The sequence below is a fragment of the Triticum aestivum genome, chromosome 5B (assembly GCF_018294505.1).
Source record: "Triticum aestivum cultivar Chinese Spring chromosome 5B, IWGSC CS RefSeq v2.1, whole genome shotgun sequence".
NCBI classification, from domain to species: Eukaryota; Viridiplantae; Streptophyta; class Magnoliopsida; order Poales; family Poaceae; genus Triticum; species Triticum aestivum.
The window spans coordinates 188,915,427-188,987,515 of NC_057807.1; positions in this window are offsets into that span (position 1 = coordinate 188,915,427).

Sequence of the window (72,089 nt, forward strand, 5' to 3'; positions counted from 1 at the left end):
TAAAGGTGCTCTGCATTTATGTTTTGCGGTCTCCGAAAGGGCTAGCGAGATACCATCTTGTTATATCATATTATGATTGTTTCGAGAAAGTGTTGTCATCCGAGTTTTATTATTATTTCTCGCTAGCTGATTATGCCATTGATATGAGTAAATAGGAGACCTAAGTGTTATTGTGAATATGGTTAGTTCATAATCTTTGCTGAAAACTTGAATGCTGGCTTTACATATTTACAACAACAAGAGCAAATAGAGTTTGCAAAAGTTTTTCTTTATTACTTTCAGTTTATCAACTAAATTGCTTGAGGACAAGCAAAGGTTTAAGCTTGGCGGAGTTGATACGTCTCCAACGTGTCTACTTTTCCAAACACTTTTGCCCTTGTTTTGGACTCTAACTTGCATGATTTGAATGAAACTAACCCAGAGTGACGCTGTTTTCAGCAGAACTACCATGGTGTTGTTTATTGTGCAGAAAACAGAAGTTCTCGGAATGACCTGAAAATCCACGGAGATAACTTTTGGAAAATGTAAAAAATACTGGCGAAAGAATCAAGGCCAGGGGGCCCACACCCTGTCCACGAGGGTGGGGGGCGCGCCCTCTCCCCTGGGTGCGCCCCTTGTCGTGTGGGCCCCCTGATGCTCCACCGACCTCAGCTCCAACTCCATATATTCCGTTTCGTGGAGAAAAAAGTCAGAGAGAAAGTTTCATCCTGTTTTATGATACGGAGCCGCCGCCAAGCCCTAATCTCTCTCGGGAGGGCTGATCTAGAGTCCCTTCGGGGCTCCGGAGAGGGGGATTCGTCACCGTCGTCATCATCAACCATCCTCCATTACCAATTTCATGATGCTCACCGCCGTGCGTGAGTAATTCCATCATAGGCTTGCTGGACGGTGATGGGTTGGATGAGATTTACCATGTAACCAAGTTAGTTTTGTTAGGGTTTGATCCCTAGTATCCACTATGTTCTGAGATTGATGTTGCTATGACTTTTCTATGTTTAATGCTTGTCACCAGGGCCCGAGTGCCATGATTTCAGATCTGAACCTATTATGTTTTCATGAATATATGTGAGTTCTTGATCCTATCTTACAAGTCTATAGTCACCTATTATGTGTTATGATCCGACAACCCCGAAGTGACAATAATCGGGATACTTCTCGGTGATGACCGTAGTTTGAGGAGTTCATGTATTCACTATCTGTTAATGCTTTGGTCCGGTACTCTATTAAAAGGAGGCCTTAATATCCCTTAGTTTCCACTAGGACCCCGCTGCCATGGGAGGGTAGGACAAAAGATGTCTTGCAAGTTCTTTGACATAAGCACGTATGACTATATTCGGAATACATGCCTACATTACATTGATGAACTGGAGCTAGTTCTGTGTCACCCTATGTTATAGCTATTACATGAGGAATTGCATCCGACATAATTATCCATCACTGATCCAATGCCTACGAGCTTTTCACATATTGTGCTTCGCTTATTTACTTTTCCGTTGCTACTGTTACAATTACTACAAAACTGCTATCTTCACTTTTGCCACTGTTACCATTACTATCATACTACTTTGCTACTAAATACTTTGCTGCAGATACTAAGTTATCCAGGTGTGGTTGAATTGACAACTCAACTGCTAATACTTGCGAATATTCTTTGGCTTCCCTTGTGTCGAATAAATAAATTTGGGTTGAATACTCTACCCTTGAAAGCTGTTGCGATCCCCTACACTTGTGGGTTATCAGACCCCCTACCCGAGATCCGCCGGTTTTGACACCGACATTGTTGCTTTCACTGAGAGTTCCACTATGTCATCACGATAAGGCTCAATGGCTCCTTCAATCATCCACAATGATGCGATCCAGGGTGAGGTTTTCCTCCCCGGACAAATCTTTGTATTCGGCGGCTTCGCACTGCGGGCCAACTCGCTTGGCCATCTGGAGCAGATCGATAGCTACGCCCCTGTCCGTCAGGTCAGGTTTGGAAGCCTAAACTATACTGCCGACATCCACAGAGACTTGATCTTCGACGGATTCGAGCCCATGACAGGTGCGCCGCACAGTCGCGATGAGCATGACTTAGATCTTCCATCAGACGGTGTTCAGGAGAACGCACCTACAGCTACCCTGGCCTTAGATCCTGAGCAGATCGTGTCATCCGAGGACGGATGGATAGACCCCGCCGTGAAGGCCGCACACTCTTCGGCAATAGAGCCGAACATAGACTTCGCCTCCCATGAGGTCTATGTCATCGGACCCTCGGACTCGTCTCCGGCCATAGGCTCCGAACCGCGCGTATCCATGCCTATCGAATCTGATTGGGCACCGATCTGTGAGTTTACCTCCGCGGATATCTTTCAGCACTCGCCCTTGGGCGACGTACTAAGTTCACTGCAATCTCTCTCCCTGTCAGGAGACTCTTGGCCGAACTATGTCCGGCTTGAGTGGGAAGCAGACGACGAAGAAATTCGATCCCCACCCACCACCCACTTAATAGCCACTGTCGATGACTTAACCAACATGCTTGATTTAGACTCCGAAGACATCGACGGTATGGACGACGATGCCAAAGAAGAACAAGAACCACCACCTAAAGGGCGCTAGACAACCACCTCATCATATGATATATACATGGTGGACACACCCAAATTAAACAATGGTGAAGAACAGAACGATGAAACGGAGGATAACCCTCTTGAAAAGCAACCAAAGCGCCAACGTCGGCGCCGCTCTAAATCCCGCCACAGCAAAAACAGCAATAACGGCACAAGAAAGAATAATACCCCAGACGACTCTAAAGGCAACGACGACCCCATGGACCCAGCGATGGAGCAGGATGAGCCAGGGGACGGCGAACATAGTCCGGGGCCGCTGTCCGATCACAGCGATGCCGAGGGTAAAACCCATCAACATGTCTCCGGAGAGGAGAACAGTCCGGACGACGATGCACTCATCATCCTAGAAAAGCACTTGGAACAAGAGAACCTCCATAGAAGGCTTATCGCCACCGCAAGGAGCTTGAAGACGCAGAAGCAAAGGCTTAAGGCCGCGCAGGATACGCTCAACCGCAAATGGAACAAAGTGCTCGACACTGAAGAAAAATATGGTGGCGATCGCCACACAAAGAGCTATCCAAAGCGCAAGATGCTGCCCGAATTCGATGACGAGGCTATAGAGCCCATTCCGCCGAAAAATAATATGGCCAATTTGCCGGACGGACCAGCCCGTGGCCGTGACAGGGTGGCTAATGACGCCGCACACAAGTCAGCACACGATTTACGTGAGCACCTGGACAAAAAAGCCGGTATGGCCAGGTCCATCTATGGATCCAGGAAGCGTGCTTTGGGGCAGGATCACGGCCACCAAAACAACTATACTGATCAAATACCATCTCGGAATCAACACCGAACACTACAACTGTCGGCAGCATGCCATGAAACATCCAAATACAGGGGTGCCACGCACCCCTTGTGCTTCACCGATATAGGTGCTGGATCATGAATTTCCAGAGGGATTTAAACCCGTAAACATAGAGGCATACAACAGAACGACAGACCCTGTAGTCTGGATTGAGTACTTTATTCTTCACATCCATATGGCTCACGAAGATGATCTCCACGCCATCAAATACCTGCCCCTCAAATTGAAAGGACTAGCTCGGCACTGGTAAAAAAGCCTCCCCGAAAACTCAATTGGAAGTTGGGAGGAACTTGAGAATGCTTTCAGGGCTAACTTCAAGGGACCTATGTCTGACCTCCGGATGTAGACGATTTAAATCACATAATTCAACAACCCGGAGAGTCAGCCCGTAAGCTTTGGAACCGATTTCTCACCAAAAAGAATCAAATCATCGACTGCCCAGATGCTAAAGCCTTAGCGGCTTTCAAGCATAGTGTCTAGGACGAATGGCTCGCCAGACACCTCGGCCAGGAAAAGCCGAGGACAATGGCAGCCCTAACAAGCCTTATGACCCGCTTTTGCGCGGGCAAAGACAGTTGGTTGGCCTGCAGCGGCACCAGCGACCTAGGCACATCCGAAGTCAGGGATGGCAATGGGAAGCCGCGACGCAATAAAAACAAGCATCGAAACAATGGAGACAGCCCAGACAACATAGCGGTAAACGCCGGATTCAGGGGCTCTCGACCCGGTCAACGGAAGAAGCTATTTAAAGGCAGCAGAGAGGGACCGTCTAGCCTAAACAAAATTCTAGACAGATTATGCCAGATCCATGGCACCCCCGAGAAACCTCCAAATCACACCAACAGAGAATGCTGGGTCTTCAAGCAGGCCGGCAAGCTAAATGCCGAACACAAGGGGAGGGAGACGCCAAGTGAAGACGAGGACGAGCCTCACCAGCTGAACACTGGGGGACAATTTTTTTTTCCACCAGAGGTCAAAATAGTGAACATGATTTACACAACTCACATACCAAAGAGGACGTGGAAACGCGCACTCCGAGATGTATACGCTGTAGAGCCCGTCGCCCCCATATTCAACCCATGGTCGTCCTGCCCGATCACTTTTGATCGTAGGGATCATCCGACTAGTATTCGGCACGGAGGTTCGGCTGTCCTGCTGCTCGACCTAATAATTGACGGATACCATCTCACTCGAGTCCTTATGGATGGCGGTAGTATTCTTAATCTGATATATCAGGACACTGTCCGCAAAATGGGGATAGACCCGTCAAGAATCAGCCAAAGCAGTACTACCTTTAAAGGAGTAATACCAGGCATAGAGGCCCGTTGTATGGGCTCTCTAACATTAGAGGTTGTATCTCCCGACAACTTTCGAAGCGAAGAACTAATCTTCGACATCACTCCATTCTGAAGCGGCTATCACGCACTACTCGAAAGAACGGCCTTCGCTTGTTTCAATGCAGTACCGCATTACGCTTATCTTAAACTTAAGATGCCTGGTCCACGTGGCGTCATCATAGTCAGCGGAAATACAGAGCATTCCTGTCGGATGTTGGGTTCCAGCAGACCCTTAAGGTTCGAACTCTGGGGTACACGCGAAGATCTTCCCCCTACCAATCCACGTCCAATCTCCTTGCGAGAATCTAAGCTAAATGATGAACAACACGAGAGACACAAGATTTATACTGGTTCGGGCCACCGTTGTGGTGTAATACCCTACTCCAGTGTGTGGTGTGGTGGATTGCCTCAGGGGCTAATGATGAACAGTACAAGGGGAAGAACAGCCTTGCGAGAGGTGTTTTTGGGCTGGTGCGATGAACTACTTGGGAGAGTTCGATCGCCTCTCGATCTGATGGGGACTCTATGAGATGCCCTCTAATGTGGTGGCTAGCTCTCTATATAGAGGCTCTGGTCCTCTTCCCAAATATTGAGCGGGAAGGGCGCCAACAACGACCATTTTGAAGGGGAACATCTAGTACATGCTATCCTGACTAAAGTTGGTCTTCGGCTGCCAAAGGCACTGGCGATGACGCTGCCTTGGGCTCCACGGTGACCTCCATCCTGCCGCTCTACTGGTCTTGGTCTCGTTGCACCGAAATGGTAACCTTTGCCTGGTGCCTCGGTACCCCACGCCTGTGCTTGCCCCCTTTGCACCAAAGGGGAAACAAGGACACTGCGCAGGCCGGCGCCTGCCTGGCGCCCGCCTGGTCTCGATCGTCATGGCTTGCGTCATGAGCACCTCGCGAGGTACCCTTGCCTTGATCTCTCCGCCTCCTCGCGAGTCTGCCTGGCGAGGCCGCTCCTGAGGAAGCCTGGCGTCGTCCGCCTCGCGAGGCTTGGCCCCTCGCGAGGGTCTTGAGTTTGCGTTGATGAAGATGGGCCGCACTGGGCCACCACTTGAGCCACGCCGCAGGCCGCAGGCAGGCAAGTCTAGGGACCCCCATTCCCAGAACACCGACAGTAGCCCCCGGGCGCAAGGCGCACTCGGACTTGGCTTAGCAGAGAAGCGAAGGGGCAAGTGCGGAGCGCCGCAGGCCCCAACAACCTGCGACCTTGGGCGCCGCGTGGTGGTTGATGGGACGTGGGCGTCTCTGCTTCCCCACGCTCCGTCATTATGCGCCTAGCTAGGTGGCCACGAGGCTTGTACATAGTTATTCTCCCCTTGCTGCTTGCGCGCTTCTCGTTCCCCTTTCCTCCCTGAGCATCTGCTTCCGCCTCCAATCCATCTTGAGTTCTTCCCCCCTTTCCATTGCCATGGTGCCAACGAAAAAGGAGAAGGCGAAGAGACCGGCACCTTCGTCCAGCTCTCCTCCAGCAGCTGCCCCCGCCGTCGACCAGTCGCTCATATTTAATCTGGAAGCCTTGGAGAAGGTTCGCTCCGTGCTCGCCTCCAGCTTCAACGAGTGCAGTAGGACGATGGTCTGGCCCACGTCCCATGCCTCCTTCGACAGGATCGTCACGGAGGTCCGATTCGTTGCCGACGCCCTGTGGGCGGGTCTGGTTCCCCCATTCTCCGCTTTGTTTAGTGCGGTGCTTTACCATTACCACATCCATATGATGCATCTTGGTCCCCAATCTATTACTCTGCTTGCTGTCTTCGCCATTGTCTGTGAGGCCATGGTGGGGATTCCTCCTTCCGTTGCTCTTCTGCGCCACTTCTTCTCTCTGTGCCTGACTGACCCTTCCCAATGTTCGGGATGCGTGAGCTTCCAGGCCGTGCCGGAGACGGCCACCTTGGGGATCGACTTTGGCCTCCCATCTTCTGCGAGCGTGTTTCAGGAGCGATGGCTGTATGTAAACGTCGGGGTGCCCAGCCCCCTGCTCGCGCACCTGACATTGCCCGCTATTCCCAATCCCGACTGGGGTCACGAGGAGCTTATGAGCCCCCAGCTTGCTTTCGCCTGGCATCGCTTCGAGAGGCTGAGGACGCTCGGTGTGACAGCGCCTCAGGTGGTGAAGGAGTTCCTCCTGCGCCGCATCGCTCCTCTCCAGTGCCATTCCCGCCCGATGTGGGCCTTTTTCGGGGTCAGGACCGCATGAGGCTCCAGGAAGGGGATCTTGCGCCTGAAATGCTGAAGAAGGTGCTGAAAGTCCTGACTGGTGACCCCTCTCCAGGCAGCGTCCGTCATGGAGGCGCCCTCTTGTATCTCTGCTCAAACAAGGTTGAGTTCATGAGGCAGATGCCCCGCTTCGATGAATGGGGGCTGCGCCCGGCTAGCCTTGTGGGGCCCCGCGAGAATCCGGTTGCTGCGGCTCTTCCCCCGGTCGCCGGCGCCGGTCTTGCCTCAGGAGTCGTTGCAAGGAGGCACGCATCGGCAGGAGCTGGGGGGCCTGACGTTGAGGTGCTGATGTCGGGCGGGGCTCCCGAGGCGTCATCCTCCGGAGCTTACGGAGCCCCTCTCGAGGTGGTGGATGATGAGGGGGCGCGACCTGCAGCTCCCGAGGTCGAAGCCCCTGAGGCCTCGGCAGGCCACCAAGAGGTGGCACCTGATCGCTCCTCTCAGACTGGCGCCCTTGATGTAGGTTGCCCTGATGCTTCGGCTCCCACACTGCACGCAGGCCCTCACGTCGAGAGCTTGGGCTGGTTCCACATAGATTTCGAGGCCCTTCGCAAGAGGAAGGAGGCTTCGGGTGGTGATGATCGCCCGTGCCGCCCATTCAAGCACAGGAAGTACTTCGCCATGGACGAGTAAGTCCCTCCTTCTTATAGTTCCTTGTTTGACGTTCCCTTTGCTGACGTGACCTTTCAGGATCCCCCCTGCCGAGCACGCGGAGCCAGCCAAGGAGCCGCTTCCTCAGGCTTCACCTCCACTGCCGACCTTGATTGCCCCGAGCCTGCGCGCCACCCTCGGCGCGAGTTTGGTTGGAGAGGTATGCCGGCCTGCCACGCGCCTTGAGCCTGCGGGCACGCCGCCCCTCCTTCGCGAGCTCTCCCTGGACACAACCAGCTTGCCCAGGGCTCCTCCGTTGATCATAGGCGGCGAGTGGTTGAAGTCAGTCTTCGGTTCCTCATCAAGGGGTGGATCGGTGTCGGGCTGGGTCCCTTGCGGGGCTCGTCCGGCGATCATGGGGGCACCAGCCCCCAGCTCCCTGCCAATAGGGGGCGAGCCACTCCAGGGTCCTCCGCCAATGCCGATGGCGGAGGATGACGTTCATGATGTGCTCAGGCGTGCGCGAGAGCGCAGCGCTGTCCGCCGAGAGTTCCTCCAGAGGGCGACAGATGCAATGAGCCAGCTTGGTGCAGAGCTTGCGGGCGAGGACGTGCGTCTTGAAGCTGAAGGCTTGCGGCTAGTCGAGGAGCGGCACAAACTGAAGGTGGCTGTTGGTCTCGCGCGCCACCAGCGTGATCTCGAAAATGCCAAGGCCGAGGCATCTCTAGTGGCCTCTCGGGAGGCCTGCTCCCGAGCCATTGAGGAGGCTCAGGAGGCGGATCGGCAATGCGAAGCTGCGGAAGAGCGCACGTGGGAGCTCCAAGACTGGTGCAATTCTTTGGAGCAGCAAGTGGAGTTGCACTGAGCTACCCTTGTGTCGCTGAAAGGGGCGCCCACCGAAGAGGAGGAGCTTCGGAGGCGCGAGGAAACGCTTTTGAGGCTGCCGAGTGCAGCCTTGATCTTGAGCGGTTGGAGACGAGGGAGCGCCAGGTCACCTAGGTAGAGGACGACGTCAGTGCGCAGGAGGCCCGGATCCAAGAAGAGATCGACCGTCACATGGCGGAAGCTCACGCGGGTCTTGAGGCGAATATGAAGAGAGGCTGGAGCTGATCAAGGCCGAAGCCGCGGGCAGAACTGCTGCTCTCAGAACCAGGCTGACCGAAGCCACGCAGAGAGCTGAGGCCACTGCAGCCGCCCTAGGCACGGCATAGGCTGAGCTGGCCTCCTCCCGCGCCGAGTTGCTTCTTCTTCAACGATGGGTCGACGATGCCGAGGCCGTTGCGCGGCGGAACGAGGATGAGATTCGCTAGCGAAAGATGCTGGAACACATGCATGGCCCCATGCTCCGAACACTCAAGGAAAGGGCCAATGCGGCCTTGGGCAACATCTGCGAGGCAGCCGCCGAGGAGCCGCGTGTGACCAACTACGCCGGCAATCTCCTGTTCTTCACTGATGTGGTGATGCATCTGGAGAACCGCTCCGAGAGGTCTAGCCAGCTGGTAGAGGAACGGAGCCGCGACCTACTCGAACGGGCATTCTCCCTCGTGTTTAGCCATCTCCAGAACATTGACCCCCTCTTCGACTTTGACACCGCCATCGCCCCGGTGCTTGAGGCTGTCCGAGGCGACCTAGTGCGATGGGTGGAGGATAATGTAGATGCACTCATCCGGGCCTTCACTTTTTATGACGACGGGGTGATCAGTGCTGCTGACGAAGGCGATGTGGTGAACAGTGGTGAAGATGGTGCCAACGACGGTGATGGGGAGGCCAGCGGCAGCGGCAGTGGTGCCAGCGACGCCTAGTGGGATGCCCTAGGGGATGCGGTGAGCGACATGTCCGATTGATCCCACGCTCCCCCCTGCTGTTTCTCCTGCGCAGGAAGAGACTCGGGAGTGGCCCTAAAGGTTTTAAGAGCATTTTGGGAGGGGAAGCCCCTCATGTAAAAATATTGTTGCCTATGTGTTGTTGAGGTCGGCGCAAGATGGGCGCCCGTATGATGTCATGATTTCCACGATGAGTTGGTTGTCGTGGTTTTACCTTTGTCTTGGCGAGCCTTGAGTAGGCTCGTAGCGTCCAGAGGATCTCATGAAGGTCCCGTTTGACCACGTGGCGAGAGCCTGGCGAGAGCGAACGCCGGCCGCGGGACGGCGGGCGCAGATGCTGGGCCCTGCCCTACTCGTGAGGGGCTCGCGAGAGGGAGGCAGCTGGTGTGAATTCCAACTTGAACAGAAATTGGAACACGAGAAAGCACATGAATAAGACAAGACACCCCTCCCCACACACGCAAACACAAATTGAACTTCAACTTAGATCCGAAATGAGAAAGCTTGTTTGCACAAAAGGAAGCAAAAGCAAAAGGCCGCGTCCGGCACCTAGTCTAGTCTTCGACGTCTTCTCACCAGCGCGGAGCTAAGTGCTGCCACTGGGCGTGGGAGGGAGCCCCCGAGGCCCGAGGGCGGCTCTCCGAAGACTCCGGGGTGTGTACAATCCCAACTCATTATTACGTGAGAGTGTCACGGGCGACGAGCTTCACACGCACTGAGCCTTCTTCACAGGTACCGGCCTTGCTTCATATCGCCAGATGAGTGATACGTCTCCAACGTATCTATAATTTTTGATTTCTCCATGCTACTTTATCTACTGTTTTGGACTATATTGGGCTTTATTTTCCACTTTTATATTATTTTTGGGACTAACCTATTAACCAGAGGCCCAGCCCAGAATTGCTGTTTTTGCCTATTTCAGTGTTTCGAAGAAACGGAATATCAAACGGAGTCCAAACGGAATAAAACCTTCGGGAACATGATTTTCCAACCAAACGTGATCCAGGAGACTTGGACCCTACTCGAAGAAGTGCCAGAGGCGGTCACGAGGGTGGAGGGCACGCCCCCCTACCTCGTGGCCCCCCTGACGCTCCACCGACGTACTCCTTCCTCCTATATATACCTACATATCCCCGTACAATCAGAATAGGAGCCAAAAACCTAATTCCACCGCCGCAACCTTCTGTATCCACGAGAACCCGTCTTGGGGCCTGCTCCGGAGCTCCGCCGGAGGGGGCATCCACCATGGAGGGCTTCTACATCATCACCATAGCCCCTCCGATGAAGTGTGAGTAGTTTACTTCAGACCTTCGGGTCCATAGCTAGTAGCTAGATGGCTTCTTCTCTCTTTTTGGATCTCAATACAATGTTCTCCCCCTCTCTCATGGAGATCTATTCGATGTAATCTTCTTTTTGTGGTGTGTTTGTTGAGACCGATGAATTTGTGGGTTTATGATCCAGTATTATCTATGGAAAAATTTGATTCTTCTCTGAATTCTTTTATGTATGATTGAGTTATCTTTGCAAATCTCTTCGAATTATCCTTTTTGGTTTGGCCAACTAGATTGGTAGTTCTTGCAATGGGAGAAGTGCTTAGCTTTGGGTTCAATCTTGCGGTGTCCTTACTCAGTGATAGAAAGAGTTGCAAGGCACGTATTGTATTGTTGCCATCGAGGATAACAAGATGGGGTTTTTATCATATTGCATGAATTTATCCCTCTACATCATGTCATCTTGCTTAAGGCATTACTCTGTTTTTAACTTAATACTCTAGATGCATGCTAGATAGCGGTCGATGAGTCGAGTAATAGTAGTAGATGCAGAATCGTTTCGATCTACTTGTTTTGGACGTGATGCCTATATACATGATCATTGCCTAGATATACTCATAACTATGCTCAACTCTGTCAATTGCTCAATAGTAATTCGTTCACCCACCGTAGAATATTATGTTCTTGAGAGAAGCTACTAGTGAAACCTATGGCCCCCGGGTCTATTCTCATCATATCAATCCTTATCACTTTATTTACTTGCTTTGTTTTACTTTTCCTTTTCCTTTTTACTTTGCATCTATCTATTAAAAATACCAAAAATATTATTTATCATCTCAATCAGATCTCACTATCGTAAGTGACAGTGAAGGGATTGACAACTCGTAATCGCGTTGGTTACGAGTTGCTATCGTTTTGTGTAGGTACGAGGGACTTGTGCGTGGTCTCCTACTGGATTGATACCTTGGTTCTCAAAAACTAAGGGAAATACTTACGCTACTTTGCTGCACCATCCTCTCCTCTTCGGGGAAATCCAACGCAGTGCTCAAGTGGTAGCAAGAAGAATTTCTGGAGCCGTTGCCGGGGAGGCTCACACAAGCAAGTCAACCATACCAAGTGCCCATCGCAATCCCTATCTCTCGCATTACATTATTTGCCATTTGCATCTCGTTTTCCTCTCCCCCAGTTCACCCTTGCCGTTTTATTTGCCCTCTCTTTCCCAATCTCCTCCTCTCTTTCCCGTTTGCCTTTTCTCTTTGCCTTTCTGTTTGCTCGTGTGTTACTTTGCTTGCTTGTCGTTATGTCTGAAATTGGGGAAATTATTGCTGACATGGGCGATAATAATATCATGGAAAATTCTGAAGCTCCTGCTGAAGAATCCACTACCTATCAGACAAAAAGATTTCGAATCGGTAGTGGTAATATTATTGGAAAAGGAGTTATTCAAGATTTCTTTACTTGTGCCGGTGCTTTGCCCTCTATGGGCAGTTCTATTCTTCATAGAACCAGCAGTCTTGCTGATGCCATTGCCATGCTTATCGTTGAACTTGAAAGGCAATTTATGCATATGCACCTTTCTATACAAAGGATTTTCCTAGAATTTTCTAATATCGAACACTCCTCTGTTAAGCGTGCCGCTACTATATTTTTGGCTCATGAATTCAGATTTATAATAAAAGAGGCTAAAGAAATCTTTGCACATTATAGGGTGGACGCTGGCTATCCTCCCATAGAATCCATCCTCTTTGACCAAGAAGAAATTATGCGTTTTCAATCTCTTGATTATGTTGCTTTCATTGAAAACCTTAGAAAAAAGGTGTCAACCAATATTTTAATTGATAGAATCTCTGAACTTAATGATGATTTGGCTATTCAAAATAATGAGTTAGGATACTCTCTTGAGTGTAGACTCACAAGGTTCTGTCAAAAGAACACTTATAATGATGAATTGGTTGTGCATTATGAAGGACCGAAAGAGGAACCTATACCTCCTAAAATTGATCTTGGGGATTTTTGCCCTATTAAATTTAGCCCTTTTGATTATTTTTGCTTACCTCAAAGAAATCTTGCTGCTGAACATAGAGAATATGAAATGAGTTTCACCGATCTATCTTATTACTACGGCACTTCCTAGATCTATCCTTGCTTTTATGCCTAGCTAGGGGCGTTAAACGATAGTGCTTGTTGGGAGGCAACCCAATTTTATTATGTGTTTTTTGTTTTTGCTTCTTTTTAGGAATAAATAATCCATCTAGCTTCTGTTTGGATGTGGTTTTATGTTTTAATTAGTGTTTGTGCCAAGTAGAACTTATAGGATAACCTACGATGATGGTTGATTTGATTCTGCTGAAAAACAGAAACTTTGCGCGCACGAATATAATTTTGTTAAATCACAAGAACGTGCTTTTGTGTTGATTCTTTTTGCTGCTGTTCAATAAACAAATTGTGCAGTACTTCCTATTTTCGTAGAATTTTTAGAGTTCCAGAAGTTTGCGTTAGTTACAGATTGCTACAGACTGTTCTATTTTGACAGATTCTGTTTTACGTGTGTTGTTTGCTTATTTTGATGAATCTATGGCTAGTAAAATAGTTTATATTCTACATAGAAGTTGGAATACAGTAGGTTTAACACTAATATAAATAAATAATGAGTTCATTACAGTACCTTGAAGTAGTCTTTTGTTTTCTTTCTCTAACGGAGGTCACGAGATTTCTGTTGAGTTTTGTGCTGTGAAGTTTTCAAATTTTGGGTGAATTCTTTTGATGGATTATGGAACAAGGAGTGGCAAGAGCCTAAGCTTGGGGATGCCCATGGCATCCCCAAGATAATCCAAGGAAACCAAAAAGTCAAAGCTTGGGGATGCCCTGGAAGGCATCCCCTCTTTCGTCCACTTCCATCGGTAATTTACTTGGAGCTATAATTTTATTCACCACATGATATGTGTTTTGCTTGGAATGTCTTGTATTATTTGTGTCTTTGCTTGTTAGTCTACCACAATCATCCTTGCTGTACACACCTTTTGAGAGAGCCATATATGAATTGGAATTTGTTAGAATAAACTATGTGCTTCACTTATATCTTTTGAGCGTGATAATTTTTGCTCATAGTGCTTCACTTATATCTTTTGAGCGTGATAATTTTTGCTCTAGTGCTTCACTTATATCTTTTAGAGCATGGTGGTGGATTTGTTTTAAAGAAACTATTGATCTCTCATGCTTCACTTAGATTATTTTGAGAGTCATTAATAGCATGGTAATTTGCTTAATGTTAATATACTTGGTGTTCAAGATATGTGAAGCTTTCTTTTGAGTGCGTTGAGTACTAAGATAAGTTTGATGCTTGATAATTGTTTTGAGATATGGAGGTGATAATATCAAAGTCGTGCTAGTTGGGTGATTATGAATTTGAGAAATACTTGTGTTGAAGTTTGCAAGCCCCGTAGCATGCACGTATGGTTAAAGTTGTGTAACAAATTTGAAACATGAAGTGTACCTGGCTTGTGCATCCTTATGAGTGGCGGTCGGGGACGAGCGATGGTCTTTTCCTACCAATCTATCCCCCTAGGAGCATGCGCATAGTACTTGATTCTTGATGGCTTCTAAATTTTTGCAATAAGTATATGAGTTCTTTTGACTAATGTTGAGTCCATGGATTATACGCACTCTCACCTTTCCGCCTTTGGTAGCCTCTTCGGTACCGTGCATTGCCCTTTCTCACCTTAAGAGTTGGTGCAAACTTCGCCGGTGCATCCAAACCCCATGATACAATACGCTCTATCACACATAAACCTCCTTATATCTTTCTCAAAACAGCCACCATACCTACCTATCATGGCATTTCCATAGCCATTCCGAGATATATTGCCATGCAACTTCCACCATCATCATCATGACATACATTATTTTTGTCATATTGCCATTGCATGATCATGTAGTTGACATCGTGTTTGTGGCAAAGCCACCATGCATTATTTTCCATACATGTCACTCTTGATTCATTGCACCATCCCAGTACACCGCAGGAGGCATTCATATAGAGTCATATCTTGTTCTAAGTTTTGAGTTGTAATCCTTATGTTGTAATCAATAGAAGTGTGATGATCATCATTATTAGAGCATTGCCCAAAAAAAGAGAAAGGCCAAAAAAAGGCCCAAAAAATATATAAAAAAGGGGCAATGCTACTATCTCTTTTTCCACACTTGTGCTTCAAAGTAGCACCTTATTCTTCATGTATTGAGTCTCATAGATTGTGCTTCAAAGTAGCACCTTGTTCCTCATGTAATGAGTCTCATAAAGTTGTCCTTTTCATGCTAGTGGGAATTTTTCATTATAGAACTTGGCTTGCATATTCCTACGATGGGCTTCCTCAAATGCCCTAGGTCTTCATGAGCAAGAAAGTTGGATGCACACCCACTAGTTTTCTTTTGTTGATCATTCATAGCTCTAGTGCATCCGTTGCATGGCAATCCCTACTCCTCATGTTGACATCAATTGATGGGCATCTCCATAGCTCGTTAATTAGCCTCGTCAATGTGAGACTTTCTCCTTTTTTGTCTTCTCCACACAATCCCCATCATCATATTCTATTCCACCCATAGTGCTATATCCATGGCTCACGCTCATGAATTGCGTGAAGGTTGAAAAAGTTTGAGATTATTTATGTATTAAACAATTGCTTCGCTTGTCATCCGGGGTATAGAAGTTGGGAACATCTTTGTGTGACGAAAATGAAGCATAGCCTAACTATATGATTTTGTAGGGATGAACTTTCTTTTGCCATGTTATTTTGAGAAGACATGATTGCTTTGATTAGTATGCTTGAAGTATTATTATTTTTGTGTCAATATGAACTTTTGTCTTGAATCTTTCGGATCTGAATATTCATGTCACAATTAAGAAGATTTACATTGAAATTATGCCAAAGTATCACTCCGCATCAAAAATTCTTTTTTATCATTTACCTACTCGAGGTCGAGCAGGAATTATGCTTGGGGATGCTTGATACGTCTCCAACGTATCTATAATTTTTGATTGCTCCATGCTACTTTATCTACTGTTTTGGACTATATTGGGCTTTATTTTCCACTTTTATATTATTTTTGGGACTAACCTATTAACTGGAGGCCCAGCCCAGAATTGCTATTTTTTTGCCTATTTCAGTGTTTCAAAGAAACGGAATATCAAACGGAGTCCAAACGGAATGAAACCTTCGGGAACGTGATTTTCCAACCGAACGTGATCCAGGAGACTTGGACCCTACTCCAAGAAGTGCCAGAGGCGGTCACGAGGGTGGAGGGCGCCCCCCTGGGCGCGCCCCCCTACCTTGTGGGCCCCCTGACGCTCCACCGACGTACTCCTTCCTCCTATATATACCTACGTATCCCTGTACGATCAGAACAGGAGCCAAAAACCTAATTCCACCGCCGCAACCTTCTATATCCACGAGATCCCATCTTGGGGCCTGTTCTGGAGCTCCGCCGGAGGGGGCATCCACCATGGAGGGCTTCTACATCATCACCATAGTCCCTCCGATGAAGTGTGAGTAGTTTACTTCAGACCTTCGGGTCCATAGCTAGTAGCTAGATGGCTTCTTCTCTCTTTTTGGATCTCAATACAATGTTCTCCCCCTCTCTCGTGGAGATCTATTCAATGTAATCTTCTTTTTGCGGTGTGTTCGTTGAGACCGATGAATTGTGGGAATATGATCCAATATTATCTATGGAAAATATTTGATTCTTCTCTGAATTCCTTTATGTATGATGGAGTTATCTCTGCAAGTCTCTTCGAATTATCCTTTTTGGTTTGGCCAACTAGATTGGTAGTTCTTGCAATGGGAGAAGTGCTTAGCTTTGGGTTCAATCTTGCAGTGTCCTTACTCAGTGACAGAAAGAGTTGCAAGGCACGTATTGTATTGTTGCCATCAAGGAGAACAAGATGGGGTTTTTGTCATATTGCATGAATTTATCCCTCTACATCATGTCATCTTGCTTAAGGCGTTACTCTATTTTTAACTTAATACTCTAGATGCATGCTGGATAGCGGTCGATGAGTGGAGTAATAGTAGTAGATGCAGAATCATTTCGATCTACTTGTTTTGGACGTGATGCCTATATACATGATCATTGCCTAGATATACTCATAACTATGCTCAATTCTATCAATTGCTCAATAGTAATTTGTTCACCCACCGTAGAATATCTATGTTCTTGAGAGAAGCCACTAGTGAAACCTATGGCCCCCGGGTCTATTCTCATCATATCAATCTCTATCACATTATTTACTTGCTTTGTTTTACTTTGCCTTTTACTTTTTACTTTGCATCTATCTATCAAAAATACCAAAAATATTATTTATCATCTCTATCAGATCTCACTATCGTAAGTGACCGTGAAGGGATTGACAACCCATAATTGCGTTGGTTGCGAGTTGCTATCGTTTTGTGTAGGTATGAGGGACTTGTGCGTGGTCTCCTACTGGATTGATACCTTGGTTCTCAAAAACTGAGGGAAATACTTACGCTACTTTGCTACATCATCCTCTCCTCTTCGGGGAAGTCCAACGCAGTGCTCAAGAGGAAGCAATGAGGGCCCCGCCTTGCGCCACCCTTGACCACCATTGACGGCGACCAAAAACTAGGACGACGCCAATGGGGAAAAGGGGACGCCAGCGGTTCCCCCAACGACCATGGGTCCTCTGCCGGGGGCAGGCCTTGGGGCACCTCCCCGGCAGAGGGCCTACCTCCGAAGAACGCCTTGCTCCGCGTGCCGTGGGGAGGAGCCTGGCTCCCGGCGCCTCTCCTGCTGCCCCCAATGCCCTCCTCTAGAGGGGAGGGAGGCTGCTGCACTAGGGTAGCCATCCGCTGCAGCGACCTGAACCTCCTGCGGCCCATGGTTAGCATAAGTTTGCTCCTGAGGAATTAGCAGTACCCGATAGTTGCATCCGCCAACATGACTGTCAAGGCTTCCATGAGGCTCCTGAAAGAGCTCGGCTTCTAGCGCCTCTTCCTCCTAGCCTGGCCCGAGGAATGAGCCGTGGTCTTCTTCTAGTGCGTACTCTCGATCCACCATGTGGGGCACATAGGCCTCTGGGGTCACCGCCCCAAAGGCCTCACCGTATTGCCCCGCGCGCCATGCAGTTCGACTTGAAGCTCCATCTTGGGGGCGGTAGGGCGGCGGCCCGCCCGGGCCGTAGCCAGTGATGCACATGCCCTCGCTTGCCAGGGGCGGTGCCAGCGCAGCCTGTCGCCCGGCGCTGTTGGCCAGGCTGGTGTCGATGAAGCCTTGGGGTGCGCCCGGGGGCGCGTGGGCACGGATAGGCCTGCAGTGTGATCCGCCCGGGGCCTGGGGTGGAAGTTGGACGCAGAATGAGGGTGCCCCTGAAGCAGCGGCATCCAGGAGCTCGGCGACGCGCTCCAGCAGCATGTTGTGGCCGCTTTCTTGCAGTCTGCACCGCAACAGTTCTCGCGCCACTGTGAGCGCGACCTTCATGTTCGCCTGCTCCCGTCGGGTGTGCGGTGCTGTGGTCGCAGCATGGCTTGAGGCCCTCGTTGCCGATTGCACCTGCCACGGGGTAAGGGAAGGCGACGCTTGACCGCGTCACCCGCGCCCCACAGCGCTCTGCGGAGTGCATGCTGCCTGAGGTGCGGGGTTGAGGTCACCTTGGGCAGGCTGCACGGCATGGGCAGGCCATGCCACCCAGCGGTCGGAGTTGGCCGTCGGGTCACCGGACATGGAGGCGGTGAAGCGGCGGAACGCAGGACAGAAGAAGGAAGATTTTGGTGCACGCCTACCTAGCGCACCAAATGTCGGATGTTGGGTTCCAGCAGACCCTTAAGGTTCAAACTCCGGGGTGCGTGCGAAGATCTTCCCCCTACCAATCCACGTCCAATCGTCTTGCGAGAATCTAAGCTAAACGATGAACAACACGAGAGACACAAGATTTATACTAGTTTGGGCCACCGTTGTGGTGTAATACCCTACTCCAGTGTGTGGTGTGGTGGATTGCCTCCAGGGCTGATGATGAACTGTACAAGGGGAAGAACAGCCTCGCGAGAGGTGTTCTTGGGTTGGTGCGATGAACTACTTGGGAGAGTTCGATCGCCTCTCGATCTGATGGGGACTCTCTGAGATGCCCTCTACTGTGGTGGCTACCTCTATATATAGAGGCCCAGGTCCTCTTCCCAAATATTGAGCGGGAACGGCGCCAACAACGGCCATTTTGAAGGGGAACATCTAGTACAAGCTATCCTGACTAAAGTTGGTCTTTGGCTGCCAAAGGCACTGGCGATGACGCTGCCTTGGGCTCCACGGTTACCTCCATCCTGCCACTTTGCTGGTCTTGGTCTCGTTGCACCGAAATGGTAACCTTTGCCTGATGCCTCGGTACTCCACGCCTGTGCTTGCCCCCTTTGCACCAAAGGGGAAACAAGGATACTGCGCAGGCCGGCGCCCGCCTGGCGCCCGCCTGGTCTCAATCGTCATGGCTTGCGTCACGAGCACCTCGCGAGGTACCCTTGCCTTTATCTCTCCGCCTCCTCGCGAGTCTTCCTGGCGAGTCCGCTCCTCAGGAAGCTTGGCGTCGTCCGCCCCGCGAGGCTTGGCCCCTCGCGAGGGTCTTGAGTTTGCATTGATGAAGATGGGCTGCACTGAGCCACCACTTGAGCCATGCCGCAGGCCGCAGGCAGGCAAGTCTGGGGACCCCCGTTCCTAGAACGCCGACAGTTCCTTGCATGTGGAGGAATATGTGGCGGCTCTAGCAGCCGAACCACTAAACGACCTCTCCAACCCGAATAAATGATCAGGTCGTCAAGACCACATACACGGCTAGACGTGTCCGGCGCACCACTAGTTGCAACAGCCCAGATAAACCTGAGCTTGGTCGACGGATACGTCCCCATATGTGGTGCTAGGGGCTGCCCGCATGTAAAAGGGTCCATAGTTCGGCTGGACCCTATTTATACACAATAGATTGAATTCTCATGGTTCATTAAGAATAACTAACTTTCCGCACAATTACACCAGATTCTTTCACCTTGGTTTTTCGTTTTTACAGATGATCATTGTGCTACACCCTTCCAGGATACGACACAACGGAGAAAAAGGCACAGACGTGTAGCAGGGCCCCGATCAAAGGTTTCTTTTTAGATTAAGACCCTGTGTAAACCTTTTTTTATTGTCTCTTGTTCCTTCACACCCTCCGGGTACTCAAAACAACCGAGAGGGATACTGGCATTATTGGCAAGCTTTTTCGTCACGCCAGATTAATGCATGTACCTGGAAATTCAGGGCTCATTATCGAGGGCGGTACTCAGCCCAGTATATGTTGTAAAGTCCTTGATAATGGGCAAGTACAGTCATGTAAAGACACGGAGTTAGGAATTTACAACATAATGCGGCCTCCATTATCGAGGGCGGTACTAAGCCCAGTTACTGTTCGGCTCTTAACTCCTCAGCCGCCTTCAGGGCGTCCGCATCACTTCTCCTGGCTTGTTCCTTGGCTCGGGCAAGCTCTGCCCGAAGGGTCTCCATGGCGGCAGCTCCATCTGTAGTCAAAGCATATTATAGATACTAGCATTATGCTCCTCTTAATATTTGCTGACCACTCATATACATACCCTGTGACTCGTCAAGCCACTTGTTCACAAGCGTGATGTCCGCATCCGCCACGTCAAGCTGCCGCCTCAATTCGGCAAAATCAGTAGTCTGGTCAGCCTCCGGACCCTCATCCGCCTGCGCGTGAAAGCAAGCGCTATCATTACCTGAGACTATGATCCTCTGCTTGCCGCCTCTAGACGGCAAGAAGAGTCTCAGGGGCTACTATCTATACAGAGCACACCTATCTCGTGCGGTACAGTAAAAAAATATATATTACTTTGCGTGCCTCAAAGCGTCTTAGTAGGCTCGTAAAAGCTTCATTCAACCCGCTTTTTGCGGATGAGATCCTCTCAACCACCGTACCCATCAAGGTACGATGTGCCTCTGAGATAACCGCTTGCTCCAAAAGAACCATCAATGTGTCCAGTTGTACAACGGATAGTCCCGGGCTTTTTCTGTTGGTCGCCTTAGGAGCCGAGAACCCCAGACTTCGGGCGGCCGAAGAGTTACCTTTTGGCCTTTGCGGATCAGGAGAAATCCTCCGCGACGACACCTCAGGGTTGTCCGTATCATGAGGCAGGGAAGCAGGGGGAGGCGTTTCGCTCTCGATCATCTCCGTAAGAAGATCCCCCGAAGACGAACTTTGTTGAGAAGGGCTATGAGCCGGACTGCAAAACTTATGTCTCGATTGTTATTCTTAGAGAAAAAGCAGGATATATTTACCAAAGTGCCTTGGTTCACTTACAGCTCGCCTGACGGCTAACCCCCTTGTGGGCGCTGTGCAGTGAGGATGCCCTCCGAGGCAGGCCCCCCTGGCAAAGGTTTCTTCCCTCGTTTGGAAACCTCTGTTTCCAAGTCTTCAGAGGCGGTCCTTTTCTTCCCGTGAGGAGACGGGATTTTAGATTCACCTCCCCGATTACCCTCCTTCGTGGAGGCACTAATTCTCCCAGTTTGGATATGTAACGTATGAAGCCCGCTTTCGGCTTCTCTATTCCTCCCCTCATCTTCTCCTGATGGCACTTGATAGGGTGCGCGAGCCAGCATCCTCGTTAGTACAGGATCTGGCGAGCCTTCGGGAAGAGGGGCTGAACACCTGATCCTCTCCGCCTTTCTTATCCAATCCTGGTCGAAGGCAATTTTTCAGAATGATGTTGTGACAAATATGATAACAGCATGTTCGGTCGCGGAGTTACTTACTTGGGTATCTGGACGGTTGCAGTTCAGACCCGCATCCTCGGTGGTGTCCGGACACTATTCGTGATACGAAGAATAATCGATACATCCCTTTGAGCGTCACGCCGAAGAAGTGTTGAATAGTTCGCGGTCCTTCCGTGTTGAATTCCCACATATGGAGAGATCGACGTTGGCATGGCAGGACCCGACGAACTAGCATTACTTGAATTACTTTGACAAGACTAACATCCCTCTTGAGGAGATCTCGGATGCGGCTTTGTAATGTCAGAACGTCATTAACTGGTCCCCAGTCCAGCCCTTTGTTGACCCATGATGCCAGTTAGGGCGGAGGGCCCGAGCGGAAGGTGGGAGCGGCCGCCCGCTTTGTACCTCGGGGTGCTGTGATGTAGAACCACTCCCGTTTCCATAAGTCAGACACCTCCGGGAAGGAACCCTTTGGCCATAGGGCATCGGCACCTTTGCTTATTATAGCGCCTCCGCACTCCGCGTGTCGCCCGTCGATCATCTTCGGCTTCACATTGAAGGTCTTGATCCATAAGCCGAAGTGTGGGGTAATCCGGAGGAAGGCCTCACACACGACAATAAACGACGAGATGTGATGGATGGATCTGGAGCTAGATCATGGAAATCTAGCCCGTAATAGAACATGAGCCCTCTTACAAAAGGATCAAGACTAAAGCCTAGCCCTCGGAGGAAGTGGGAAACAAATACAACACTCTCGTTGGGTTCGGGAGTGGGGATAACCTGCCCTTGAGTAGGTTGCCTGTGGGGGATTTTGGCGGTCAGATACCTAACCTCCCTAAGCTTCTTGATGTCCCCCTCTGTGACAGAAGAGGCCATCCACCGGCCTTGAAGGTTGGAACCGGACATGGTTGAAGGTCTGGAGCACTTAGCCTGAACCTTGGGTGTTGGAACTCGAGGTAGGGGAGGGGAAGGATCGAGCGTGGAAAGAAAAGGACAGGTCTTGACACCTTTATAAAGAGGGTGAATATCAAGCGCCTTCCGCGGGGCTGTTTGGAACTTGCCAAAATCGAGGAGTCATACTAACATGCACGGTTGGGTTACCCACACCCGTATTGATGAGAATCCCATGATAAGGGGAACACGATCTCTGCTTCGACAAGACGTGCCAATAAAACTGCCTCGCAATACGTACAGTAGCAAGCTGGGAAAAAATGGTTCGTATAATGACCGGGCCGTGGCGTGATGTCACGCTATGAAAAGTTGTCAGCAGATTGGATTTGTGGAATATTATGCTCTCAACGGTGGTGTGTGAAATTTGTTTTGCAGAGCCGGACACGATTAATGTGTTCAAAATCTACCTTGGTGTATTCGGAGAAGGAACCCGCCTTGCAATGCCGGAGACAATCTGCGCACCGGACTCATCGTCATTGAAGCCTGGTTTAGGGGCTACTGAGGGAGTCCAGGATTAGGGAGTCCTCGGACAGCCGGACTATATGCTTATGCTGGACTGTTGGACTATGAAGATACAAGATTGAAGACTTCATCCCGTGTCCGGGTGGGGCTCTTCTTTGTGTGGAAGGCAAGCTTGGCAATTCGGATATGTAGATTTCCTTCTCTATAACTGACTCTGTGTAACCCTAGCCCCCTCTAGTGTCTATATAAACCAGAGGGTTTAGTCCGTAGGACAACACCAATCATAATCATAGGCTAGCTTCTAGGGTTTAGCCTCTATGTTCTCGTGGTAGACCAACTCTTGTAATACACATATCATCAAGATCAATCAAGCAGGAAGTAGGGTATTACCTCCATCGAGAGGGCCCGAACCTGGGTAACCATTGTGTCCCCCGCCTCCTGTTACCATTAGCCTTAGACGCACAGTTCGGGACCCCCTACCCGAGATCCGCCAATTTTGACATCGACACCCATCTACAGGTGGACATGGCCCAAGCTCCGAACCTAGAATCGGACAGCAGGCCAGAAAAATTGGGCAACATCCCAGAGCCCGAACTGCCAAGCTCGGAGGCTCCTCTGCCCCTGGGTCTCAGATCGGGTCAGGGTTTGGAGTTAAATCTACCCACCCACCCAGATACAAGCGATCTTTCCCACATTAGACAAGAGCCCCAAGAGACACTACATCACTTCTGGGCCAGATTCCTCCTTGTAATGAGCAAGGTCAAGGACTGTCGCGAAGTAGACGCAATCTCATTCTTTTGCAAAAATTGCACGGACAAGGGAATCCTCAACGCCATAAGTCGCTGTGACATAGCACACTTTGCTGACTTGGCGGCCATAGTACCGAAGTACTGTGCGATGGATAGCGCCTGGAAAAGCCAGAAAAACTTCTGGGATCCTCCGGCTCTCACTAAACCCCTCGTCTGAACTAAAAGGGTGCACTCTCGCAAGTCACCCGATCCAATTACAAAGAAACCAAAGCCCACTATTGGGTGTGGAACCGTATTGGAGGGATGGCTCAATGGGCCATGCAAAATTCACAGCACACCGGATACCATACCAACACACAACCTTAGAGCATGTTGGATACTCCGGCAGGTGGCCAAGAGCAGCGAGGATCTCCTCGTCAATGATACCACATAGCATCATCCCACGGAAAATAACAATACGGTATTGATAGTCTTCGAGACTTTCGCCTCAAATAACAGGCGCAAGCGAGCACTCCACAGCCTCGCCGAAGTCTGCCACGTTGCAACAATAAATCCATGGAACGACACGACCATAACCTTCAATGCCAATGACGAACCTCAATTCCGAACAGTACGAGCACCAGCCGCTTTGGTCCTTAGTCCAATTGTGGACGGCTTCCGGCTTACTAAAGTGCTCATGGACGGCGCCAACGGATTAAACCTCATCTACGAGGAAACTCTCAATAAAATGGAAATTGACAAGAGCCGCATTGAGCAAAGCAGCATGACCTTCAGAGGAATCATCCCTAGTCGGGAGGCACGATGTGCGGGAAAATCACACTATATGTGGTATTCGGTACGCCGGAGAATTACAGGTCTGAAGAAATCACATTCCAAGTGGCCCTGTTCAGTAGTGGATACCACGCCCTTTTAGGGCGGGATGCATTCACGAGCTTCCAAGCTATATCCCATTATGGGTACATGAAGCTCAAGATGCCCGGGCCCAATGAAATCATCACTCTAACCAGTGATCCGGACGTAGCACTCCGCACCGAAAACAAAACCGCTGCACTGGCCCTTGAGGCATTATCCGAAGCCCTCGCGATCGAAGAACTGACTGCGCTGCGCTCCATAGTGGAAAGGGATGACATGATACTCGACAAACAATCCAAGTCCACCTCTTTCAAACCAGCGGACGAAATAGTCAAATTCCAGGTCCACCCAACGGACTCCACAAAAACAGCATCCATCGGGGCATAGCTAAACCCCACAATAGACATTGCACTGCGGGCGTTCTTGCGCGAGAATTGGGACATCTTCGCCTGGCACCCTTCAGACATGCCAGGCATCCCATGCAGACTGGCCGAGCACAGCCTAAACATACTGAAGGGATACAAGCTGGTCAAGCAGACTCTACGGCGCTTTTCAGAGCCCAAACAACAAGCCGTGGGAGAGGAGCTAGCCAAGTTACTTGAAGCCGGATTCGTTAGAGAAATAAAACACCCGGACTGGCTAGCAAACCTGGTGATGGTACCAAAGAAGGACAAATCCTGACGCCTATGTGTCGACTTCAAGGACCTCAATAAGGCTTGCCCCAAGGATCCCTCCCCTCTCCCTCGCATCGATCAAATCATTGACGCTACCGCAGGACATGACTCATTGCGCTTCCTCGACGCATACTCTGGATACCATCAAATCAAGATGGCGGAGTCCGATCAAGACGCAACGACATTCATCACTCCATACGGCCCCTTCTGTTTTAACACCATGCCTTTCAGGCTCAAAAATGCCGGTGCAACCTATCAACGCATGATTCAGACATGCTTGGAAACACAAATCGGCAAAACAGTTGAGGCATATGTAGACGACGTGGTCATCAAAACCAAGCACGTCGAGTCTTTAATAGACGACCTGAGGCTTACGTTCGACAATCTCCGAACATATGACATCAAGCTCAACCCGGAAAAATGCGTTTTCATCGTTCCTACCGAAAAGGTCCCGGGATTCATCGTTTCTCATAGAGGAATTGAAGAAAATCCCGCTAAAATCCGAGCTCTGTCACAGTTGGCTACCCCAACAGACCTCAAGCAAATCCAGAAGTTAACTAGATGCGTGGCTGCCTTAAGCCGCTTTATCTACCGACTGGGAGAAAAGGCACTACCTCTCTATCGCCTTCTTCGATGCACCAAACACTTTGAGTGGACGGATGCGGCTACAGCCGGACTGGGAGAAATAAAGGCCCTCTTGGCCACCAATCCAATCCTAGCCGCACCAAACATCGGCAAACCCATGCTGTTATATATAGCTGCAACGCACCAGGTTGTAAGTGCAGTGCTCGTCGTCGAACGAGAGGAGGAAGGACATAAATTCCCACTTCAAAAGCCGGTATACTACGTATCCACTGTCCTCACACCATGCAAGTCACGGTACCCACATTATCAAAAGATAGCATACGCGGTCTTCATGGCATCCCGGAAACTATGACACTACTTCCAAGAGTGTTCAATCACGGTGGCCTCTGAAGTACCACTCAATGATATAATAAATAACTGCGATGCCACGGGCCGGATTGCTAAGTGGGCCATTGAGATTCTCCCATTCGACATCATATATAAACCACGGCGAGCCATTAAGTCGCAAGTACTGGCTGACTTTGTCGCCGAATGGACAGAAGCCGAACTCCCTAAAGAGTACGGCGCATACTCCAATTGGATCATGCACTTTGACGGCTCTAAGATGTTGGCTGGTCTGGGAGCAGGTGTTGTCCTGACATCCCCCACTAGAGATACAGTCCAATACATACTACAAATACTATACACATACTCCAACAATGGAGCCGAATACGAGGCTCTGTTGCATGGTCTTCGGATGGCGGTATCCATGGGCATTCAACGCCTAGAGGTGCGGGGGGATTCGAACCTCGCAATATCTCAGATAAATGGAGACTTTGATGCCAAGGACCCGAAAATGGCGGCCTACCGCAATGCCGTCCTCAAAATGTCAACTCGGTTCGAGGGGCTCAAATTCCATCATCCGGTCCGAGAAAACAATCAAGCGGCGGATATCCTCGCCCACAACGGTGCTAAACGCGACCCTGTCGCACCTAATATCTTCTTGGAAAGGCTTTTCAAGCCGTCCGTGGTGTGGCAAGGGGAGACCGACAATACTAGCCTAGATTCGGCCACAACCCCAGATCCCGAACACAATGACATAATCGGAGGCTCTGCCACTGAAATAACACCTTCGGCCCATGTGATCATGGCTGTCATCGCCCCGTGGACAGAACCCTTCTTAGCCTACCTAAATAGGCAAGAACTCCCCGAGGACCAAAACGAGGCACGTTGCATTGTGCGACGTTCTAAAGCCTACAAGGTCCACGAGGGAGAGCTTTATAAGAAAAGCGCGACCGGAGTGCTCCAAAGGTGCATCTTCGAAGAGGAAGGGTGGCAACTCTTGGCTGAAATTCATGCTGGACTCGGCGGCCACCACGCCGCAGCTCAAGCCCTTGTAAGCAAGGCCTTCTGTACAGGTTTCTACTGGCGGACAGCCCGAGCAAACGCATAGGACCTCGTCCAACATTGCGTCGGTTGCCAGCTTTTTGCAAACCAAAGCCATATGCCACCTACCGCTCTCCAAACAATCCCTATAACTTGGCCCTTCACGGTCTGGGGGCTCGATATGGTTGGACCCTTAAAGGAGGAAGCCATAAAAAAATACTTGTTGGTCATGGTGGATAAATTCACCAAATGGATAGAAGCCAAACCAGTTAAAACGGCCGAATCCGGACCAGTGATAGACTTCATATCAGGGGTGATACCCCGTTACGACATCCCCCACAGCATCATCACCGATAATGGCTCCAACTTCGTAGCCGACACGATGAAAACTTGGTGCGGCAACATGGGCATTAAGCTCGATTACGCCTCCGTCTATCACCCCCAAACAAACGGTCAAGTGGAACGAGCAAATGGTCTTATTATGAGCGACATCAAACCCAGACTAGTATGATCCTTGAAGGAATCAGATACGCACTGGGTCGAGGAACTCGACTCCGTACTATGGGGGCTGCGGACCACGCCGAATCGCACTACCGGATGCACACCATTTTTTATGGTGTACTGCGCAGAGGCGGTATTGCCCTGCTATATCATTCACGACGCACCTCGAGTGCGCATGTACAAAGAGAGAGAAGCCGAGCTTGATGGGCAGGACAGTTTAGATGCCCTGGAGGAGGAGCGCGATGTCGCAAAAGCCCGTTCCGTATTCTATCAGCAACAGGCTCGAAGGTATCAAAGCAGAGAAGTACGGGCAAAATTTATAATGTTGGCGAACTCGTTCTATACCTACCGGAGAAGAAAAAGGACAAGCTCAAGCCCAAGTGGGAGGGTCCCTTCATCATTGATAAAGTTCTCACCGGAGGGGCGTACCGTTTGCGTGATGCATCTGATAATCGACTCGAGCCAAACCCATGGAACACAGCCAGACTCCGAAGATTCTATGCCTAGTGCCGAACTCTGTGTTCGTCTCCTTACCTCCACCTTTCTTTTTTAAGTTATATCCTCTTTCTCCCTTTCTTTCTTTCTTTCTTTCTTTCTTTTTTCTATGGCCTTAAAGGCTTCAAGTGTGTCTTGACTACACAATCTTGACGCGCTAGGCGCGCTCATTATACCTGGGGGCTTCTTATACAAAATCTTAATATAATTATCTTCCGGGCTCTATGCCCACTACATATGTGTCACTTTTCCATATGTACCTTTTTTCGCCATTATATGCATCGATATGACTTAAGTTTTGGCCAAGCTGGGTTGCCTAGCTCCTGCGTTTATGCCCTACGTTCTCGTTAGTTCGGCTAGGGCATAAGGGGAGCACCTCTGCGATTGTTACTGCCGGGTCAACCGGACGTGTACCTCAGACTGGGTGAAGCCGAAAGCTAGCGTTCTTAAGGGAATATTTGGTCGGTGAACAAAAGATGTTTTTACCTATTTACAATATAAACCCCCATATGTTTCATATCCTGCTTCTCTGTTCGCAGTTCGGACATGCACATTAATGCATGCGTACCCAGGGAAAGGAACCCTTAACGGAACTATTCTCCCTGGAAGATGTTTCTTACTATCCATGTAATATAACATAAATAGTTGGGTACTTGTCTGTTCAAGCACTTATGACCCCTACGCCTGGTTTCCACGCGTACCCCAGTTTACATAACTGAGCGGGTATTCGGATACACTCTAGACTGTTGGGTCCGGAGGATGAAGCGAAAAGGTCCGCCTTGACAAATGATTTACAATCCGGCTAGGGACAAAATATGTCATTTGAAGTACACAGTCACTTAGACTGACTAAATTCTTCTTCTATACCATCCAATAGGCTGTCTAGCCTACAATCCTGTTGGGAATACTTGGCAGCTAATCCTACCTGGTCATATACCAGACTAAGGGGGGTCTCTTTCCCATCTGACCCTACAGGTCCAACCTCGGCCATGTGATTCGGGTCAACCTTGGTGTACCGCGTCTTCACCATGGCCCAGGCTTCCCTCGCACCTTGTCGGCAGGCCGATATCTTCCATAATCGGAAGCGCTGCCGCGCTCCCTTGAGCATCTCTACAAGCTCCCCCATGCCTCCTAGCAGGGAGGCGGATGGACACAAGGCCTGGGCAATACCCTGCATCACTTGCCGAACTTGTTCGTGCAGTTGTGAGAGCTATTGTAAAAGATCGCCTGCGGATCCGGGCATCTCCTCTTCGGGACGACCTGTCAGCATACCTACACACATAACTCTGTTAGCCCGTTTCTTTGCCGAATTGTATAAAGGTTCGTTCGAGCACTGACTAAAAATTCTGCGTCGAAGCCTCTGATTCTCCTTGACGGAGTCAGCAAGCTGGGCCTGAACATATTTTAATTCAACGCCCAACCGGGTATTGGCGTCTTGGAGATCGTTTTTCTCCCGCCTAACCCGTGTAAGCACACACTCGCCAACCTCTAGCTGTTGTTTAGCTTGTTGCTCATCCTCTTGTACAATCCCCGGATTCCCTCCGGGATTATCTGCGGAATCTATTGTTAGATTCACAAGCATGCCGAATACTAACTGGTACACGTAATTACATTCTTTTTGAGACAAGTATTACCAGATGAGGCCTTCTTAGATTCCTCCATTCCGGCAACTGCGGCCTTAGCTAGGCTTTGCACTCCTCCAGCTCTTGGGACAAATGAGTGTTCTTCTCTGTAAGAACCTATGCATACAATGATCCTTAAATCAGTTGTGCCAACTGTTTCAAGTCTCAGGGGCTACTGATATACATATTTATCAGATTTTCTTACCCATATATCCTTTAAATACTGGTCTGTGGCTCTAGCAAGACCATCTTGAGCAGCTCGGATGTACGCGTCTCCTGAGTTGAAGGCATTGAACGCCTCTTCGGAGAAACTAGGGTTGCGGAGTACGACCCGTCGACGCCTGTGATTCATGGCACTCTCCACTTCGGAATTTGTAGCGGATATTCTATCCGCATCCTCTATAGGAGGACGTTCCGGTGTTTTCCCCGCGTTAGCCTCCGCCCCTGAGTCCGGCTCTGGAGTTCGGCTGGTGCAGCCGTGGCCAACAGGCTTTCCGTACACAGTCCGGCGAGCGCTTTTTCTGCAAGGGTACCATGGACATTGTTATATTTTAAAGCCGATAATCACGAAGCAAGTTTTTAATCATACCTCTGCGACAATGTCTCGGTCCTTACCACCTTCCTTTTAAGCCTACCCGGCTTCGGTGCCCCTTGTTGGCGAGTTCCCGCGGGTTCGGCGCGGCGCCCCGATGACCTTCCCTACAAAGCGCAATACATGTGCGGTGGGTAAGGCATAAAGAAGGGATCCTTCTCAGAAGTTAGGACTCCGGTTTTACTTACATGTGACGCAGGGAGTAGGCCAGGATAATCGTCTATGATGGCCACCAAGGCACCGTCACAGCTTGCCTGGTAAAATGTCCTGTCGACGAGCTCCTCAAATACGTCCGGATCTTCTTCGAGTCCGGGGTCGAGGGCCCAGTCAGGGTCCTCTGGCTATGGAGACGGGCTGTGGACCTCTCTCACAGCTTTTCACAGTTCCTGCTATGAATTAAGGTAAATATTTGTGCGGGAATGAATAGAGTTGAGTAAAAGAAAGCGACTCACCCAGCTTTGGGGGTTATACATGGAAAATCCATCCCGTGGCTTAATGCTGATAAACTCCTCTTCTTCTGCTTTATACAAATCGGACAATATTTTTGCTAGAGTGGTGGTGGAGTCCGGACCTGTACGGTGGCAGCGGGTGGCATCGTCTTCTCCATTGAAGTGCCACATGGGTTTCGCCCGATACTGGAGTGGCTGCACCCCCCGCATTATGCATATGACATAACCTCGATTATTGTCGATCCTGATTTGGCCAGCGTTTTTATCCTGCCCATCAGATAAAGGGCCTCTCTGTTATCTTCCTCCTGGGGGCTCTGGGGACGCCAGCTGTGGCGTTTCTTCAGTGGGGCATTGGCAAACTCAGGAAGGCCCAGCGGATAGGGTCCGGAAGGGGGACGTCCTCCATATAAAACCACTCCGAAGGCCAGTCTTCGGATGTCTTCTTCGGAGTGCCAGACAGGTATCCGGTCCCGGCGATGCGCCATATTTTGGCTCCACCCACTTGATATATTGATCCCTCCTGAGTGCGGGGGACGAGGCAGAATAGCCTCTTCCATAGCTCGAAATGAGCTTCGCAGCCCAGAAATAGCTCGCAAAGGGTTACATAACCTGTGATGTGCAGTATGGAGGCAGGAGTGAAGTTATGCAGCTAGAGGCCGTAATACTCCAGGAGCCTGCGGAGGAACGGATGGATTGGAAATCCGAGGCCCCTCAGCAAGTAAGGGACAAGGCGCACTCGCTCCCCCCTAGATGGGTTGGGGAAACTCTTTGCTTTCTCCCCGCCATCGTAAGTGGCTAGTCCGGCTCGGACGGGGACAAGATATGCAGGCGGGAGAAACCTCTGGGTCTGAAACTCCACCAATTGGCCATGGGGTACACAACACTTCTCCCAATCACCTGGCTTAGCACTACGGGAGCGAGAGGAGGAGCTGCGGCGGCCGGCCATGATGGGACGGCTTTTTTCGAGCGCGTTCTGATGGATGCTCGCTGGGGGAAGATGGTGTGATTTGGATTTGAGGATCCCCGTCCCTTTAATAGATGATTTACTAACATGGTCTGGGTGGCAAATGTAAAAATGCCCAACTTCTCGCATTCGCCTGACATGTGCAGACTGCCATTATTAAGGTACAGAAGCCGAGGAGTGCAACATTAATGGGAAGCCGGAAACTTCTCGTTACAACACGTACTCAGGGATTTTGGAGAAGAACCTGCCTTGCAATGCCGAAGACAATCTGTGCGCCGGACTCATTCTCATAGAAGCCTGGTTCAGGGGCTACTGAGGGAGTCCTGGATTAGGGGATACTCGGACAGCCGGACTATGTACTTGTGCCGGACTGTTGGACTATGAAGATACAAGATTGAAGACTTCGTCCCGTGTCCGGGTGGGACTCTCCTTTGCGTGGAAGGCAAGCTTGGCAATTTGGATATGTAGATCTCCTTCTCTATAACTAACTCTATGTAACCCTAGCCCCCTCCGGTGTCTATATAAACTGGAGGGTTAGTCCGTAGAACAACAACAATCATAATCATAGGCTAGCTTCTAGGGTTTAGCCTCTATGATCTCGTGGTAGATCAACTCTTGTAATACTCATATCATCAAGATCAATCAAGCAGGAAGTGGGGTATTACCTCCATCGAGAGGGCCCGAACTTGGGTAAACATTGTGTCCCCCACCTCCTGTTATGATTAGCCTTAGACGCACAGTTCGGGACCCCCTACCCGAGATCCGCCGGTTTTGACACCGACATCTGGGCCTTGGGATCCCACTCTGGGCTGCTGTCGGTAGTGGCGGTCGACTCCTCCGGAAGGGGATTTTTTCCCTTCTTAGGCGACTCGGCCTCCAAGGATGTGGAGGCCGTCCTTTTCTTTCTTCCCCTCATTGGGGATTGGTTTTCCTCCTCTTCCTCGTCCTCTCCGGAGGAGGAGCGGGCATCGGAGTCTTCGGATATTGTGTCCGAAGTGCTGCGGCAACGAAGGCCGCCCCTGGTCTCTTTGGCCTCCTTCTCGGCCTTCTTCTTCGGCTCCTTGCAAGGCACTGGGACTAGCATCTTCGTCAGAAGTGGGCCGGCCAGTTCTTCTGGCAGTGGGGCCGGACATTAGATCCTCCCCGCCTTCTTCGTCCAGCCCTGAAAGAGTCGTGGAAAATGCATTAAGCATTTCCCTTGGAATATGCAAATAAAACATATGACTTGCCAACATACAATGACTTACCGAACTTGCAGGACGGGACAATTGGTACTCGCGGTCCTCGGCTGAGTCTGGCCACGATTTTCCAGACTTGAAAAGCGCCTTCCAGATGTCTTTGTGCGAGGAGCCAAAGAACTCTAGCAGGGTCTGGTGCTTGGTCGGGTCAAATTCCCATAAATTACAGGCCCTATGTTGATAAGGAAGAATCCGGCGAACTAACATCACCTGGACTACATTGACAAGTTTGGTATTCTTGTCTGCCATATCCTTGACGCGCGTCTGGAGCACCGACAACTCGTCGGGCAAAGACCAGTTCAGGCCCTTCTTGGGTCAGGACGTAAGCCACAGGGGAGCTCCGGATAGGAATTCGGGAGCCATGGCCCATTTCGCGTCGCACGGCTCAGTGACGTAGAACCACTGTTGTTGCCACCCTTTGACGGAATCATTGAAAGTACCTGATGGCCATGTGACATTGGGCATCTTGCTCACCATGGCGCCTCCGCACTCAGCGTGCTCGCCGCTCACTACCTTGGGCTTCACATTCAAAATCTTCAGCCATAAGATGAAGTGTGGCAAGATGCGGAGAAAGGCCTCGCACATGATGATGAATGTCGAGATGTTAAGGAAGGAATTTGGGATAGATCATGAAAATCGATCCCGTAGTAGTACATGATGCCACGAACGAATGGGTGGAGGGGAAACCCTAGCCCACGGACAAAGTGAGGGAGGAATACAACCCTCTCATGGGGTTCCGGGGTGGGGACGATATGTCCCGCGTCGGGAGACGATGGCTGATTTTCTTGGCTAGATACCCGGCCTCCCGAAGCTTTTTGATATCCTTCTCCCGGACGGTAGAGGCCATCCACTTGCCTTATGCTCCGGATCTGGACATTTTTCGGAGGGCCTTTGTGGGTGGAGAAGATAAACGCTTGGGTGCTGGAGCTCGAGTGAGAGAGAATGGATGAGCAGAGAAAGGAGAAGGCGTGGGTGAAAAAGGGGAGTCCTTATCTCCTTATAAAGGCTGCAGGGATCCTGCGCCTCCCCACTTGCCCGGTAAACTCGCTTATTCCCCAAGCGCCACGTTGATGGTGCGGTTGGGTTACCCATACCCGAATTAATGAGAATCCCATGATAAGGGGACACGATCTCTGCTTTGACAAGACGTGCTAATAAAACTGCCTTGCAACATGCGCAGTAGCAGGTTGAGAAAAACAGTTCGAATAATGACCGAGCTGCAGCGTGATGTCATGCTGTGAAGAAGTTGTCAGCAGATTAGACTTGTGGGATATTGTGCTCTCTATGGTGGTATGTGGAATTGTTTTTGCAGAGCCGGACATGATCCTTGTGTTCAAGATCTTCTATGGAGTATCCGGAAAAGGAACCCGCCTTGCAATGCCGAAGATGATCTACGCGCCGGACTCATCGTCATTGATGTCTCGTTCAAGGGCTACTGAGGGAGTCCTGGATTAGGGGGTCCTCGGACAGCCGGATTATGTACTTGAACTGGACTGTTGGACTATGAAGATACAAGATTGAAGACTTCGTCCCATGTCCGGGTGGGACTCTCCTTTGCATGGAAGGCAAGCTTGGCAATTCGGATATGTAGATTTCCTTCTCTGTAACCGACTCTGTGTAACCCTAGCCCCCTCGTGTCTATATAAATCGGAGGGTTTAGTCTGTAGGACAACAACAATTAGAATCATAGGCTAGCTCCTAGGGTTTAGCCTCTACGATCTCGTGGTAGATCAACTCTTGTAATACTCATATCATCAAGATCAATCAAGCAGGAAGTAGGGTATTATCTCCATAGAGAGGGCCCGAACCTGGGTAAACATTGTGTCCCCTGCCTCCTGTTATCATTAGCCTTAGACGCACAGTTCGGGACCCCCTACCCGAGATCCATCGGTTTTGACACCGACATCGCCTCATTCTGGTCTTCAGGGAGTTCCCGCCTATTAAGGTAGGCCAGGAAGGGTTCGGTCCATGGGGCAATGACTGCCATGATAAGATGGGTTGATGGTGATATTTCGGTGGTTGAGCCCCTGATGATATCGGTGTGTTCGGAATTTGGGGTTATAATCGGATCCGGACATGTGTTGCTGCTCTCCCCTTTCCACACCACGGATGGATTGAACAGCCTTTCCAGAAAGATGCTAGGTGGGACGGGGTTGCATTTGGCACCGATGCGAGCAAGGACATCCGCCGCTTGATTACTTTCTTGAGCCACATGATGAAACTCGAGCCCCTCGAACCGAGCCGACATTTTGAGAACGGCGTTATGGTAAGCCGCCATCTTTGGATCTTTGGCATCGAAATCTCCATTTATTTGAGATATTGCGAGGTTTGAATCCCCACGCACTTCCAGGCGTTGTATGCCCATGGAGATAGCCATCCGAAGACCATGCAATAAGGCCTCGTATTCGGCTGCATTGTTGGAGTCCGTGTATAATATTTGGATTATGTACTGAACTGTATCTCCAGTGGGGGATGTAGGGACAATGCCCGCTCCTAAGCCCACCAGCATTTTGGAGCCGTCAAAGTGCATGGCCCAATTGTAATATGTGCCGTACTCCTTAGGGAGTTCGGCTTCTGTCCATTCGGTGACGAAGTCGGCCAGTACTTGGGATTTAATGGCCTGGCGTGGTCTATATGTTATGTCGAATGGGAGGAGCTCAATGGACCACATGGCAATCCGGCCTGTGGCATCGCGGTTGTTTAATATGTCATTGAGCGGTACTTCGGAGGCCACCATGATTGAGCACTCTTGAAAGTAGTGTCGTAGCTTCCGGGATGCCATGAAGACCGCGTATGCTATTTTTTTGGTAATGAGGGTACTCGGATTTGCATGGTGTGAGGACGGTGGATACATAGTATACCGGCTTCTGAAGCGGGAATTTGTGTCGGTCCACCTTTCGTTCGAGGACGAGCACCGCACTCACGAGTTGGTTTGTTGCTGATATGTATAATAACATGGGTTCCCTGACGTTTGGTGCGGCCAGGATTGGGTTGCTTGCTAAAAGAGCCTTTATTTCTTCCAGTCCGGCCGTTGCTGCGTCCGTCCACTCGAAGTGATCGGTGCGTCGGAGAAGGCGGTAAAGTGGCAATGCCTTTTCTCCTAATCTGGAGATAAAGCGGCTTAAAGCCGCCACACATCCAGATAGTTTTTGGACTTGTTTAAGGTCTGTTGGCGTAGCCAACTGTGACAAAGCTCGGATTTTGGCTGGGTTCGCCTCAATTTCTCTATTGGAAACAATGAAACCCAGCAATTTTCTAGCGGGAACGCCGAAAACACACTTTTTCGGATTGAGCTTGATGTCATATGCACGGAGGTTGTCGAATGTAAGATGCATATCATCTATTAATGACTTGACGTGCCTAGTTTTGATGACGACGCCATCTACATATGCTTCAAATGTCTTGCCGATCTGTTTCTCTAGGCATGTTTGAATCATTCGTTGGTAGGTGGCGCTGACGTTTTTAAGTCCAAATGGCATAGTGTTGAAGAAAAAAGGCCTGTATGGGGTTATAAATGCTGTTGCGGCTTGATCAGACACCTTCATTTTGATTCGATGGTATCCGTAGTATGCGTCGAGGAAACACAATGAGTCGTGTCCTGCAGTGGCATCTATAATCTAATTGATGCAGGGGAGGGGGAAGGGATCCTTAGGGCAGGCCTTGTTGAGGTCTTTGAAATCAACACATAGGTGCCAGGATTTATCCTTCTTTGGTATCATCACCAGGTTTGCTAGCCAGTCCGGGTGTTTTTCTGATGAATCTGGCCTCGAGAAACTTGGCTAGCTCCTCCCCCATAGCTTGCCGTTTGGGTGTGCCGCAGTGTTTGCTTTACCGGCTTATATCCCTTCAGTATGTTTAGGCTATGTTCAGCCAGCCTGCGTGGGATCCCTGGTGTGACACCCCCGATTCAATCGTACACTAATCATACACGCAAATGTGTATGATCAAGATCAGGGACTCACGGGAAGATATCACAACACAACTCTAGACACAAAATAAAATAATACAAGCTTTATATTACAAGCAGGGGCCTCGAGGGCTCGAATACATAGCTCGATACACAAGAGTCAGCAGAAGCAACAATATCTGAGTACAGACATAAGTTAAACAAGGATGCCTTAAGAAGGCTAGCACAAAAGCAGAACAATCGAAGAGGCAAGGCCTCCTTCCTGGGACCTCCTAAACTACTCCTGGTCATTGGCGGTCTCCATGTAGTAGTATCCGTCGGTGGTGGCATCTGGCTCCAAGGATCCACCATTTGGTTGCATCAACCGGAAAGAAGAAAGAAGGGGGAATAGGGGTAGCAAAGCAACCATGAGTACTCATCCAAAGTACTCGCAAGCATCAGATCTATATTAAGTACACATTGGTATCAAATGGAAGGTTTGTATCTGTGGACCAAACTGCAGAATGCCAGAATAGAGGGGAAGGCCTAGCCTAACGAAGACTAGCATCTTCAAGCAGCTCCAAGCATCTTGCAGCATGTAGAAGAGTAAAGAATATAATTTTAATATTAAACAAGAATGTTGTAACATTAACGCCCACAGATCCTTCCTCGTCTCCCTGCGAGAAAGCAATCTCGGAGCCACATATCCATCACATGTCTCAAGAATCCATTTCTAGTTATATAAGATCAGGATGCAAGTCTGAACGTCCATTACCGTGGACACGGTATTCAAATATGTATCTTGCCTGCAGGGGTGCACCACATTACCCAACACACTTGATTACTCTGGCCAGACACACTTTTCTGGGTCAATGCCCGGCCTCGGAAGATCAACACGTCGCAGCACTACCTAAGCTCAGTAGAGAGGTCCCCACTAGTCTACATCCTAAGCACTCCGTGGTCTTGGGCCCATCGCCCGCAGAACTCCGGGTCGTTGCAAGCAGGGTGGATACCAGGACTGCCTCAGATGGCCAGCACGATCCGACCATGCCGCACTGCTGAACTGGACGTCTGACAAAGCTTCGGCTGATACTGCGACGTCAAGGCCGAAAACTATTCTCGTGTGGTGGTTAGTGTGTAAAGGCCAGAAGCCAACTCAGAACAAATACCCAAACCTATTAGTGCATTGGGGGCTCATAGAGACGAGCAGAGACTCACGGTAATGTGACTCTGTCGCCCCATCTCGTGGACTTACGGCAAGGGCCCAGACTGCCCGACCGTGCCACGTGGAAAACTCACGGGTGCTCTCCGGGCCCGCCCGACCATCGCATCAACTTGCGGGTACCCCTCAGGGCCGACCCGACTTCAACAATGGTCTCAAGTAAAATCCAGGTAACCGTGTGTCCAAACATCAAGGGGAAAACCAGAGGAACCACCCTCAGTGGATTCCACTCGATGTAATCATCAAGGTGAACATAAGAGGAACCACCCTCGAGGTTCTCTCTTGAGGGGTTGCATGACAGAGTCATATCAGAAGTGGTTAAGGAGGAATCACCCTCGACGACCACGACCAAATAGCTACACTACAGAGATCTCATTAAGAGTGATGTATGCGGTACCACCCTCGGCACTCGATAGCATCTCTGCACAGTCGTGCAACAAAAGGGGCGTGATGTGATGTGAGGTGTCGGGTTCTCATCGTCGATCAGGTTGATCGAATCGTTGACAATGAAGAAGGGGCAACAAGGACAAGGTGAGGGTCACTGATGGATCACTAACCAACCTATACTAAGCAGTTTAGGATAAGTAGGTAAGGTACAATAGCACATAGAAAAGCAGGCTATGCATCAGAATAGGAGCAATCAATAACAGTAGCAAAATCTAATGCAAGCATGAGAGAAAAGAATGGGCTATATAAGGATGATCAAAGGGGGGGCTTGCCTGGAAGCTCCGTTGAAAAGGGGGTAGAAGTGTTGTCAATGACGTAGTCGATCACAGGGGCATCCACAACGGTCTCGGGGTCTACCAGAGAGAAGAGGGGGAAGAAACAGTAAATACACGCAAACATATGCATAACAAGATAATAGGTGGGGCTAGAGGTGTTCTAATGCAGCGTTAGGCGATACTGGCGAAGGGAGAAAACATCCGAGAAAGTTTTCCCGGTTCCAGACGTCTGTCAGACAAATGAACTGGAGGGGAAATGTTCAAGGTTTGCTATGCTAGGGACGTGTGGCGGACGAACGGACCACGTGTTCGGATTCGACTCGTTGTTTAGAGCAACTTTCATGTAGAAAACATTTTCATCCGAGCTACGGTTTAATTTCTATGAATTTTCAAAGTTTTAATAATATTCTGGAATTATTAATAAATTGAAAATAAAGATTAATCGCTAGTTGCACCCAGCTTTGCATACATAGAAGTGTACCAGGGGATGACATGTGGGTCTAGGGGTCCCAATTGACCAGTCAACGTTTGACTGGTCAACAGGGGGTGGGGCCCTCCTGTCATTGGCAGCGGCGCGTGTGGCAGCAAGGCGAGCCGCGGGAGCGAAGTAGCAGGAGGCGACCGAGGGCACGGGCGGTCTCCGGCAGGTGCGAGAGGACGACGCAAGGCGGTTGCGGGGATTGGCCGGCGCATCGGTGCGGCGTACGGCGAGGCAAGGCTTGGTAGAGGCGGCAGAGGGCGACATGGGGCAGGGAGGAGAATGGGAGCTGCTCTCCACCGTTGCAGGGGATCAGGGCGGTGAAGCTCGACGACGACCCTCGATGGAGAGGCGGTGGAGCGGTGGTGAAGCACGGCGACGGCAGGAGGCGCAGGGAGGCACTGGATCGAGCCCCTCCCCGATCCAGATGAGTGGGAGGGGTCCGGGGAGGAGGACGAGGCGTCGAGCGAGGGGGCAGGCGACCTGAGGCGGCACCAGGCGCCGGCGTCGAGGCGGCTCCGTCGAGCAGCGTCCGACGGTGAGGTTAGGGTGGTTGCCCTGATCTGGATCGATGGGGAGCAAAGGGGGTGAGGGAAGCGTGGGGGGAGTGGGGATCAGGCTAGGGTTCCATAGGGGGGGGGTTAAGGTGGGAGCGAGGTGGGCCGGTCGGGGTGGGCTGGCCGACTGGGCCAACCAGTTGGCTAGCTGGGCCAGTTGGTCCAGCGTGGGGGAGGGTGTTTCTTTTCCTTTTTTGTAAAAAACTTTTTTTCTGTTTTATTTAGATTAGGGCATTAAACCACTTTACAGAAAAAAGTTGGTTCATCACGAATATTAACAAACGAACATTTGCCACATGATGAACATGTTATTTTAGATATTTGAAAACTTTTGAGTTGACTTGAATTTGAATTTTGAATTTGAACGGGGTTTGAATCAACGCGAGTTTATCGATAGTAACCGTGGTGATGTGGCATCATTAGTAGAGGGTTACTGTAGATTAATTATCCGGACATCACACATGGCATATCAGAAGGGTGCCAGGCGAATATGTCCCAGTTTCGCGTAGGAACGCTCGCAGTGCGGCGTCAACCGTTGGGTCCAGGTGAGCCCTGATGGATGCTGTCTTGTTGGAGTCCGTCGGGTGTACTTGAAATTTGACTATTTCATCTGCTGGTTAAAGGAGGTGGATTTGGGTCACTTGTCCAGGATCACATCGTCCCTATCCACAGTGGAGCGTAGTGCGGTTAACTCTTCGGCCACGAGGGCTTCAGACAATGCCTCGAGGGCCAGGGCTGCGGTTTTGTTTTTGGCGCGGAGTGCTATGTCCGGATCACTGGAGAGAGTGATAATTCCATTGGGCCCGGGAATCTTGAGCTTCATGTACCCATAATCAGGGATAGCTTGGAAGCGTGCAAGTGCATCTCGCCCTAATAAGGCGTGATATCCACTGTTAAACGGGGCCACTTGGAAGGTTATCTCTTCGGACCGATAATTCTCCGGCGTGCCGAATACCACATCGAGTGTGATTTTTCCCGCGCATCACGGCTCCCGACTGGGAATGATTCCCCAGAAGATCATGCTACTTTGCTCGATGCGACTCCTGTCTATTTCCATTTTGTTGAGAGTTTCGTCGTAAATGAGGTTTAGTCCGCTGCCGCCGTCCATGAGCACTTTGGTAAGTCGAAAGCCGTCCACGATTGGACTTAGGACCAATGCAGCTTGTGCCCGGACTGTACGGAATTTTGGTTCGTCACTGGCATTGAAAGTTATGGCTGTGTCGTCCAAGGGGTTTATTGCTTCAACTTGGCAGACTTCGGCGAGGCTGCGGAGTGCCCTTTTGCGCCTATTGTTTGAGGTGAAAGTCTCGAAGACCGTCAATACTCCGAAGTCATCGTCTTCTAGGGGTGTTGTTTTGCGGTACTTTTGATGAGGAGATCCTCGCCGCTCTTGGCCACCTGCCGGAGTATCCAACATTCTCTAAGGCTGTGGGTTGGTATGTTATCTGGCGTTGTGTGTATTTTGCATGGCCTATCGAGCCATCCCTCCAGAATGGTTCCGCGCCACGCAATGGGCTTCAATTTATTTGCTATTGGATCGGGCGACGCACGAGGGTGCATCCTTTTTCCCCAGATGATGGGTTGAGTGGAAACTGGTGGCTCCCAGGGTGCTGCCTGAGTATTCCAGGCGCTTTCCATTGCGCAGTACTTCTGTACTATGGTTGCCAAGTCAGCGAAGTGTAATATGTGACGGCGGTTGATGGCATTGAGGATTCCCTCGTCCGTGCAATTATTGCAGAATACAGAGATCGCGTCTCCGTCGCGGCAATCTTTAATCTTGTTTTTAACAAGGAGGAATCTGGCCCAAAGTTATGGACTACTTCCTCAAACTGCTGTCGTATTTGCATGAGATCGCGTATATCTGGGTGAGTGGGTGGATTTAAATCCGAACCCTGACCCGATTTGGGCTCCGAAGTTTGAGAAACTTTCGAGCTTAACAGTTTGGGTTCCGGAATATCAACCAATTTTTCAGGTCCGCTGTCCGACTCTAGGTTAGAAGGGCAGGGCACGTCCTTCCGCGGATTGGTATCCGGCTCGTCGAGATCGGAGATCCGAACACAGTTCGTCCTTAATATAGAGGGAGAGTTGTTGTATTGCTCCTCTACCACCGCTATCTGATGGGTGATCGGCGGAGATTTGATTTTTCTCTGATCGGGTTTAAGCCTGATCCGATCATAGTCTTTAGCGACCCCCAAGGCGGCGATGCGATCCAGGAATATATTTAAGGACAATAATTCCATTGGATCCATCCATTTCGAGTATTCGACGTCGACACAGAGGCGATTTTTGATGACCTGAGAAATCATCATCGGACCAACGGCCGAACGGGCGGTCATGGTAAAGCCGCCTAGCCGGAGGGTTTGGCTTGAGGCTTGGGCTCCTCCGGAGGTGATATTGTCCTTAATCACAAGGCGAGCCATCAATCCTGTCTTTGACGTCACAGCGGAACTCTTAATGAAAGCACCAATGTCTATGTCAAAACCGGCAGATCTCGGGTAGGGGGTCCCGAAATGTGCGTCTAAGGTCGATGGTAACAGGAGACGGGGGACACGATATTTACCTAGGTTCAGGCCTCTCCATGGAGGTAATAGCCTACTTCCTGCTTGATTGATCTTGATGAATATGAGTATTACAAGAGTTGATCTACCATGAGATCGTAATGGCTAAAACCCAAGAAGTCTAGCCTATGTGATTATGATTTCCTCTACGGACTAAGCCCTCTGGTTTATATAGGCACAGGAGGGGGCTAGGATTGTACAAAGTCGGTTACAGAGAAAAGGAATCTACATATCCGAATGCCAAGCTTGCCTTCCACGCCAAGGAGAGTCCCATCCGGACACAGGACGAAGTCTTCTGTCGTGTATCTTCATAGCCCAACAGTCTGGCCCATGCCAACAGGCCGGCCATCCAAGGACCCCTTAATCCAGGACTCCCTCAGGTGTACCATTACCTCTGCCGCTACCTCCAAGCCGCTCGCACCCGCCGCGGGGGTGACTGATCGGCATGGCACGGACGCCACGCACGCCGAATCTGCCAAGCTCAAGACGTTGCGGGACTATCATCGTGCCTGTCGCCTATGCTTCAAGTGCGGCGAGAAGTGGGGGCACGATCATGTCTTCCCCACTTCGGTCCAGCTGCATGTCGTCGAGGAACTTATTGATATTTTCGGCATCGACAACGTCATCGACATGCAACTGCCATCGCTAGTCATGGCTATTTCACGCTCGGCAGTGTCCGGGGGTGTGTCGGCGAAAGCGTTCCAATTACACGAATGGATCCAGGGCCGAGAGGTGCTCATGCTGGCGGACTCCGGTAGCATCAACTCCTTCATCCGATGAGTCTCTCCGACGCTCAACCTCTACAATGTTCGTACCGCGTCCCGGTGGCAGACGGGGGTGAGCTCCTCTGTTCTGTTGTGGTTCCTGCCTGCGAGTGGTGCACCCAGGGGCATGAATTTCACACAGATCTGAAGGTCCTCACCTTGGGCACATATGACACAATCCTTGGCATGGACTAGCTAGAAGCCCCTAGCCCCATGATAGTGGACTGGCGTGCCAAGTCACTAGAGTTCTAGTCCCCATTGGGCAGGGTTTGTCTGCAGGGGCACAAGCAGAATCATCAACCTGTATGCTCATCAACGCAGTGTAGCTCCAGAGTTTGTGCAAAAACAAGGCAGTCAGCCACATTGTGCACTTGTGCCCCATCTCTGAAGATCAAACAGAAGGACAGTCAATCCCAGAATGTCTGCAACCCATTCTGGAAGAATTTATCGATGTGTTTGGTGACCCGGAGGGCTTACCACCGAAACGGTCGTGTGATCATAGAATACCTCTCCCACAAGGGGCTCAACCTTTTAGCATATGGGCATACCGACACAAGCCCAAGCAAAAAGATGAGATAGAGCGACAAGTTACAGAGCTTTTGAAGTCAGGGTGATCCAAGTCAGCAACAGTCCGTTTTCGTCTCCAGTGATCTTTGTCAAGAAAAAGGACGGTACATGGCGACTTTGCGTTGATTACAGACAACTCAATGCTCTCACGTGTGTGGCGAAGTTCCTGGTCCCTATAATTGAGGAGCTGCTGGACAAGCTGCAAGGGGCTTAGTGGTTCTCTAAATTGGATCCGTGTGCAAGCTATCACTAGATACGGAGTGCTGAAGGTGAAAAGTTCAAAACATCGTTCCAAACTCTCTTCAGTCAGTTTGAATTCAAAGTGGTGTCGTTTGGCCTTGCGGGTGGTCCAGCAACTTTCAATGGAGCAATATACACAACTCTGGAGCCAGTTAATAGAAAGTGCGAGTTGCTGTTCTTCGATGACATCTTAATCTTCAGTGGACTCTCTCTAAACACAACGAGCACCTTCGACAGGTCTTGGCTCTGCTGCATAAGGATCAATGGAAAGTCAAACTGAGCAAGTATGTCAACAACAACTAACCTACCTGGGGCACGTCATCAGTTCCAAAGGAGTGACTACAGAACCAAGCAAGATCAAGGCGGTGGAAGAATGGGAAACACCCAGCAATGTGAAAGAGGTCCGTCTGGGACTCGCAGGCCACTACAGACGTTTTGTCCGGCACTTTGGGATGCTCGCACACCCTCTTTTGAACCTGCTCAAGAAGGGCACGCCCTTTGTCTATACTTCCATCATGGAACAGGTTTTTCAGGCATTGAAGAATCAACTGATCACAACCCTGTTCCTAGCCCTGCCAGACTTCTTTCACCAATTCGTCATCGAGACTAACGCCAGCAATAAGGGGGTGGGAGCAGTTCTCCAACAACGCGGCCACCCAATCGCCTTCATGAACACAGCTCTGTGCCCGCGATATCTGGGGCTGTCCGCCTACGGGAAGGATGAAGGAAATATGCCCTAGAGGCAATAATAATGCTGTTATTTATATTTCCTTATATCATGATAAATGTCTATTATTCATGCTAGAATTGTATTAACCGGAAACTTGATACATATGTGGATACATGGACAAAACACAGTGTCCCTAGTAAGACTCTACTAGACTAGCTCGTTAATCAAAGATGGTTAAGTTTCCTAACCATGGACATGTGTTGTCATTTGATGAACGGGATCACATCATTAGGAGAATGATGTGATGGACAAGACCCATCCGTTAGCTCAGCATAATGACCGTTAACTTTTATTGCTATCGTTTCTTCATGACTTATACATATTCCTTGGACTATGAGATTATGCAACTCCCGGATACTAGAGGAATGTCAAGTGTGCTATCAAACGTCACAATGTAACTGGGTGATTATAAAGATGCTCTACAGGTATCTCCGAAGGTGTTTCGTTGGGTTGGCATAGATTGATATTAGGATTTGTCACTCTGAGTATCAGAGAGGTAACTTTGGGCCCTCTCGGTAATGCACATCATAATAAGACTTGCAAGCAATGTGACTAATGAGTTATTTGCGGGATGATGCATTATGGAACGAGTAAAGAGACTTGCCAGTAACGATATTGAACTAGGTATGAAGATACCCACGATCGAATCTCGGGCAAGTAACATACCGATGACAAAGGGAATAACGTATGTTGTCATTGCGGTTCGACCGATAAAGATCTTCGTAGAATATGTGGGAGACAATATGAGTATCCAGGTTCCGCTATAGGTTATTGCCCGGAGAGGTGTCTCGGTCATGTCTACATAGTTCTCGAACCCATAGGGTTCGTACGCTTAACGTTCAATGACAATTTGTATTATATGAGTTACATTATTTGGTGACTGAATGTTGTTCGGAGTCCCAGATGTGATCAGGGACATGATGAGGAGTCTTGAAATGGTCGAGAGGTAAAGATTGATATATTGGATGATAGTATTCGGCCATCGAAAGTGTTCCGGATTGTATCAGGTACATATCGGAGTACCAGGGGGTGGGTTACCCGAACTCCCCGGGGGAAGATATGGGCCATATGGGCCGTAAGAGGGAGGCACACCAGCCCACAAAGGGGTGGCGCGCCCCCCATAGGGAAGGAGGACGAATTAGACTTGGAGAGGGGGCGGCTGATAACCCACAAGTGTACGGGATCGCAACAGCTTTCGAGGGTAGAATATTCAACCCAAATTTATTGATTCGACACAAGGGGAGCCAAAGAATATTCTTAAGTATTAGCAGTTGAGTTCTCAATTCAACCACACCTGGATAACTTAGTATCTGCAGCAAAGTATTTAGTAGCAAAGTAGTATGATAGTAATGGTAACCGTGGCAAAAGTAAAGATAGCAGTTTTGTAGTAGTTGTAACAGTAGCAACGGAAAAGTAAACAAGCGAAGCACAATATGTGAAAAGCTCGTAGGCATTGGATTAGTGATGGATAATTATGTCGGAGGCGATTCCTCATGTAATAGCTATAACATAGGGTGACACAGAACTAGCTCCAGTTCATTAATGTAATGTAGGCATGTATTCCGAATATAGTCATACGTGCTTACGGAAAAGAAGTTGCATGACATCTTTTGTCCTACCCTCCCATGGCAGCGGGGTCCTAGTGGAAACTAAGGGATATTAAGGCCTCCTTTTAATAGAGAACCGGAACAAAGCATTAGCACATAGTGAATACATGAACTCCTCAAACTATGGTCATCATCGAGAAGTATCCCGATTATTGTCACTTCGGGGTTGTCGGATCATAACACATAATACGTGACTATAGACTTGCAAGATAGGATCAAGAACTCACATATATTCATGAAAACATAATAGGTTCAGATTTGAAATCATGGCACTCGGGCCCTAGTGACAAGCATTAAGCATAGCAAAGTCATAGCAACATCAATCTCAGAACATAGTGGATACTAGGGATCAAACCCTAACAAAACTAACTTGATTACATGGTAAATCTCATCCAACCCATCACCATCCAGCAAGCCTACGATGGAATTACTCACGCACGGCGGTGAGCATCATGAAATTGGTGATGGAGGATGGTTGATCATGACGACGGCGATGAATCCCCCTCTCTGGAGCCCCGAACAGACTCCAGATCAGCCCTCCCAAGAGAGATTAGGGCTTGGCGGCGGCTCCGTATCGTAAAACATGATGAAACTTTCTCTCTGATTTTTTCTCCACGAAACGGAATATATGTTGGAGTTGAGGTCGGTGGAGCATCAGGGGGCCCACGAGACAGGGGGGCGCGCCCCACCCTCATGGACAGGGTGTGGGCCCCCTGGCCTTGATTCTTTCGCCAGTATTTTTTATATTTCCCAAAAGTTATCTCCGTGGATTTTCAGGTCATTCCGAGAACTTTTATTTTCTGCACAATAAACAACACCATGGCAGTTCTGCTGAAAACAACGTCAGTCCGGGTTAGTTTCATTCAAATCATGCAAGTTAGAGTCCAAAACAAGGGCAAAAGTGTTTGGAAAAGTAGATATGTTGGAGATGTATCAGTGGCGCCCCCCTTTCCTTCTTCCCCTCTCTCTCTTTCCCCCTTTCCCCCTTCGGTAAAAGGAAAGGTGGGGCCGAATCCTACTAGAAGACCAAGTAGAACTCCTCCTACTTGGGGTGCACCTAGGGGTGCACATGGGGGGGGGGGTGCTACAACACACATCAATTATTCCAAGCCATGTGCGGCGCCCCCCTCCACAGTTTACACCTCCGGTCATATTCACGTAGTGCTTCGGCGAAGCCCTGCGCGGATCACTTCACCATCACCGTCACCACAACGCCGTGCTGACGAAACTCTCCCCAAACACTTCGTTGGATCAAGAGTTCAAGGGACGTCATCGAGCCAAACGTGTGCAGAACTCGAAGGTGCCGTACGTTTGGTGCTTGATCGGTCGGAACGAGAAGAAGTTTGACTACATCAACCATGTTAACAAACGCTTCCGCTTTCGGTCTACGAGGGTACGTGGACACACTCTCCCCTTCCCGTTGCTAAGCATCTCCTATATAGATCTTGTGTGAGCATAGGAATTTTTTTGAAATTGCATGCTACATTCCCCAACAGTGGCATCCAAGCCAGGTCTATGCGTAGATGATATGCACGAGTAGAACACAAAGAGTTGTGTGCAGTGATAGTCATACTGCTTACCACCAACGTCTTATTTTGATTCAGTGGTATTGTTGGATGAAGCGGCCTGGACCAACCTTACACGACCACATTCATGAGACCGGTTGCATCGACAGACATGCAACTAGTTTTGCATAAAGTTGCCTGGCGGGTGTCTGTTTCTCCAACTTTAGTTGAATTGAATTTGACTGCGGCCGGTCCTTGTTGAAGGTTAAAACAATGAATTTGACGAAACACCGTTGTGATTTTGATGCATAGGTAAGAATGGTTCTTACTAGAAGCCCATAGCAGCCACATAAAACTTGCAACAACAGAGCAGAGGACGTCTAACTTGTTTTTGCAGGGCATGTTGTGATGTGATATGGTCAAGACATGATGTGATATAAGTTGTTGTATGAGATGATCATGTTTTGTAAAAGTTATCGGTAACTGGCAGGAGCCTTATGGTTGTCGCTTTATTGTATGAAATGCAAATGCCATGTAATTGCTTTACTTTATTACTATGCGTTAGCGATAGTTGAAGAAGCAATAGTTGGCGAGACGACAACGACGCTATGATGGAGATCAAGGTGTCAAGCCGGTGATGATGGAAATCATGATGGTGCTTTGGAGATGGAGATCAAAGGCACAAGATGATGATGGCCATATCATGTCACATATTTTGATTGCATGTGATGTTTATCTTTTATGCATCTTATTTTGCTTAGTACATCGGTAGCACTATAAGATGATCCCTTACTGAAATTTCAAGGTATAAGTGTTCTCCTTGAGTATGCACCATTGCGACCGTTCGTCATGCCGAGACACCACATGATGGTCGGGTGTGATAAGCTCTACGTTCACATACAACAAGTGCAAGACAATTTTGCACATGCGGAATACTCGGGTTAAACTTGACGAGCCTAGCATGTACAGACATGGCCTCGGAACACTGGAGACCGAAAGGTCGAGCATGAATCATATAGTATATATGATTAACATAGAGATGTTCACCATTGAAAACTACTCCATCTCACGTGATGATGGGACAAGGTTTTGTTGATTTGGATCACGTGATCATTTAGATGACTCAAGGGATGTCTATCTAAGTGGGAGTTCTTAAGTAATATGATTAATTGAACTTAATTTACCATGAACTTAGTCCTAATAGTTTTTGCATATCTATGTTTTAGATCAATGGCCCGTGCTACCGTTCCCTTGAATTTTAATGCGTTCCTAGATAAAGCTAAGTAGAAAGATAATGGTAGCAACTACACGGAATGGGTCTGTAACTTGAGGATTATACTCATTGCTGCACAAAAGAATTATGTCCTTGATGCACCACTAGGTGAAAGGCCTGCTGCAGGAGCAGATGCTGATGTTATGAACATCTGGCAAGCTCGATCTGATGACTACTCGATAGTTTAGTGTGCAATGCTTTACGTCTTAGAATCGGGACTTCAAAGACGTTTTGAATGTCATGGAGCATATGAGATGGTCTAGGAGTTGAAGTTAATATTTCAAGCAAATGCCTGAGTTGAGAGATATGAAGTCTCCAACAAGTTCTATAGCTGCAAGATGGAGGAGAATAGTTCTGTCAGTGAACACGTACTCAGAATATCTAGGTATCATAACCACTTGACCCAGCTGGGAGTTAATCTTCCAGATGATAGTGTTATCGATAGAGTTCTTCAATCACTGCCACCAAGTTATAAAGGCTTCATGATGAACTATAATATGCAAGGGATGCAGAAGGCTATTCCCGAGCTCTTCGCAATGCTCAAAGCTGCGGAGGTAGAAACCAAGAAGGAGCATCAAGTGTTGATGCTTAACAAGACCACTAGTTTCAAGAAAAAGGGCAAAGGAAAGAAGGGGAACTTCAAGAAGAATGGAAAGCAAGTTGCCACTCCCGGGAAAAAGTTCAAGTTTGGACCTAAGCCTGGAACTGAGTGCTTCTATTGCAAAGGGATTGGTCACTGGAAGCGGAACTGCCCCAAGTATTTGGCGGATGAGAAGGATGGCAAAATGAACAAAGGTATATTTGATATACATGTTATTGATGTGTACCTTACTAATGCTCGTAGTAGTGCCTGGGTATTTGATACCGGTTCGGTTGCTCATATTTGTAACTCGAAACAGGGACTACGGATTAAACAAAGATTGGCTAAGGGCGAGGTGCCGATGCGCATCGGGAATGGTTCCAAGGTCGATGTGATCGCCGTCGGCATGCGACCTCTACATCTACCTTTGGGACTAGTTTTAGACCTGAATAATTGTTATTTGGTGCCAACACTGAGCATGAACATTATCTCTGGATCTTGTTTAATGCGAGACGGGTATTCATTTAAATCAAAGAATAATGGTTGTTCTATTTACATGAGTAATATATTTTATGGTCATGCACCCTTGAAGAGTGGTCTATTTTTGTTGAATCTCGATCATGGTGATACACATCTTCATAACATTGATGCCAAAAAAATGCAAAGTTGATAATGATAGTGCAACATATTTGTGCCACTGCCATTTTAGGTCATATTGGTGTAAAGCACATGAAGAAACTTCATGCAGATGGACCTTTGGAATAACTAGATTATGAATCATTTGATGCTTGAGAACCATGCCTCATGGGCAAGATGACTAAAACTCCGTTCTCCGAAACAATGGAGGGAGCTACTGACTTATTGGCTATAATACATACTGATGTATGCTGTCCAATGAGTGTGGAGGCTTGCGGCGGGTATCGTTATTTTCTGACCTTCACAGATGATTTGAGCAGATATGGGTATATCTACTTAATGAAACACAAGTCTGAAACATTTGAAAAGTTCAAAGAATTTCAGAGTGAATTGGAGAATGATCGTAACAAGAAAATAAAGTTTCTATGATCTGATCGCGGAGGCGAATATTTGAGTTACGAGTTTGGCCTTCATTTAAAAGAATGTGGAATAGTTTCACAACTCACGCCACCTGGAACACCGTAGCGTAATGGTGTGTCCGAACATCGTAACCGTACTTTATTAGATATGGTGCGATCTATGATGTCTCTTACCGATTTACCACTATCATTTTGGGGTTATGCATTAGAGACAGTTGCATTCACATTAAATAGGGCACCATCTAAATCCGTTGAGATGACACCGTATGAACTGTGGTTTGGCAAGAAACCTAAGCTGTCCTTTCTTAAAGTTTGGGGTTGCGATGCTTATGTGAAAAAGCTTCAAGCTGATAAGCTTGAACCCAAATCGGAGAAGTGCATCTTCATAGGATACCCAAAATAAACTGTTGGGTACACCTTCTATCACAGATCCGAAGGGAAGATCTTTGTTGCTAAGAATGGATCCTTTCTAGAGAAGGAGTTTCTCTCGAAAGAAGTGAGTGGGAGGAAAGTAGAACTTGGTGAGGTAGTTGTACCTTCTCTCGAATTGGAAAGTAGCTCATCATAGAAAACCGTTCCCATGTTGCCTACACCAACTGGTGAGGAAGCTAATGATAATGATCATGAAACTTCAGATCAAGTTACTATCAACCTCGTAGGTCAACCAGAGCACGCTTCGCACTAGAGTGGTACGGTAATCCTGTTCTGGAAGTCACGTTATTAGACCATGACGAACCTACGAACTATGAGGAAGCGATGATGAGCCCAGATTCTGCGAAATGGCTTGGGGCCATGAAAACTGAGATGGGATCCATGTATGAGAACAAAGTATGGACTTTGGTTGACTTGACCGATGATCGGCAAGCCATAGAGAATAAATGGATCTTCAAGAAGAAGACTGGCGCTGATGGTAATGTTACCGTCTACAAAGTTTGACTTGTTGTGAAAGGTTTTCAACAGGTTCAAGGAGTTGACTACGATGAGACCTTCTCACCTGTAGCGATGCTTAAGTCTATCCGAATCATCTTAGCAATTGTCGTATTTTATGATTATGAAATCTGGCAAATGGACATCAAAACTTTATTCCTTAATGGATTTCTTAAAGAAGAGTTGTATATGATGCAACCAAAAGGTTTTGTCGATCCTAAAGGTGCTAACAAAGTGTGCAAGCTCCAGCAATCCATTTATGGACTGGTGCAAGCATCTCGGAGTTGGAAGATACGCTTTGATGAGGTGATCAAAGCATATGGTTTTATACAGACTTTTGGAGAAGCTTATATTTACAAGAAAGTGAGTGTGAGCTCTATAACATTTCTAATATTATATGTGGATGAGATATCGTTGATTGGAAATGATATAGAATTTCTGGATAGCATAAAAGGATACTTGAATAAGATTTTTTTCAATGAAAGACCTCGGTGAAGCTGCTTATATCTTGGGGATCAAGATATATAGAGATAGATCAAGACGCTTAATTGGACTTTCACAAAGCACATACCTTGATAAAGTTTTGAAGAAGTTCAAAATGGATCAGTCAAAGAAAGGGTTCTTGCCTGTGTTACAAGGTGTGAAGTTGAGTCAGACTCAATGCTCGATCAGTTCAGAAGATAGAGAGAAAATGAAATTCATTCCCTATGCCTCAGCCATAGGTTCTATCATGTATGCAATGCTGTGTACCAGACCTGATGTGTGCCTTGCTATAAGTCTAGCAGGGAGGTACCAAAGTAATCCAGGAGTGGATCACTGGAGAGCGGTCAAGAACATCATGAAGTACCTGAAAACGACTAAGGATATGTTTCTCATCTATGAAGGTTTCAAAGAGCTTGTCATAAATGGTTACGTCGATGCTACCTTTCTCACTGATTCAGATGACTCTAAGTCACAAACCGGATACATATTTTTATTGAATGGTGGAGCTGTCAGTTGGTGTAGTTCCAAGCAAAGCGTCGTGGCGGTATCTGCTTCAGAAACAGCGAATGAAGCACTACTAGGAATAGGCCTACTAATGGCGCACCTAATTTGGCCATTAATGGCGCATTAGTGGTGCGCCATTAGTGCCACGCCATTAGTATATTTTACTAATGGCGCACCACTGGTGCACCATTAGTATCTGGTATACTAATGGCGCACCTCTGATGCGCCATTAGTGTATACATAAGTGCGCCATTAGTATGCCTCCCAGGGGCCATGTATACCCAGGTGCTCTGGCATACTAATGGCGCACGGCAACAAGATGCGCCATTAGTAACCTCAGCATACTAATGGCACACTGTTTAGTGACGCACCATTAGTATACTTTGTCATACTAATGGCGCACTGTGATGTGATGCGCCATTAGTCTGAATATTAGGTTTTTTTATTTTTTATTTTCTGTTTTTTGCACAGGTTACAAAATGTATAATTGGACAAAATATAGACAACACACATCAACAACAGATTCATCGAATACAATAGAAGATTAGTCTTTGAATACAATTCATCATATTAGTCTTCAAATACAATTCATCATATTAGTCTCCGAATTGAAAAGACCGAACAAAGATAGAACATTATATTACAAGTCTCGAGACCGCGAGTAGCGAGTTTGTCTTCACATTACAAGTCGATATCGATCATCTAAACTACCATCACATAGAAGAGAGCTGCGGTCATCACGATGAGCATCATCACGATGAAACTCGTCTTCATCCGGTTCCTCCAACGCTCCCTCCCCTCTCCCGCTAGATAGCGGGCGTATCTAGATTCGGCCTCGGCCCTAGTGGTGTACCCTTTGTAACTGTTACCGCTGAATCGGTGAACCTGTCTCCGACACTCCTCCCAGTCGTCGTAGACTCCGGGAACCTTACCCTTGTACACGACATACGTCGGCATCGCTATGCACTAGCCAAACGAAACGTTAGTACCAATTCACAGACAATACATAAGCAATATATAAGTATGCAACAGAACGATCGGAAGAGAAAAGCAAGACATTAATAGCATCGATTACATCTAAGTTGAACGACTCTCGAAACCAAAGAGACATACTACAAGTTCATTAAAGTTTAATTACAACATGAGCCAATCGATGTTTCAGAACTAGACACAGCACTGCTTTCGACTCGACTCAAGGGACCGGAGCATGGATGAAGCCGCCGTCTATCGTGGGAGTCATGAAATAACGGTCGTTGTCAGCCTGCATTTGTAGCATTGTGTCGATGTCACTGTTGGACGGTTGATTGTTGAGGTAGAACTGCCCCGAGGTACGAAGGACATCTTGATGGATGATTTCCGCAAACTCCGACTGGATGCGAAAGAATTCTTGTCGGAGGTCCGCGTCCTGGATTGCCGACACGCTCTTTGCCCAATCTTTGAGTTTACTCGGTAGCAGAAGTTGATGATGGTCCCGTACGATCGCCCGCATGTGATGGATGGCGTAGTAGGCACCCTTCTGACCGCCAGGCGGCTGCTTGACGCAGCAGAACGTCGTATTGTGGGAGAACACGTGCTTGCCGTACTTACGAATAGGCTTGGTGAAGGTGCCTCCAGATTTGGCGTAGCCGGGGAGAACATCATCAAGAACCTTCTTGACATTTGTGTAGTCTACGTTCGACTGACGGTCCGGGTCGAAATACGTGGCCATGGAATATTTGGGGCTTAGGAGGATGAGCGTGCAATGTGTGTCACTGCAGAAAACACGGAATGTTAAAAGAAAAACGATCGAAATCTAAGAATTCATATGTTACGGGCCGGTTGAGGGGAGGACTTACTCGGGAAAGTAAGGCACGAGGAAGTTATCCTTATCTTGGTTTGCCAGAATGACGCCTTCGAGGTAAGAACTCGCGACTTGCCGGTCCCCAGCGCTGCCCAAGATCTTGGCACGCATGTAGAAGGGGTCGACTATCACGATGTCCGGGGTCTTGTCGCGAATGATCCGCATCTCCATACTCAGCGAAAATAGCCGAACGAAGGTGTAGTGCAGCGGATGAAGGTTCAACATAGCGTGGATGTCATCAAACCGCAGGACGATCGTACGCCCGATGGAGTTATCCACAAAGCCCTTGCCCTCTGGCACCTTGGCCGCGAAAACCGGGTATGCCACATCCTTCTCTCTGAGACGCCGCTTCTCCAAAGAAAGAACACTGTCATGTAGACTCCACATAGCACCGGTTGCAGCATTGAGCATATTTGTCGGTAGCATCACCCTACCCGCCACATGCACCCTCCTCGAGATATCCTTAGGTGAAGGTGGCCCGTCCTGAGCACAGATCGTACTCGGTGCCGGCTGGCTCGCACCCTTCTTAGTCTTTCTTTTGCGTGCCTTCTTCTTCTCCTGTAATGGGACCGAGTTCTGCTCACAGATCGCCTTCTTGAGTGTGTTGGGGCTGATAATATTTCGCACCTCGCCTATCTGAGGCTCGGTGAAGTCGGCAGCTGGAGGCGTCTCTTGAGAGCTGAACGCCAGACAGCGCCTGTTGCAACTTGGCTTCTCCGCGGTACCAGCTAGATCGCACACGTCTTTTGTGGGGTTGGGTTCTTGAGAAGGAGGCCCCATGAAGTCGCCATCGTACCCATGATCGGCAAAGTACTGATCGACATTGCTAAATGTATCGTCGTCGTCGTTGTCGTTCTGATCCTGTGCCATATGCATGTTTGGATCCAGTGGCATAGGGATGTCCGGCACCGTTGCGGCGGTCTTGCCATGGGGCCGACTTGGCACCAGCACGACTGGCGGTGTTGTCTTTGGGGTGGTGTCCCCCACCCCCAAATGAATCTGGCTCTTCGGCCAAAGCAGGGGCCAGCTCAGGCAGGCGCTGAGGGTCATCACGTCATCATCGTCGGCCCCGACGGGTCGAATCGGAGGTAACAACTTGTCGCAGCCTGGCAGCACCCGAACCAGTTGAACCCTAAACAAGTTGGGTGGCATCTGGGTACCGTGGAACAAGGGGTTGCCCGGTTGAACAATTTTTCCCTTGGCGACAACGACCAACTCGTTGTTCACGAAGTGGAGGAGAGTGCACAGAACGTCGGCGGCGCCCTGCGAAAACATGTAGGGCGTCAGGGATGCCTAGTCAAAGGCAAGGAGATGAAGTCCTCGGCCGAGAGAGGCTTAATTAGTTACCGTGATGATGGCGTCGAGCTCGGCTAATGTCGAGGCACCGCCAACGGCGGGCGTGCAGTTGACGGAGGGGCCGCTTGCTCCACTGGTGCCAGCCGGCGTACACCCGGGTGCATTAAGCTCCCGTGCCGGCGTCGAAGACACCAATGTCGCCTCCGCCGGAGGCACCAATGGCCCCGCCATCGCATTATGCGAGTTGCTGGCCTTGAAGCTAGGAATCGGGGGCGGCCCCTGTTGGCCGCCCGCAATCCAGGCACTCAACCCCGAGATCAAGGTAGGCACAATGGCGGCGATCGTCGCTCCGAGTCGTTGTTCCACTTGCTCTTGGACAATCTCCGGAATCCGCGCCACCTGTGCCTTGAGTTCTTGAACCTCGCGCGCCTGGCTTTCCGAGCTGGTCTTTTTCTCCTTCCGCACACCAGCGGTATAGTATGACCCCCATTTTGTCGACAAGCCTTTGCCGGCCACACGACCAGCTGACGTCGGCTTACTGAGCTTATCCTTGTTCTTCATTGCATTCAACGCCCTATTTAGAGTGGTGTCCCAAGGGTTGCTCTTAGTCGACCCCGCGCTACTGCTTTCAGTCGCCTGCGGAAGGAATGTGAACCATTTAGAAATTTGGCTTCATTAATTAGAATGCAACCATATGGAGCTAATTACGCGGGGGTGTATTCCTTACCAGAACAAGCTCAAGCTTCCTGGTCTTCGGATCCGTGGTAAGCTCCTTTGTTTTCGGGTCCTTCTTGTACCGGGCCCTGACAAAGTTCCTGGTCTGCTTGTCACCGTATTTATCGAAGAGGGGTGGTAGGCCTTGCTCGGCACAGTCCGCCTCCTCCTTGTCCCATATAGGCTTCGCCACTCTGTAACCGCCGGGACCGAGTGTGTGTTCCCCTATGTTCAGCTCCCGCATTTGTTTCCCCCACTCACTTGATTGGGAGTTTGCGGTGCTCGAGCAATTGATCTTGAAGTCGTTGTAGTCATCTTCGGTGATCGAAGGATTTTTCTCCTTGATCTTCTGATAACTCTCACCTTTCTAGATCATTCTCTTCACATTGCTTTTCCAAGTAGACAGGGCCTTGCTCATCTTCGTGAGGGCAGCATTGTTCACTTTATTCCCTTTGAGGCTTGTGTTTGCAAATTCAGCGGGGAACTTGTATCGTTCGTGCAGCTTCATGAAGAGGAGGATGCGCAAATTCCCTCGGTCAGGATGCCTCATGTTCTCGGTGTTGATCGAGACGGTGCTCCAGAGAATGCACCCGAGCTGAAGTGAGTACCCCTTGACAATTCGTTCGGGCGCCGTTGGATTCCCGTTGGAGTCCACTTCAGTAACTTCCTCCTTGAGGGTGAGGAGCACGATCGGGCGCCGGTCCTTCCATTGCCTCTTCAGTTGGCTGCCATCTGTGCGTGCGCCGCCATCATCAGTGGTGGCATCCTCGGCGGCACCATCAGTGGTGGCATTAGTGGGGTCATCCTCGGCGGTACCATGAGTGGTCTCAGGATCGGTGGGGAAGGCGGCGTCCTCATACAACTGAGGTTGGTCCTCCATCTCCTGGGACAGCTCCCAGAATGCCTTGCCGCCCGAACCCCCGGCCTCATCGTTGTTGGCCATGTTTCTCTCTAAATAGGAACAAAGTTTGGTCAAAAAGTTGGTTATTGTTTAGGGTTTGTCAACACCGAGGCATCCTAAAAGCTAAGCTTTTATCATTGAGGGTTTTTCGACGCCGAGGCACCCTAAAAGCCTAAGCTTTCATCATTAGTCACAAGTACCCCGGCCCATGCATTAGTCACAAGTACCCCATATGTCCTATTTTTAGCAAAGTCATGCTAAAATTCATGGAAAATTTCAGCATGACCTTTGCTGAAAATAGGACATATGGAGTACCCGAATTTGCTGGAACGGAAGTTAATCGACATTCCAGCAAACTCAAGGGCCTCTCGGGTGGACAAGGCAAAAAAGGCCTCCATCACAACATGGAAAATACATTGGCATGTGAAGAGGTGAAACAATATATGCCGAGGCCTCTAGAGACATAGTAGCAGTTTCTAACATATTACACTGACAACTAAACTGTCACAAGTAAGAGACCTCATTAGGCTAAAAGCCAAAGCTAGCCCACAAGTACTTGTGAACTGAATCTTGCAAGTCCAAACCCATTGCTTGAATCCAGAGAAATAAAATTAGAATGCTCATAGGAAGAATAAACTCACACTAACACATAATTATTACCGATAGGCTAACACCACACATCTTCAAATAATTCCAATATAATGAGTTTGAGTAGAGAAAATGTCATTTCTATTACAACCAAATCCATTTACAGTACAAGTCTAAGAAAAGCTACAACACATCTTCTAACCATGAGAAGTAACCAACAAGCGGGGAGACAAGTACACTAAAAGAAGACATGTCAGAAAACAGCTCAAAATCCCCACAGCCCAATGCAATCAATACCAACTGACCTCAAAGTCTGCTGATAGAAATAACGATAGATTGAAATAGTTGAGTACTGTTGAAAAATGACAGGTTAAACTGACCTCAAAGTCTACTGACAAAATCAATACCAACTGATTGATCGCGGCTGGCCAGTTTATAATCAACGGGAACTATAAGATTTAAAAGAAAACCAATTAAATAGGTAGTCGGTAAGTCGATCGGCATAAGCAACGGTTCACACGTCACCTATAGAGGACAGTAAAAGTACACTAATAAAACTCAGGAAAGAAGAAGTAAAAGTACCCTCAAAACAAGTATTAACAGACTAGTACTGTGTAAATTTGGAAATAAGCAATAAAGCTAACCGGGGATCTGGAATTGCACGGCACATCATTGTGATCTAGTCGAAATTGATGTATGTGCCAATGAAAGAGAAATAGAGTGACTCATCATATTATATGAGAGTTACCAAAAAAATGTTTCTACAACTACAAAGAAATAGTTAAACAAATCAGATTGTGAAGCAAGCTTGCTTCATCTTCATGTCTTTCAGAACCTAGTGCATTGGGCATGCACTGAGCCACACAAAAAAAATCTACACCTACGAAACATTATTTTCGCAAACACACATGATCTTCAACACTGCTAAAAAACATCTCATAGCACACAAGATGCCCCGTTGACCGTGGTCACTGCTAAACCATGTTGATAAACACACCGGTGCCATGGTGGAAACTATGAACCTAAAACAAGATGGTAACTATTTTTGTGTGTCGCTACACTACCAAATACCAAGCACTGGATACATCATACACACTAATCCCACAAAAAAAGCACTTTCTTCAAAGGACCGGGTTTCTCTTCTTCCTCAACAAACTAAGAAAAATAGGAAGACAGGCACACATGTTGCTGCGCCAACTATGGTTGATGTAGCAAAGTAAGATTGAGCTGCACAGGCTTCCTGCATGACATCAAAATAGGCGGCAATGAGCTGCATTACTGGAGCTTCACTGTGTCTGTCCATCATCCCGGCCTCCAAAAACCACACGCAGACAGGCCCCTGCTGGGGCACTCCTATATATGCCCGCCGCTGCGCCACTTATTACTAACTGTAGGAATGTTTTGTCTAGCAACATTTATGGAAAATCAGCTGAGAAACCATCTGTTGAGCCAACTTACTGAAGATCTAGTTATTAGTTCATCCTTGGACAGCACCCAGACACATGACAGTAGGACTAAATTCAATCATTCGCTCCTAGGCAGCCGCCCACCATCCAACAGGAACAAAGAACAATGGAAGGTGGACGGCCACACTAGTGGCCACTCGAGATCAATAATTTCCTAGCCATCAGCCCTTGTGGACTGATGTACTCTGCAACACAGTACATACAAACTCAGAAATAAAACAGTACACATTTGAGAAGATAGCATGCTACACACTTGATAAACGATGGCAGTGAAGTTGTATGAGAGTGACTAACACAAAGACTAAAAGGAGGCAAGAAAAAGAGAAACAAACCGAAGCCGGAGCAATCCAGCACCCCGTGAAGGGGAGCGCAGCGGGGGCATGGCAGCAGCAGGAGAGCAGGCCCGTGGTGGGAGAGGGGGGGGGGAGGGGAGAAGGGTCAGCTTACCCACCTGCTGCGATCCGAGGCGCGGGGAGAGGGCGGCCGGCGGCGAGGGATCCGCGCGGCAGAGGGCGCGAGGCGGAGGGGGAAGAGGTGGCGTGGCGGAGACGAGGACGACGGGGTGGCGTCGAGGCGGCGTCGGGGCGGCGGGGCGGCATCGGGGCGGCGTCAAGGCAGCAGCGTCGGGAGAGGAGAGGGGAAGGGGATCGAGGGCGAGGGCGAGAGAGAGGAGAGGGGAAGGGGATCGAGGGCCGTGGAGGAAGTATGGATGGTGGCGGCGGCACAATACTAATGGCGCACCACACCTCGGTGCGCCATAAGTAAATCGATACTAATGGCGCACCTCGCCCTGGTGCGCCATTAGTATTTTTTTTTTGATTTCTGCTCGAGCCAACAGGTTATCTTCCACCTGACCTGATCCACATCAAATTCCCTCTACTAGCTCGACTGGTCAGCAGCCAGTTCTCACACCAGGAGGTCCTGGGTTCGATTCCCAGGATCCATAATTTTTTTATGCATTTAAAATGCTGTTTGATACTTATTTGTGTTTAAATATGTTCAAACTTGTTTAAATCATAACAGTAATATTTTTTTTATAAGACAGTAATATTTTTTTTAAAAATATATTCAAACAGTAATGCTGGTGGAGCGGGGGAGGGTGCGGGGGGTGCGGGGGGTCGGCGGCGGCGGTTGAGTAGGGGAGGGGTGTGCGGGGGGTCGACGATGGCGGTTGAGTAGGGGAGGGGTGTGCGGGGGGTCGGCGGCGGCGGTTGAGTAGGGGAGGGGTGTGCGGGGGGTCGGCGGCGGCGGTTGAGTAGGGGAGGGGTGTGCGGGGGTCGGCGGCGGCGGTTGAGTAGGGGAATCGAGGGTGCGGGGGGTCGGCGGCGGTGGCCGGTGGACCGGGGGGTGCTCGGCGGCGAGGGGGACCGGATCTGGTTAGGTGGGATAGCGATCGAGATCGAGTGTCCATGAAATTTAAAAATATTCATGATAGTTCAAAAAGTGCCCATGAAATACAATCGAGAAATGAAGGCTACGATTTAAATACAATCGATCTTAGCTAGCTATCTGTTCACATTCTTCTTGCCCTTCTTTTTTGCAAATGGAGTTCTTCTGTGGAACGGACGTCCTTTAGGTAGGGTGGTCCTGCTTCTTCTTGTGGTGTATGCTGCTACTTCATCATCGTCGTCATGTTCGATCCTCGGGTCGCCGTACTTGTCGAAGTCTTGCTCATTGGCTACTCCATCCATTCCGATGATCTTCCTTTTGTCTCTCCTCACGACAACACGACTGGGCTTTGGCGGGTCGGTAATGCAGAAGCATTGCTCCACTTGGGAAGCCAGTACCCATGGCTCATTTTTCGCGGTGACGTTTGCGCCCGCGGTCTTGGATTTGGCTTCGGGTATAACCATGGTGGTGAAATATCGGTCTTCTTTTAGGACGCTCTTGGCCCATCTGACACGGAACATCGGCACCTTCTCTCCAGCGTAGCTCAGCTCCCAGATCTCCTCGATCCTTCTGTAGTATCTGTCCTTGTCCTTACCGGTGTAGGATTCCATCGTTACCCCGGAGTTCTGATAACCATCGCTCTTCATGTCCTTGTCCTCGGTGTAGAATGTGTAGCCGTTGATATCGTACTCCTCATAGGTCATCAGGTTGTGCTCGGCGCCCTGTGACAAGGCGGATATGAGTTGTTCTTCCGCGGAAGAATCCTCATGTAAAGGGTACGATAGAAGCTTCTTCTTGAACCAACGCGTGAAACATGAGTTGTGCTCTTTGAGTATATCTCCGTCCGTCCTCTGTTGGCCTCGGTCATTGTACGTCTTCTCAATAAAGGTTTTGTGCTCTACCACCCAAGGATGGACCACGTCTATGTGTTGTAGCGCGACTAGGTTTGCTCTTTCAAAGTCGGCGAGTCGACCCTCGAAGTCGACATGCATTTCGCGGCGACCCTCACGGTGACCCCATCCAGCGAGCCTGCCGAGGTGCCTGTTGACGGGCAGACCAACGGGGTTCTTGATGCCTAGATAATTCGTGTAGTAGGAGATGCACTCTTCGGTCAGAAAGCCCCTGGCTATACTTCCCTCTGGACGTGACAAGTTGCGAACGTATCCTATGATGATACCATTCATCCTTTCGAACGGCATCATGCTGTGCAGGAACGTCGGCCCGAGTTGGATGATATCCTCCACTATATGGACCAGCAGATGCACCATAACATCGAAGAATGCGGGCGGGAAGTACATCTCAAGCTCGCATAGTATCACCACGATCTCTTCCTGTAGCCTTCTGAGTTGCCTCACGCCAATCGACTTCCGAGAGATGACGTCGAAAAAGTTGCATAGGCCAAATAGCATTTCACGGACGTGCGCGTCCATGATCCCACGGATTGCAACTGGAAGTATCTGCGTCATCAGCACGTGACAGTCGTGAGACTTCATCCCACTGAACTTCTGCTTCGCTGGGTCTAGGTATCTGCTTATCTTCCCCGCGTAACCATAAGGAAGTTTTACTCCTAGGAGGCAGGTGAAAAACTGCTCGATCTCCTCCTGACTTAGAGTGAAGCACGTGGGAGGGTAGTCATTTCCGGTCTTCTTGGCCTTTTTGCCTTTGCGACGACTTTCTGTGTCCTGCTTCGCCTCATCATCATCATCATCATCATCATCATCATCATCATCATCATCATCATCATCATCATCATCATCATCATCATCATCATCATCATCATCATCATCATCATTAGCGTGAAGCTCCTGCCTGATGCCCATTGATTTCTAGTCTGCCCTTGCTTTCGGCCCATCTTTGGTCCTCTCTGGCATGTTGAGCAGGGTACCAAGCAGACTCTCGCACACGTTCTTCGTGATATGCATGACATCAAGGCTGTGAGGCACACGGTGGATCTTCCAGTACGTTAAGTCCCAGAAAACAGACCTCATTTTCCATACCTTCAGCAGCGGCTCTGGCGCCTTTCGCTTCTTTCCCGGCTCTGGCGCCTTTTGCTTCTTTCCCGGCAGTGGGCAGTCTTTCCAATTTTTCAACAGCTTGTCTATTTCCTCGCCGCTCCTCGTACACGGGCATTTTCGGGGTTCGGTTTCACCATCGAACAGATCCTTGCGTTTCCTCCACGGGTCATCATCGCGAACCCACCTTCGATGTCCCATGAACACGGTTTTCGAAGACCCGGGATCTCTATCTAGCTGGCGATACGTTGCGTCATCCATGCACCTTACGCATCCAGAAAATCCGTGGACTACCTGCGCCGCGAGATATCCGTAACCGAGATAGTCGTGCACCGTCGTGAGCAGTGCGGCTCTCATAGGGAAATATTCTTTCTCTGCAGCATCCCACGTATTGGCTGGCGTTTTCCACAGCGTGTCAAGCTCCTCTTTCAGCAGTCCCAGATACAGATTGATGTCGTTCCCTGGTTGTTTCGGCCCTTCAATTAGCATACTCATGCGAATGTACTTCCTCTTCATGCACAACCAGAGGGGAAGGTTGTACATCCACACAAACACAGGCCAGGTGCTATGTGTGCTTCTCTGGCTGCCAAACGGATTGGCTCCATCGGTGCTCGCGCTCAGCACGATGTTCCTTGGATCGTTCCCAAATTCTGGGTATTCGAAGTTCAACGCTTGCCAATGGCTCGCATCCTTAGGGTGACTCAGCATCTTGCCTTTTTTATCTATCTCCGGGTCATTTGCGTCATCTTCTCGCTTCTTCTCCTCCCTATCCGTGTGCCAACGCAGGAGCTTTGCTACCTTAGGGTCTGTGAAATACCGCTGCAGACGAGGAGTGATCGGAAAGTACCACACCACTTTTCGAGGAGCTTTCTTCCTCTTCTTGTATCGAGTGACGCCGCACACCGGACATATGGTAGACTCCGCGTGCTCGTCCCGATAAATGATGCAATTGTTCATGCACACATGGTATTTCATGTGTGGTAAATCCAGAGGACACACGATTTTCTTCGCCTCCTCCAAACTGGTCGGGCACTTGTTCCCCTTGGGAAGACGTTCGTGCCAGAATGACATGTTCTCGTCGAAGCATGCGTCGGTCATTTTGTGTTTTACCTTCATCTCCAGAGCCATGAGCGTTACTTTCAGGCGGGTATCCTCAGGCCTGCATCCTTCATACAATGGAGTAAGCTCGTCTAACTCAAGTTGATCCATCTTGGCTTTCTCTCGGGCGGCAGCTCTTGCGTTATCCGTCTGCTTGAGAAGCAGCTCTTGAATATGAGGGTCCTGCACCCAGCCCATCGATGGTCCAGCGTCGTCTGCTCCGCCGGCATCATCATCTTCATGATCATGCCCGTCGTCTGCTCCGGCATCTTCCTCATCATCATGTCCTGCATCTTCTACATGATGACTGTGTACAGCATCACCGTCGTGATCATCTCCTGGGGATTCTTCGTCTTCTCGCCCACCCGAGCCGCGGTGGTTGTCTTGCTACCCTTCCTCATTTCTTGCCTGGCCCCCATGGACGACGTCGTAGTCATCTTCATCACCTTGCCACCGATAGCCATCCATGAAACCACGCAAGAGCAGGTGGTCCCGCACCTGCCCGGAATCCGGGTCCGCAATAAGGCTCTTCAGCTTGCATCTTCGACATGGACATCTTATCTCCGTCTCGTTCTTTTGAAGCATCTCGGCCTTCGCGGACCTCAAAAACCTATTCACGATGCCTTCGGTCATTGTGCGGACCATGGTCGCCTGCGGGGTAGAGCAAAACAATATTTTAGAACCAAGAAAAAATTTGGCATGACTTTCCCTAAAAATAGGACCAAAAAGAATGCTTAATGCCAAAATTCTCGCCAAAACGGAAATGAATCAACATTCCGGCAAAATATTGGCAACTATCGCATTTCAAATACCGGTACACCTCCAAACACAAACACATATGCAACACCACAAACATATGCAACACCACGAACATACATAGATCTAGCTAGGCCATAAAAAGTGCATGCACACATTGTTGTTGGGAGAACAACATAAATATAGCTTCCCCCCTTACTTACCTATCAAAACAAAGTAATTTAACCACTTAATTTGAATGAATATATGGTGGAAATGAGGAGAAAAAGAGGAGGCACCCGAGACAAGGAGGAGGTGGTAGAGAGAATGAAGTGGGGAGAAAGTGAGTGCGGGAGGAGAGGCTGCCCAAAATATCTTGTTGCTGCCCACTTACTAATGGCGCACCAACCATAAATGCGCCATTAGTAATCCAGGTTACTAATGGCGCACCCTCTGGAGGTGCGCCATTAGTAGTTTTGCAAAAAAAATAAAATAAATAACATACTAATGGCGCACTGTCCCACGGTGCGCCATTACTAGTTTAAACTAGTAATGGCGCACGGTGGAACAGTGCGCCATTAGTAGTTTTGCAAAAAAAGGAATAAAAAATATAATAAAAAAAACATTAGTGGCGCACTTTCTAACACGTGCGCCATTACTAGTTACAACTAGTAATGGCGCACTTCGTCTGGATGCGCCATTAGTATGTTTGGATAGGCGCACTAGTTAAATTTTTTTTGATACTAATGGCGCACCTTTGGCCAGGTGCGCCATTAGTAGTTTCAACACTAATGGCGTATCAGAAGGTGGTGCGCCATTAATATATACTAATGGCGCACCACTTGTCTGGTGCGCCATTAGTGTCAATCCCATCTATAGCCCTTTTTCTAGTAGTGAAGGAGTTTGGATGAAGGAGTTTATATCTGATTTAGGTGTAATACCTGGTGCATCGGGGCCAATGAAAATCTTTTGTGACAATACTGGAGCTATTGCCTTGGTGAAGGAATCCAGATTTCACAAAAGAACCAAACACATCAAGAGACGCTTCAACTCCATCCGTGATCAAGTCAAGGAGGGAGACATAGAGATTTGCAAAATACATATGAATCTGAATGTGACAGACCCATTGACTAAGCCTCTTCCACGAGCAAAACATGATCAACACCAAGACTCCATGGGAGTTAGAATCATTACATTGTAATCCAGATTATTATCTCTAGTGAAAGTGGGAGACTAAAGGAAATATGCCCTAGAGGCAATAATAAAGTTGTTATTTATATTTCCTTATATCAAGATAAATATCTATTATTCAAGCTAGAATTGTATTAACCGGGAACTTGATACATGTGTGGATACATGGACAAAACACGGTGTCCCTAGTAAGCTTCTACTAGACTAGCTCGTTAATCAAAGATGGTTAAGTTTCCTAACCGTAGACATGTGTTGTCATTTGATGAACGGGATCACATCCTTAGTAGAATGATGTGATGGACAAGACCCATCGGTTAGCTCAGCATAATGATCATTAAGTTTTATTGCTATTGCTTTCTTCATGACTTATACATATACCTTTGACTATGAGATTATGCAACTCCCTGGTACTGGAGGAATGCCTTGTGTGCTATCAAACGTCACAACATAACTGGGTGATTATAAAGATGCTCTACAGGTATCTCCGAAGGTTTTTTGTTGGGTTGGCATAGATTGAGATTAGGATTTGTCATTCCGAGTATTGGAGAGGTATCTCTGGGCCCTCTCGGTAATGCACATCATAATAAGCCTTGCAAGCAATGTGACTAATGAGTTATTTGTGGGATGATGCATTACGGAATGAGTAAAGAGACTTGCCGGTAATGAGATTGAACTAGGTATGAAGATACCAACGATCGAATCTCGGGCAAGTAACATACCGATGACAAAGGTAATAACATATGTTGTCATTGCGGTTCGACCGATAAAGATCTTCGTAGAACATGTGGGAGCCAATATGAGCATCCAGGTTCCGCTATTGGTGAGTCCCGGATGAGATCACAGACATGATGAGAAGTCTCCAAATGGTTGAGAGGTAAAGATTGATATATTGGATGATAGTATTCGGACATCGGAAGTGTTCCGGAATGTATCGGGTACATATGAGAGTACCGAGGGGGTGGAGGTTACCGGAACCCCCGGGGGAACATATGGGCCATAGGAGGGAGGCACACTAGCCCACAAAGGGGTGGCGCACCCCCCACAGGGAAGGAGGCCGAATTGGACTAGGTGAGGAGGTGGCTCCCCCCTTTCCTTCTCCCCCCCTCTCTTTCTCTCTTTCCCCCTTTCCCCCTCCGGTAAAAGGAAATGGGGGGGGGGGCGAATCCTACTAGGATCCCAAGTAGGACTCCTCCTACTTGGGGCGTGACTAGGGCCGGCCTCCTCCCCCTCCCTCCTTTATATACGTGGGGGGGGGGCGCCTACAACACACATCAATTATTCCAAGCCATGTGCGGCGCCCCCCTCCAGTTTACACCTCCGGTCATATTCGCGTAGTGCTTAGGCGAAGCCATGCGCGGATCACTTCACCATCACCGTCACCATGCCGTCGTGATAACAGAACTCTCCCTCGACACTTGCTGGATTAGGAGTTCGAGGGACATCATTGAGCTGAACGTGTGCAGAACTCGGAGGTGTCGTACGTTCGGTGCTTGATCGGTCAGAACAATAAGAAGTTCGAATACATCAACCGTGTTAACAAACGCTTCCGCTTTTGGTCTACAAGGGTACGTGGACACACTCTCCCCTTCTCGTTGCTATGCATCTCGTAGATAGATCTTGCATGAGCATAGGATTTTTTTTGAAATGACATGCTATGTTCCCCAACAAAGGACTACTTGGCGATCATTGTAGCAGTGGATCAGTGGAGACCTAATCTGCAACTTGCCGAGTTCCTTATCTTCACCGACCAGCGCAGTCTAGTGCACTTAGAAGAGCAGCAGTTGGCCACACCATGGCAACAGAAAGCCTTCACGAAGCTCTTGGGGTTGCGATATTGCGTCAAGTATAAAAAAGGCTCAGACAATTCGGCTGCTAACGCTCTCTCTCACGCAAGGCCACAGGAGATGCTCCCCGCCGTCACTTCCTGTCAGCCAGCTTGGCTGGAGGATGTTGTCAATAGCTATAATTCTAACCCTCAAGCGCCCGAGCAGCTGGCCATTCGTCCCGATCGCAAGAAGAGATTCAGTCTACACCAGGGCATTCTCCGTTTTAGAGACCGCATTTGGCTTGGGGGATCAGCTGCTCTCCAATAGCGCATCATCTCAGCCTTCTACCACAGTGCTCTGGGTGGGCACTCAGGGTTACCGGTGATGTACAAGCGTGTTCGTCAACTATTTGCATGGCTGAAGATGAAGACTCACGTCCAGCAGTACGTCACCTGTTGCCCATCTTGCCAACATGCCAAACCTGACCGCGCGGCTTCCCTAGGTCTGCTCACACCTCTGCCAATTCCCTCACAGCAGTGGGAACTCGTAACAATGGATTTTATTGATGGCTTACCACAATCTGGTAAGTACAACTATCTGCTAGTCTTGGTGGATAAACTGACCCAATTTCCTTACTTTTTACCCTTGGCGCACCCGTACACTACAGCAAAAGTGGCTCAACTCTACATGTCGTAGATCTACAAGCTACATGGATTCCCTCGTGCCATTGTCTCTGACCGCGACCTGGTGTTCACTAGCCATTTTTGGCACGAGCTGTTTCAGTATGAAGGCACAGAATTGAGGCTGAGCACTGCTAACCATCCTCAAACAGACGGGCAAACTGAGCGGGTCAGCCAGTGTTTGGAGACTTTCCTTTGCTGCTTTACCTATGCTTGCCCTTGGCGCTGGAGTTTCTGGGTTCCTCTCTCCCAGTTCTGGTACAACACTTCACCGCACTCGGCTATAGGGATGTTGCCGCCCAAAGCGCTGTACGGGCACGAGCCGCGACACTGGGGGCTCACTACAGAAACAACAGTGTCAGTGCTGCCACTCCAGGCATGGCTAGAGGAGCGTCGGGTGATTCAAGACCTCATCCAGCAGCACCTCCATAGAGCTAGGCAATGCATGAAACATCCAGCTGACAAGAAGCATTCATTCCAGACCTACCAAGTGGGCGATCAGGCCTATTTGAAGCTGCAACCATACATTCAGACCTCGGTTGCCCCCGTGCCAATCACAAGCTGTCGTTTAAATTCTACGGACCATTCCCTGTCATCCGCAAGATCAACGATGTGGCCTACGAACTCCAACTTCTGGCATCTTCCACAGTGCACCCAGTGTTCCATGTGTCTCAGCTTTGCCAAGCCCTTCTACCAGGTACTGCTATTACTCCTGTGCTTCTTGTTTGCACTAACGACTTGGCAGTACCTGTGGAGGTCCTCCAAACAAGATGGCACAAATGAAGGGGGACTGTGGTTGAGCAAGTTCAAGTCTGCTGGTCCAATCCCTCGACCATGGGTGTCACCTAGGAAGATAAGGCGGCGCTTCGTGCTTTTTTTTCCTCTTGCAGCGGCTTGGGGGCAAGCCGCTGGTCAAGGAGGGGAAGATGGCAGCGTCGTTGACCCGAAGAGCACACCGACAGAACTGGACCCAGCCCACGGTGCACGGCCCAAGCGTGCACGCGTGGCCAACCCGCGCATGATGGGCCCGGAGTGGGTGGCAGCGACCCAAGCCTAGGGAACGACTACTTAATTCTCACCCTCCAGCGAGCAAACCATCCAGTGGATCAGGCGAATGACCCGGCGGCCACCTACCTCTTTCCCCATCCTTGCTAAGAACCCTAGCCACCACTCTTGCAATTCCTGTGTAATCGACACTGCAATTGAGTTGTTTGAGAGATTTCTAGCAAGCTATATGAAATACTAGTTCGTTCCTAACAGTTTCTATAGCATCTCGACCTATGGACAACTAAGGTAAACCCTGGAGATGGAAACACTATTGACTTTCGAGGAAGCCCCGTTCATTGCCTAGCACATGAGCGTTCGGCTTCGACATTGGCAAAAGAGAAGCTTCTTCTTCTCTTTGGCCAGCGCCAGAATGACAGCACCCTCAGACTGAGCTTCTTTGCGATGTGGAAGGAACGCCAAGCTTCGGTTCCACCCCCCTCTCTCAAAACTATCTCATACATTCTACTTCTAACACTAACAATATTATAATACTCCCTCTGATCTATATTACCTGTCACTTCGGTATAAATTCTAGTACCACCTAGTCCCATGCTCATATCTGTGGAAAGGGTTGACATTTTTGAAAACAAAACCAAAAATTTCTTCTTCTTCCTAGACACGCACCAAACGAGCGTCTTGTACAAGAGAGAAAAGGTCAAGATGATGCCAGGTATAAACAAAGGCCAAAGGGACAAGAGCACACAACGAAAGCGAGTGAAAAGAGCTCAGAGCCTAACTTTAACAAAGAAAACTCAGAGAATGGAAATAAAAACTATTAGTGATACTATCATAGTTTAAACCTAAAGGAAATATGCCCTAGAGGCAATAATAAAGTTGTTATTTTATATTTCCTTATTCATGATAAATGTTTATTATTCATGCTAGAATTGTATTAACCAGAAACTTGATACATGTGTGAATACATAGACAAAATAATGTGTACCTAGTATGCCTCTACTAGACTAGCTTGTTGATCAAAGATGGTTAAGTTTCCTAGACATGGACATGACTTGTCATTTGATAACGGAATCACATCATTAGTGGAATGATGTGATGGACAAGACCCATCCGTTAGCTTAGCATAATGATCGTTCAATTTTATTGCTACTACTTTCTTCATTTCAAATATTTATTCCTCCAACTATTAGATTATGCAACTCCCGGAGGAATGCCTTGTGTGCTATAAATGTGACAACGTAACTGGGTGATTATAAAGATGCCCTAAAGGTATCTCCGAAGGTGTTTGTTGGGTTGGCATCGATCGAGATTAGGATTTGTCACTCCCAGTATCGGAGAGGTATCCCTGGGCCCTCTCGGTAATGGACATCATATGAAGCCTTGCAATAAATGTGACTAATGAGTTAGTTGCGGGATGATGCACTATGAAACGAGTAAAGAGACTTGCCAGCAACGGGATTGAACTAGGTATGAAGATACCAACGATCGAATCTCGGGCAAGTAACATACCGATGACAAAGAGAATAACTATGTTGACATTGCGGTTCGACCGATAAATATCTTCATAGAATATGTGGTAACCAATATGTGCATCCAGGTTCCGCTATTGTTTATTGACTGGAGAGGTGTCTCGGTCATGTCTACATAGTTCTCTAACCCGTAGTGTCCGCACGCTTAACGTTCGATGACGATATGTATTATATGAGTTATGTGTTTTGGTGACCGAGGGTTGTTCGAAGTCCCGAATGAGATCACGGACATGACGAGGAGTCTCAAAATGGTCGATAGGTAAAGATTGATATATTGGAAGGTTATATTTGGACACTAGAATGGTTTCAGAAAGGTTCGGATATTTTTCTGAGTACTGTGCGGTTACCGGAACCCCCCGAGGAATTGTTGGGCCTACATGGGCCATTGGAGAGAGAGGAGGCATCCCACAAGGGGTGGCCGTGCCCCCCTCCCTTGGGGAGTCCGAATTGGACTAGGGGAGGGGGCACGCCCCCCCTTTCCTTCTCCTCTTCCCTCTCCCTTCCCCCTTTTCCCCCTTCAGAAGAAGGAAAAAGAGGGGGGGGGGGGCGAATCCTACTAGGAGTGGAGTCCTAGTAGGACTCCCCCCTCCTTGGCGCGCCCTTTGTGGCGGACCTCCTCCCCTCCTCCTTTATATACGGGGGCAGGGGGCACCCCAAAGCACATCAATTGTTTAGCCGTGTGCAGTGCCCCCTCCACCGTTTACTCCTCCAGTCATATTGTCATAGTGCTTAGGCGAAGCCCTGCGCGGATCACTTCACCAACACTGTCATCACGCCATTGTGCTGACGGAACTCATCGACTCCTTCGTGCCTCTACTGGATCAAGAGTTCAAGGGACGTCATCGAGTTGAACGTGTGCAGAACTCGGAGGTGCCGTACGATCGGTACTTGATCGGTTGATTCGAGAAGATGTTCGACTACATCAACCGTGTTAAGTGAACGCTTCTGCTTTCAGTCTACGAGGGTACGTGGACACACTCTCCCCTCTCGCTGCTATGCATCTCCTAGATAGATCTTGCGTGAACATAGGATTTTTTTTTGAAATTGCATGCTATGTTTCCCAATAGTGGCATCCGAGCCAGGTCTATGCGTCGATGATATGCACGAGTAGAACACAATGAGTTGTGGGCGGTGATCGTCATACTGCTTACCACCAATGTCTTATTTTGATTCGGCGGTATTGTTGGATGAAGCGGCCCGGACCAACCTTACATGACCATGTTCATGAGACCGGTTCCACCGATAGACCTGCAACTAGTTTTGCATAAAGGTGGCTGGCGGGTGTCTGTTTCTCCAACTTTATTTGAATCGA